At 42.2% G+C, this 72,089-nt stretch overlaps 1 pseudogene; it reads right to left on the reverse strand.

The window, feature by feature from the left end:
• Positions 1-204: 204 nt before the first annotated feature.
• On the reverse strand, positions 205-40,564 carry Uba52-ps25 (ubiquitin A-52 residue ribosomal protein fusion product 1, pseudogene 25; annotated as a pseudogene).
• Between the last annotated feature and the right edge of the window lie 31,525 nt (positions 40,565-72,089).

A 72,089-nucleotide genomic window follows, 5' to 3' on the forward strand; every position in this document is an offset into this window, starting at 1 on the left:
TATCCAATTTCCACAGATGCCTGGTACCTTCAGTACATGGCCCAAACTGCAGCTTAACCTTAGCTGCTTCTGGGATACCAAACACAGAAACAGAATACAGACAACAGACACTAACACATCTAAGCACACTAGTCCGTGCCTATACTCAAATAGGCAGCAGAACGCGACCTCCGAAGTCAAGTCACAGTCAGATCTTTTTGCCTGTCAGTTGCCGGGTCCTCCCGACAAAGGCTGGCTCTCGGAACATCTCTCACGTGTCCCAGAGCCTGCGCGATTGAGGCGTCCCCCGGTGTGCTTTCTAAAAAGGAAAAAAGAAAGAAAAAGACTATTCGGAGTAGGAATCCTTCATCTACTCACAGGTGCCATTTCGGGGTGGGGAACCCTCTTCCACCCGTGCACAGGGCAGGAATCCTCCTTCTGCCCAGACAGTGCACTCTCAACCTAGCTTTCTACGGGGTGGGGAACCTTCTTCCACCCGTGCACAGGGCAGGAAACCTTCTTCTGCCCAGACAGTGCACTAAGACTCTCGTGCACAGGGCAGGAATCCTTCATCTACCCAGACAGTGCACTAAGACACTAAACCGGTACCGAAAAACACAGACTATAGGACTTTATTCACACACACACACACACACACACACACACACACACACACACACACGCACACATTCAGCGGCTGCTTTCCAGCACTCACACTTACGTACCTCCAAGTGGCATTCGGGGTTCCGGGGGGGTCACGCTCCGATCCCGGACGAGCCCCCAAATGAAAGAGCATACCCCAAAACGGGGAGCCGCGTCTCTCACTCCGATCGCGGGGTGGGGTGCCCCCAGGAATCACGAGTAGCCATTCTTGATGTAACAGCAAGAGGTAGCTTTTATTAACGAGATCCCGGGACTTAGCGGGATCCCGGGTCGACACGAATCTCACACAGGAGACAGAGGAATCAACCCCAAGCTTCCAAACTTGGGGGTTTATATAGGGGAGGTAAGGGGCATTCGCGCCGTTACACATGGTTGGTCAATTCAAAAGGTGCACGGTTACTTTCGGCGCGAAATGACATCAGCAAGTAGTATGTGTTATCTAGCAGTTCAGCAGGCAGGTAGGGTGGCTCATCTCACTCAGGGGGGTGAAGGAAGGGGAGGGGGTGGCTACGGATGGTCAGTGTCCTTGAGGCTGATAGCTGGTTTGGCAAGTCCTATCTCTGGCTCTCCCTCAGGCACATCCCGCCCTGCACATCCGGACTCTGACAATGAGCAACCTTTATGAAACTCTAGTTCTGCACATTCGGGCTCTAACAATGAATAACCTTTATGAAACTCTAGTTCTACACTGTCTTGCCAGTCAACACCATATCTCCACTGGATCTGAGGAAGCTATATACTGCCTTAGGAGGGCAAAACATAGTAAAGAACTCCGGAGAGACTCTGGTCACCAGCCAGCAAGAACCAAACTGCCAAGAGACCTGTAAATGAGCTTCTGGAGTCTTGAGATGGCACCACAACCATGGTTGACTTTGGTTGCAGCCATGTGATAGACCCTTGAAGCAAGGGCCTCATTTAAGCCATAACACATTCTTAATTCATAATGACCCTGAGAATTACTAAATATGTGTTGTCTTAAGGCATTTCATATGAGAGGAGTTGCTGGACATCAATAGATAACCAAATCAGGAGAACACTGTGCTAAGGAAACTAAACTTGAAGAGTGTTTGGTTTTTTTGTTTGCTTGTTTGTTTTGTTTTGTTTTTTAAAGTGATTACTGTCATGTGATTGGTGTATGTCAAAGCTTATCTTTAAACCCAGTTTTGTCTTGTCTCTGGACTTCTACTTTCAACTGCAAATTGTACTGACTCAATGGCATTTTTACTTTGCAATGTAACTTAGGTTAGATACACCTCTGGCTATGCTATCAGCTGTCAAATGCCACCTCCTACATTTCATGATGCAGAATAACTGAAACACTAGTCCCTTTCCCTGTGGTGGGTAAATTTTTCCACCAGTCTACAAATGACCCTTTGTATCCCTCAAGGTATGAAGCAAGAGTCTTCAGAATGCTTTCCTGGACAACAACTTGATTTAGAAGGCTCTTGCTCAGCACATACCCCACGTTTACTGACCAAGGTGCAATGTCTTCCCATATCTCTCTTGTGATCTACTTAGAAACCTTCAGTATGTTTTGGGAGAAGAAATGTTGTCTTATTCTGAGCCTGTCAAATGCCTAGAAATTCAAGGATTATTTGTTGAGTGAGTGAAGCCCAACAAGCCAGCCTGGGACTAGGACCCAGTTTTGCTGGCCCAGAAAAGCAGTCTTTCTCACTGTCCACCCCACCTTTTCTACTAATGGGACCTAATTTGCAATCCTCTTTACCAGGCTGCTTAGCAACCCACCCACTACTGTACTCCAGTTTTCATCAGTCTCCCATTCATTTGGCAATATTCCTACAAGCTTACCCAGGTGGGTAAGCTATGATGGCTTTCATGACCTGGTCCTCGACCTTACCGGCCCATGATCACAATTAGGTTTGGAAACTGAAGCATATGTACAAGGCTCTAACATACCATGTAGTCACCAGCAAAACAGGCAAACTGACTTTGAAAGTAAAGATAGTACTGGATTTGATTCTTACATAATCTGAGGATCAAGAAGTGAATCCGGCAGAGAGATGGCTGAAGTGAATGGTCTTGTGTCCCTGATTTACAGCTGTGCTTAAACAGACATTCTTTGGAGCATTTACATTTATTTTTAAATGACTCCATGGCATCAAAAGAGAGGCTTCTCCTTTAAAATGTCACTTTATGTCTTGGGGAAAAGACAATTTCTGTCATAGCTGTTCCACTAATCAGAGGGAAGAGCTGCTTCTCTGGTACCTATAGCTCCGTTTGCAAGGATAGAATTTCTGTGAGCTGCCCAGCTGGCTGAAGAGGCAGAGGCCCCTTTCAAGCTCAGATTATAAGGGACTACAGAAGTGCTTAGTCCTCTTGGGCTGGGTCCTTATGGTGACTGACACCATTTGAGAACTGAGATTATTTTATCCCCCTCAAGATAGGGACTGAACCAGACACCATGCTTCCAATTGATCTCACGTATGTGACTCTCCACACATTCCTGTTATGAATACTGTGACCTCAAGAATGATGATACTTCCTGTTATTTTGCTTAGGAAAATGAAAGCACATCTGTTCCTCTGAGTGCAGATAGATGCAAGTTCTCAAGAGCACGTTCCTTGTATGGGGAGGGGGGGGGAGCATGCTCAATGGTTAGTCAGATGAGCATGCTCAATGTTTAGTCAGATGAGCATGCTCAATGGTTAGTCAGAGGAGCATGCTCCATGGTCAGTCAGACGAGCATGCTCAATGGTTAGTGAGATGAGCATGCTCAATGTTTAGTCAGATGAGCATGCTCCAAGGATAGGCCAGAAGTATATGCTCCATGGACTGTCAGACAAGCATGTGCCATGCAAAGTCAGGGGAGCACACTCTCTGTGTAGCCCAGCTCTTGTAGTACTCAGGGACTCTTCGCATAACTTTGCTATCCAACTGTATTCCAAGGTTGGTGTGATGGCCTGTGAAAAAATAGAATAGGGCAAATTAGCACGTCTTCTCAGACTGAGGCTCACATGGAATTATGTTGGGCCTAAGAAATACCACGCGCAAGATAGTATTTGATGTAAGATGTACTGTGTATAATGACTGTGAGTCTTGCAGTCTTGTCATCTGTGTTACTGACCATGTAGGTTTCCTATAATTTTAAATACAGAGATGGTATGGGGGGGGGGCAATTCAGATTCTTTCCCAACAGCATTCCTCTTCTTTTCTTTGGACTCAAAAGCTTCATACTGTTCAGATTCTAAGTGCAGCAAAGCTAGGAATGGTGGCCCCCATTTTTACAGACAACTAAAATTGGTCCAGCAGTCATGATTACAGTTGCTACCTCTTCCATTGCAGAACACATCCCTTGGATGTCTGAAATGTGTGTTAGGGCTTTTCCTATGCACCCCTAGGACAGCATTGAGTTGTTAATTAGGTGCAGCTGAAGGGGCTGGAGACAGCTCAGCAGTTAAAAGAATTTGCTGCTCTCAGAGAGCCCCTGAGTTTGGTACTGGGCACCCACTTCATGCAACTCAGGACTGTCTCATACTCTAGAGAATGTGGAAACCAGAGACATGCAGACACACATACCTACACGTAGTTAAAAATCATAATAAAAGTAATCCCTAAAGGCATTAACAAAACAGAATGGAACAAGATGCTTTAATAAGACTTACTGAAAAAAACTTATGCATTATTTATTTCTGGAAGTTTGGGGGCTGCAGGGAGTTGGCCATAAATAACTAAGGCAATAAAATACAAAGCCATGGATAAAGGGCGATGCCTGAATGCCTTTTCTCATTCCTACAAGTGTCTTCTGTGTCTTCAACCATTCCCTTCCCATTGGCCTTTCTCCTAATCCCTAACTATACCCCTGTCAAGCCATTAATGTTTTTCTCTACTTCCTACTGCATTGATTTTCTTCCTCTGCATTTTTAGAGCCTCTGCTAAGAAGGAATTTAAACTAGCCATGTGCCTTCCTTTACAATACAGGGAAATGGACTGTTCCATTTCCACCAATAGATGGCTCAGATCGAGACCAGCTATGAAATCATATGACAAAATTCTCTATCCAATTTCCAGCCTTTTACCTTTAGACATCTTTGGTATTTCTCGCCCTTCTGGAGTCTCTTTCTAGAAATTCTCTGCCCGGCTCTCCTCTCTGGTCATCTCCTTATATTCTTCCTTAAGGTCTTTGTTTTATGCCTCTGCTCTAAAAGCATGTCATTACTGAGGCCTGATTCTCTTTCTGCTCCATGCCATCCTGGAGTGTCCAGACTCTTCTAATGGCCCCTGCTCACAGCTAGAGTCTCAGACCCAGCCCTGAGCCTTTGGCTTTTGAACTTACATCCAGCCTTTTGCTGAGTTTCCTATGAGACTCCACATCAAGAACTAGAAGAATTTCTACATTCCACATTTCTTCTAAAGGCATGTATTGTTACCATTAGCCTCCTGCAGGTCCTCATTGTATCTCACCTGCTCCCTGTGGTAGAAGAAATGGTAGCTTAACTTATTCGTTGTTTATTCCCAGTTTCCCATGCCCAGACCTTTTATACAAGGAGAATTACTGCTTGCTTAGCTTTTCTTACAGCCAAAGGTGGCCATTGGAGGTGGTATGTACCTGACTTGCAGAAATCTACTGAGGCTGTTGGTCTCTGGAAGGGACTTTATGATGGATGATAAAGGAACTGTTGGCTTATATCCCATTCTTGTATCATTAAACACAATTGCAAGGTCTTGTGCTCAACCAACCATCTTCTTATGGCAGAATGGCCTCTATGAGAGCAAAGCATGACAAAGCCAAACTGCAGAGAGCCCTGCCCTCCTGTCACCACCCCTTCACTGTGAGAGAAAACACACTGCTGCTGGCGTAAACTTTTCTTACATGTAGGAATTCCTATGCCTTATTAATACACTCTACACTTAACCCTGCACTGTCCATAAAATTTAAACAAATCTATGGTATATCTCTGTCTGACATGCTTGGGTGGAGCTTCCCCACCTTCCTGGAAAGCTAATGCTGTTCTGTATCTCCTCTGATATATACTGTTCTTTCCAGCCTTACATCCTCAGAATACTGAACTGTTTCTCTCCAGTACACCATCTGCAATAACAGCTGAATTCAGGTATATCTCAGCAGATGCTGCTCCTTGCCATTCCCACCTGCAGATGTTCCAAAGAACATGCTCTTTCTGCATGCCTAATACTTGGGCATGTGTTTCTCAGCCTTTCCTCTAAACTCTCCAGTACTCTAGTTAGGTCTGTCATTTCCAAAGGCTCCTGGGTTTGAACTGTAGTTTCATGTCATGGTACATCTTTGACCCACTCTGTCTGTCTCTGTCTCTCTGCTCTCTTATCTACCTTATGTAGTCACTTAAGAATGCTTGTTTCTCTGATCATAGGACAAGAGAAAGCTTTAAAAATGTATTCCTGGCTGGATTTGCATAGTCATTGGAATGTGGTCAGCGATGCATAGTATCTCTTTATCTTATTTTTCACAGCACAGACCTGCTACACAGGGATGTTCAGTAAACCCTTGCTGACATGAATAGGAAAAAATACTACTAGAATGGCTTTCCTAACTCCCACACTTTCTCCTGTATAATCCACTCCCTGATTCTTTGCATTCTTGCTACATTCTTGATTGTTACTAGGAATACATGAGAGTTGAGTTAAAAAACAAAGAAAAACAAGAAGCAAACCCACACACAAATTATACTTAAGTATATTCTATCAGTCTCTATGTCCTCCACACAGAAGTCTTCCCCTCCCCAGACTCTGTTTCTCTTAGGTTCTACTTTTCATTTCCTTTAAGACTTTCCCAGCTGCCCTAACACAGTGTTCTGTAAATAAATGCTGGTGTACTTGTGATGATGCAGAAAGAGCTCATGGCTGCCCAAATATAACATCAGTGTGAGCTGTCTCCACTGGGTAGTGAAAGCAGCCATGTTTCCAGTTGTCTTTGGCTTTCTTTGTGCTGTTTGCCTAGATATGCTCTGCTTTTCCCCAAATCAAATCACCTGTTATTGTTACATGTGATCTGCTGGCCGTCAGCATTTCCTTTAGAACTTGGTACTTGAGCCAGAATGATGTTCCTGAAGTCAATGATAGCAATAGCAAGCTTTAACTGAGCCATCTATAACGTACAGAGCTCGGTCTGGGCACTCTTTCCACTGTTTTGTTTATCCAGTAATCGTGCCTCATTTTCAGATACTGAAATGGAGTGTAGAGGGATTACCTGCCTTAACCAAGAACCCATTCAGCAAGAGTGAAAACCAAACTTCAAGCCCACGCTATCTGACCTCTGACCTCCCTCAAAACATGGGCAACAGCTGAACCCCTAATTCTGCCAGCCAGTTCTTGTGTTCCCAATTTTCATGAAGGTAGAATTATGTGTGCTCAAATGGACATACCTCATAAAATTAGAGGACTTTAAATATCTGAATTCTTTAGTCTGAAAAAATATGACACCATACCCTTTAAAAGCTTGTAGTCTAGATTTGTTGATGATGTTCTCATAATTTATTAAAAATTTATTACACAATAGACATTGCAATGGATTCACAATCTTCATCACATCGTATGAGATAAGAAAATTGAGATTTTGAAATTTTAAGTGGCTTGCTCGTGTTCCAACAGCTAACAGTGTAAGAGCCGTCCCCGAGTTGGGGAGCCTCTTGCTCTAGTCATGGATGGGGTGCCCCAGGAAGCATGAATAGCCAGTCGTGATGTAACAACAAGAGGCAATAATTTTTGTTATTATTAACGAGATCTCGGGCCAACACGTGTCTCACACACAGGAGACAGGGGAATCGACCATGAGCCTCTAAAGGTGGGGGTTTATATAGGGAAAGCCAGGGGAATTCGCGTGGTTACACATGATTGGCTGGTTCGAATGGTGCACAGTTACTTTTGGCTCAGAATTACATCAGCAAAGGGTACGTGCAATCTAGCATCTCAGCAATGCAGGGGGGTGACTCATCTTTAGGGAGTGAGGGAAGGGGAGGGGGCAGCTCCAGATGACCAGGAGGGGGCGGCTCCAGATGACCAGTGGCATGTCCGAACTTTGTAAAATTTAACTCTTCAACAGTAGCTAAATGAGAATCTGAATGGCCCGAAAAGCAACCTTGTCGGCACCAGCACCGACAAGGTACTGAGAATCGGGTGAAAGCCTGCAGGATGAAAGAAGCACACACACACAGGTTATTCGGTTCAAGCCAGAAGAGGAAGAGCTTCTGGTTTCTCTATTGACCAAACTATATTTCCAAAGAACACCACTTAGCAGGAATCTGCCAAGCACAGTGGGGAACCCTGGCTGAGACTTCGGTAACAAAGGACCGACTATGTGACCTGAATAAATTAGGAAAATAACCAGGAAGGCCAACCTAATTCTTTGACTCAGGTGAGAAGTACCTGGCCAGACTGTTCCCAGTAGGGGACAAAAAGCTTCCACGTGCAAAGGCAGAGCTCAGTAGGGGTCAAACCTTGCTGGAGATCCAAAGAGTCTTGTTCTGGCTGAAACATTCCGTGAATGCAAACTTCTTGTGCTGTAAATTACAGGGAGAGGCTTTTGATCCTACAATCTAAGACTAAGGCCAGACAGTGACAAAGCAACCAGGCCCAAATCCAATATGGCTCCCACACAACCTCACCCATAAATATAGCTATGCTTCATTAATCCAGCAGCAGGAACAGGGGTTGTAAGCCATCCAGAATTACTGCAAAGTTCTCACAATTCTTCTGAGAATGAGCATCACACATTATACCACAACATAAAATACTAAATGAAGAGTGGTTTCCACTGAGATGGTATCGTTTACTGGTAATAGAATGTCTTGTTACACACTACATGTCTCTTCCTACTGAAATGCTATTGTCATGATTATCCTGGGCAGTAGTGAGTTCTCACTTTCTCAGTGATGGAAAAGGGGGCTATATTCTAAGGCTGCTTTTCTTCTTTGTTTTGGTCATTGTGTTGGCTACTTTTAACTGTCATTTTTACACAATCTAGAATCACCTGGGAAGAGAGTCTTACTTAGGAATTGTTTCGATCATGTTGGACTATAGGCACGTTTTGGTGGTTGTGGTGGTGGTGGTGGTAGATATCTTGAATTTTTTTTTTAATCTCAGCACCCAACGACTATCTTACTCTTGGTACCAATTTTTGTTCTAGTCTTATTTGCCTTACTGTCATTACATATCCTGGCCAGAATCAATTTAGGGAACAAGGGATTATGGTGGCTAGAATGAGAATGGCTGCCAAAGGTTCATAAGTTTGAATACTTAGTAAGAAGTCCTAGCCCACTATGGGCAACACCATTCCCTAGGTTGGGCCCTGAACTATATATAGAAGTGAAAAAAGCTTCTAAGTAACTATCCGTGCAAATATGCTCTCTTTACTCTTGACTGTGAATATTCTTCAGCCATCTGCCTCAAATTCCTGCAATTCCTATGATTTTCCTGAAATAATGGACTGTTACCTGAAATTGTAAGTCAAATAAACTCTGTTTGTCACTATTCTATTGCTATGAGGAGATACCATGACTAAAGCAACTCTTGTAAAAGAAAACATTTAATTGGGGGCTTGCTTACAGTTTTAGAAAATCAGTACACGTTATCATGGCCCGAGGCAAATAAGAAAGTGCTGGGGCAGTAACTGAGAGCTATACATCCTAATATATCCCAGAATGATACACTGGACTTTGAAACCTCTAAACCCACTCCTCCAATAACATGCCTCCTCCAATAAGGCCATACCTCTTCCCAAAGGCCAGTTGAAATAATTCAACTCCCTGATGACTGAGTATTCAAACATATAAGCCTATTGGGGTTCATATACAAAAGAATGTAAATGACTAAACTAAGTACTACACCAAGGACTGTGGAGAACCAACTCACTCATTGGACATTCTGTGCATGTGATGGCTTGTACTGGGTAGGGTTTCTCCTAAAAGGAAGAAACACACAATGTAAAGCTATAAAACGATAGGATACAACAAACTGTGGCTTTCTTCTTTGTGAAACATTAACAGACTTTAAAAATTCAGTTTTTACAAAAATCACGAGCAACAGAATACTGAGGCAGCCACATGCCCCTCCCTCTATAAGAGGTCTGAAATGGCACTGTTGTTTTTTCCTGATCTTTGAGAAGAGACAATCAGACAATTTCAGTTGGGTTCTATTGAAAAGCCCTCATTGGGATCTAGAGGTGAGGTGGTCCATTCAGATATTTTGATGTTCAGAAGCCTACCTCCAAGAAGAAAACCGGACCAACCAACTTAGCCTCAACACAACCCTTTTCTTCTGGTCAACTTTAAATAGTGGGAGGGAAAAATAAAATAATAAAAGCCTAAAGCATAATAAGGTTATGAGGAGGTAAAGAGCTACTCTATCGATAAAAAACTCCACAAAGGTCCGCTGAGGTAATCCAAAGCTAGAAATGAAGCATATAGATTCACTGAATCCCAGACAGTTATATAACACAAGTGTCATGTATTTTACACACTGCAGGGCCCCTAAGAATTGCACCCCAAGCACCATCAACTGTGTCCTATGTATTGAGGACTTACACATTCTGTTTAAGTAGTTTCTGACTACATGTGTTCTCTACTGTGTGGTGATATTTTGGTACAATCCCTCTAGGACCTTGCCCATCCTCCAGGCTTGCCTTCTCTTGGGCATGCTTGAGGTTTAGGCACAGTCAAAACAATAGGTCATTTCTTTCCATTCCCCCTCTGTATTGTTAAGTCAGCAGAAGATAAAGCAACTCGAATTGCACTAAAGGTACCTTGGCTGAATTATACTCAATTTTGTTAGGCTTTCCATTTTAAATTTTCATCGCATTTTTATGTGTATGTATGTATATACATGTATGGTGCAGAGGTCAGAGGCCAACTTGTGGGTGGTAGCTCCTTCTACCATATATGATCCAGGTATTGAATTCAAGTCATCAAGCTTTGTGGCAAAAGCCTTTTGCTGAGCCTTCATGCTGGTCTTAATTTTTATAATAGTTGTTCATGAGGAAAATGGACTTGACAAACAGATCTTATATTCAAGACTATTATTACTGTTGGTGAACTTTCCCATATTGATGTAAAAGGGTAAAGAAACCCTCCTAAACATTAATGATTGAATGAAGTGAGCATTCAACTAAATGGGTGGTTCCTCAGCTAGGCTTTGAGAAATTAGAAATCTACAGAAATAGCAAAGCCCAGGAGTTTAATGTAGGCCTTGTTCTGTCTGAGAACAGAACTTCGACTAGAAGTTGACCCTTCACATCACTGTGCTGAACATTGAGCATCCTATTTCCCCAGTCCATCCCTCTACTGTATTCTGCTGAAATCTGTGACACTGCTCTGTGTAAGGTGATGCCATTATGGTGCAAGGCGAGTCCAGGATAAGGCATACCCTATCATTGGATGAGAAGGAAGGGTAGTTGGGGAAAAGACTAGGAAGGAGGGAGGAGAAAGAGAGGTGAGGAAAATCAAGATGGGGACAACAGAGCAGAATGATCCAGGTCCAGGTGGATAGTTTTCCAAAGCATTATTTAAAATTGGCTCATGAGAAAGGAACAGATTTGAAGAGATAACAGTACTTGTTTGGTTCACATGGTATAAAAGAAACCAGTATGTTTACTTCCCTTTGACTCATGACCCCAGTCCTCACTCTTTTTGTGAGCTACATCTTAAAAGGACAAAGTTTTGCATTTTGCCTTATATTCATAAGTGTATGTTCATCCAAATTACTGGCAGTATTTCATTATTTTTGCCTAAGAAAATGTTGTTTGATTCCTGGCAGCTGTAGTGACTGGTGTTTGCAGGATGCTGGGATTCGGACTGCAGGCCTCATGATCGCACAGCAAGTTCTTTCAACCTGGGAAGTATCTGTCTAATCACCAGACTATAGTTTATAAGGAGGCGAATATAGATTTAAACATGGACACTAAAGGAGGAGTAACACACATGAAAGCATGACAGGCATGAGAGAAGGGGAGGCAGATGTGGGGAGTTGAGCTGTGTAAAGCAAAGACAGAGTGAGCTGGGGCTAAGAACAGATAATTAGAAAAGCTTTTAAGTAATTAATTAATTAACTCATGAATGTATTCTGTGTCCTTATGTCTATATATGTTAGTGTGTGTATATGGAGACCAGAGGACAAATGAGTTGGGAGGTCGTCCTCCTACCCCATGGGGATCCTCATGGGTGATGACAAGTTCCTTTACCCCATTTTAAAAGTGACAATTTTTATTTGTGTGTGTGTATGTTTGTGTGTTTGTGTGTGTGTGTGTGTGTGTGTGTGTGTGTGTGTGTGTGTGTATGGCAGGATTTGTATGTGTGAATGTTGTAGAAATTGTTTAATCCTGACACAGGGTTTCTCCCCTGCCTCTGTCCACTTAGTTCCCAGATAAAAGACACCCACAAGGTTTATATTTACATTAATCAGCAAAGGAGCTGGGCAGATATGGATCCTTTTGCTGTTATGTCTGTTTCACAGCCAATAATCCCACTATAAAGTTAAATTTCCTATGTCTGGGCTTCTCTTAACTCCAATTAGCCAACCTACCTGACCCATGGAGGCTTCCTCCTCCCTTCACATTCTTTTCCCCTCATGGTTCTTCTCTGATGCCAGATGTCCTGGAATGCTAAACCCTGTCTTTGTGTCTTCTGCCCAACTGTTGACTTTTGGCATCTTTATTCACTTATCAGAAATAATTTGGGGAAAAGATCACATCTCATCACTTGGGTCTACTTATGGACTCTTGTCTCTGGGAGAATCAGGCCTTGGGGGTCTGCAGTTAGCATTACAATGCAGAGCAACAGACCAAACCTCAAAACAAGGAGGTCAGGGGCATCTGGTAAGAGTCAGGTTTCAGTGTATGTCCCAGGTAGTGAACTGATTACATCAGGCTTGGCCACACAAGAACCATTACCCACTGAGCTTTCTTATTGGCTCATGAAAAACCTTTTACAGGCTGGTTTGGCCTGGTGGCTCTGCATATGTGAGCTTGCATGTGTGGAGGCCAGAGGACAACCATGGGGTTTACTCTTCAGGTGCCATCAATAGGACAGGTCGACTTGGCCATCTGGCTAGGGAGGATATGGAGTCTCTGTCTCTCCAGCATAAGTGTGTGCCAGCAAACCAGGTTTATTTATTGTTGTTGTTATTTTAATTTGCTTCTTGTGTTTGGACTGAAGTTTATTATCTGAGTTTCTGGCCCCATGGCTTTCTATGTGTGCCGGAGAGGACAAAAAATGTCTGTGATCAATGCGTGTATTGTATATGATTGTTCTAGAGTCTAGCAGAAAAGTGAACAGAATGTTCCTTTCTGGCTTAGTCTTGTTTGATCACACTCAAGGTTTAAGAGGAACTTCTTTGTTTTTTTTTAATGTTTTATTAGGTATATTTTTTTATTTACATTTCCATGTTATTCCCCTTCCCGGTTTCCTGTTCATAAGCCCCCATTCCCTCCCCCACCCTTCCAAGAGGGTCTTCTTGAAGGTTTAGTTATAGGACAAGGGTTGTATAATTCTCAAAACTCCATGATTCTTACATCTAAGATTAATAAGAATGTACTTTGTTTCATTTTTTTCCCTTTTGGCACAATCTCAATTATGTAGTTGAAATGTGGAATAAATTACTAATACTAAAATTATTAAGTGTTCTTAAGTTCACTAGGGCACAGGGCAAGCGATTGGAAAAGACTGGATCTGATGCAAATACTGAGACTTTTCTCTTGCCTGTGCTGGCCCAAAGATAGGCAGCTAATCTGCAGAGGGCAGCATTTCTCTGGCTATTCAGGACCATGGGTCACTCTGTCTGCTTAGCCATTCTCTACGGATTTCATCTGACACTATTTTAGTCTGCTGTAGAGAAATGACAGGAAGCGACTGCTCCTAGCTTGTCAGTTGTAGGGCACGATAGGATGGTTTGGTCACTCCCAGCATACTGAGATACCGGGGAGGCACACTTCCTTAAGCAGAGGATTCTGGTGACTCTTACTGACAAGTAAGCTGCAAACCTGAGGACGTGGCCTTCATGATCATTCTCTCGTGAGAAAGTAACTTTGTTTATAGGTTAATTAGACAACAGCACATCTAACAGATCGAAGAGTTGGACTGCTGACAAGTTTCTCAGTTGGCAAAGAGGTTTGCATCACTTCAATCCAAGATATGCTATTGGTAGGGAAGCAGCAGCTGGTGAGAACTATAAATTGTGGGAAACTTTTATCCTGCTTTGCTTTTAAAAGAAGTTGAAACTGAATAAACTGTGCATTGGCTGACTGGGCTGTGAACCCCCCATATCCAGGTTAATGCAAACCTCACTTGAGACCTCAATGTACTAGACTGTAGCATTGAATTCATTTTTCTGCTTTGGCTCCATAGTTAGGCATGGCACTGTTCAAGAGTTCTCCAAATGAAACACACATGTGCCCAGATGTGCGCATGCACATGCACATGCACATGCACATGCGCACACACACACACACACACACACACACACACACACACCAGTTAATTTTGATACACCTCGAGTATGCCCAATGGCTGGACATTTCTAATCCTCCTGATATCTAGCATACATTTCCCTCTGGTATCCCAGAAGGGATCTATGTTTAAATCTGTGTTTTATCTTTGTTGCTCTGTTACCTTCTGGGAAAGCCTCTACTTTCCCTATAGGGTCCTATTCCCTTCCACCTATATTGTAGGCTGCTTTCTCTCTTGCAGCTCTTAAATCTGATCCTTCTAAATATGGATCATGGTGATTCTCTTCATTCTCCCCTCTCTCAATCCCTTGCCCTTTCTTTCTGTCTTTCTACCCAGCCATTGCTTATATGGCAACACTTTATTTGCAATTAAAGGACTCCAGGAGCCTCAGACCTGGTTTTTTGGGGAGCCAAAATAAGACAATGCTCAACACCAGATGTTGACCCTTTACACATCCATTCTTGATATTAAATCAAGCAAATTTCTTTAAGAATATAGGAATTTGATCCTCAGTACTAGGGAGGGTAAACATAAAGAAGGAAATGGCAGACATTTTGACTGTGGCCTCGGTTCATATGTTGCTGGCTAGAACTTAGTCAACATGCATACTCTTGATTTGATAGTCACTAGGAAATATAATTCATAGTTCCCAACTCTGTACCCTATTAAAGATATAGGTAATGTGAAAGGAAGATAGAACATAACAGTACAGACTCTCTCAAAATTCTCTTAGTCCTCTGGGTTTGTATTCCATTTATTTAAGCATTCCTGAGTGCTCTGTATTCTCTTAGTGGCCATTCTCTGATCCACATTTTTATCTTTAAGCCATTAAATACACCATTTAAAACTGTGGTGAGGGGTTGGGGATTTAGCTCAGCGGTAGAGCGCTTGCCTAGCAAGCACAAGGCCCTGGGTTCGGTCCCCAGCTCCGAAAAAAAGAAAAAAAAAAAACTGTGGTGAAGTGCTAAAATGCTTAAAACGTAAAAATGTAACATTTTGATGATCCTTTTTTAGTTATCATTTTATGTATAAAGGTATTTTTGCTTGCTTGCACGTCTCTACACCACATTCTTGCCTGGTAACCACAGAGGCTAGAAGACAGCATTGGGTACTCCCGGTACTAGAGTTAAAGACAGCTGTGAATCACCATGTGGGTGCTGGCAGTGGAGCCCACCATAGTCCTCTGAGAGAGAAGCCAGTGCCCTTGGCTGCTCAGCCATCTCTTTGGTCCCAACCATTTTTACATGGGTTGTTCAGTAACATTAATACAGTGTGCAACAGACATTACTACCATTCGTCAATAAATCTCTTTCATCTTGGCCTAAGATTCTCCTGTTATTACCCCAGTCCCAAAACACACTCTCCTATTTTCAGTATCTCCTAAATACTTGAAGTATCTGGTCTGAGTGGGATGGGAGAGCAGTTTACCTTTACAACTCACTGCTTTTCTTAGCATCTTGATTTCATGACTATGCTGTTGCACATCCTAAATTTCCTAAGTCTAAATAATATTTCATGTGTGTATGTGGCATGTTTTGTTATTTGATCATATATCAATGTATATTTGGGATTGCTTTCACCTTTTAGCTACTATGAATGCTGCGGTTGGGAATACAGGTGTACAGATAAATGTTTCATTGTGAGCAAGTGGACCATGACATCAGACAGAAGAGCTCAGAAGGTTTAGTGATCTCAAACACCGTGAATCTCAGAATTGATAATGGTAGGAATGAGGCCATTGCCTGCTCTAGAACATGTAACCAGGACACCACACTGAGAAGACCAGGACTATTAGTCACGTAGGAAAAACACCTGGAATCCTTCCCCATGCAAATAGAGCATCACTAGCTTCTCAAACTGATCCAGTGGATCCAAGCATCTTCCCTTGGAACCCACTCTACTCCTCCAAAAGTATAATTCCTATTCACATTTAGTAAAGTACAGAAGCTATGTTACCTAGAGTAATCTGAGACTGTCTGATTTACTGAGCTGTAACTCTTGGGAAAGAGCTTTCTCTCCAGAAGCTGTCATCAGAAGCTTTCATCTGGACCTTGGCGCAGCCTCCTGCCATCAGCAAAGCCTACTGCTGCTAATGCCACCCTGGCACTGGCACTGGCACTGGCACTGCCACAGTAGCAGAGGAGACCCAGGACCCTGGATAGCATTCCTGTATTGTCCTCCTAAACCTCCCTGCTTTCCTTGTAAGAGCTATTAACACTCTGCCCATTTCCTGCCAGACCAGAGACCCTGGGAAGCAACTCAACCCATTTTCACCAAGGGCCACATCTACTTTGAGTTTGAGTCTATACTCAGAAGTGTACATAGATAATGTAGTGCTGTAGTAATGATTTCGATTTCTGCCATGCTTTTTCCCACAGTAAGAGCATCATTATATCCTCTCACCTAGTTCCTCTCTTGGGCGATAAAATAAGAGGATCAGGAATTCTGGCTATTTGGGTTACATAGAGTCTGACTCAAGGGAAAAAAGGGCTGAGGATAGAGTTAAGTGGTAGAGCACTTGCTTAGGGCACACATGACACTGGATTCAATACTTAGATTATGCCCAACACCCTGAACCCCAGTACCCATCCATTTGGGTGTGAGGAGGCCTCTCCTAGTGTTTTTGTATGATTGGTGACTGGGAGCATATTTTCCTGTGCTTATTGGCCATCCATACATCAAACCTGTCAGATTACTTTTTCAGTGATGATAAAATTAGTTTTAAGTAGCCTATATCTTTATCTCTTATTGAATATAATTTCACTTACTTTCTTCCGTTTTGTAAGTTGCCTTTTCAATGCTGTGTGATTTGATGCAGTTTTAACTTAAATATTTAATTTCTTAATGTCTATGACTGTTGTGGATTGGTTGTAATGCTATTTGTGTTCATTTGGCTCCCAAAAGCACATGGGAACCACATGTCTGCCTGTAAGACTCTGAGGGTCCTCACTCCCAGTTGGCTCTGATTGGTAATAAAGTTGCTGGTGGCCAATGGCTAGGCCAGGAGACAGAGGCGGGCCTTGGGGATCACCATTGCCTGGGAAAGAGAAGGTCCTAGCCTGAGAAATGTAGGACAGGAAGACAAAGACACAGAGACACTGACAACATGTAAGAGTTGGAGATCATGGTGCATGAGGGCTGCAGGCTTGGGTCTGTGGCTGCCAGTATTGAATATAGGCTTTAGTAAGAAATAATTAAAGCATATGGGAGGGAAGACTGTTTTAGTTGCGGGGATATTTGGATGAGTCCAGACATTTCGATGTTTAAAATATATTGAATAGAAGGCTCTGAGTGTGTGTGTGTGTGAGTCTGTGTGTATGTGTGTGTCTGTGTGTATGTGTGTTTCATTCACGAATCCAGAGCATTTTGGCGGGCGGTGAGGATTGTGATTGTGTGCTGCTTCCACCGTGGCAGCATTTGAGTGCTGATAGTTATTAATTCAACATATGAATACTTGACTACGTTTGTATGTTTACAGCATGCATGTAGAGGCCAGAAATTGTTGCATATCCTGAAACTGGAGTTACAGATGGTTCCAAGTTGCCTTGTGTGCGCTGGATACTAAACCTTAGTCCTGTGCAAGAGAAGCAAGTGTTCTCAAGTGCTGAACCATCTCTTCAGCTCCAGTTTTTACTTTTTCTCCCCAAAAGTTTAATTAAGAGTTTTAGTTGGCACACAAAATCATGGGATTTATTCTTCTCATGGACCCCCTTCTGCTTTCACAGTACTACGTCTGAGTATTTTCTAGTTTATCTACTTTGTTGTGAGAATATGTTCATATCATATCCAAGAAATCATTAGCAAATCCACTGTCAAAATATTTACCTATTTTCTTTTTCTTGAGTTCAGTAGTTTTGGTCTTATGTTTAAGTCCATTTTAAAATCTATTATGAATTAATATTTATATATAGTGTAAGCTAATGGTCCATCTTCTTTTGCATGTGATATCCCAGTTTCACTAACTCTCTTCATTTAAAAGACTGTCCCATTGATTTCTTACGGAGAAACCCCTTTAAATACAAATGTCCCTGGATTGCACTATACCTTAAGGTCCTCAGTTGTAAGTAACTGCCTAAGTAGGAAACTGATGGCTAAGGTAAGGGGGAAAGCTACTGAGAAGAGAGATATGTGTGGGCCCAAACCCAGCTTATCTTGCCTTGTCTAAGAGTGACCCCAGGTTGCTTTCTCTACATTTGTGGCACATTATGTGTTATGTCATACAACTAAAATGGGCACAATAGTGAACTCAATGTACATTTGTTTTAGTTAACAAATATTTCTTGTAACTATTAAGTGAGGGTAAGGTAGCACTTTGTATCTGTATATGACCACAGCAATGAGACTAAATAAGGTCACTCAAAGGCAGTTGCACTTAATTGTTTGGGTTATTGGTTTGTTTGAGATAGGACCTAACTACATAGCTATCTAGCCTCTGTTGGCTTGGACTCAGAATCCTCTTGCCTTAGCTTCTTCCTGTGTCCTGGGATTACAGGTGTGACTTACTGTACCTGGCTTGTTCTTCCTATGTCTCCTCCCCACCACACTGCCATTACCACTCCTAGGTAGCCCAAACCAGCCATAACTGTTCAGCCTCAGTCTTCTGAGTGTTGAAATTACAGGGGTATGGGGGGCAAGCAAGCTTCAGTTTCTTTCATTAATACTTCATATCTTTAGGAGTTACAAATGCCATTAGCTGTATTTGGGAGAATTTTGTCAGGGTGTGATAAATGAGCTCTTTATTATATATTGTATAAGTAATTTTCTTAGTAAATATGTGAAATGCCACTTTTGCAAAACCTGATTGTTTCTAATGATGATAGTTCCTTTGACAAATATTAAAATTAAGAATCAAATGTGGTAGTGTATGCCAAGACCCAGTATGAGTCAGTAGGATAACTTTGAGTTCTAGGCCATCCTTGGCTATAGAGACCCTATGTCAGAAAAACCAAAAAATAAGCAAAATTAAGTAAAGCTTACCAATGCCCACATAAGCAGATAAAAGGAAGTTTTTTGATGGGGTGTGAGAGGCCTCTTAACATGTACATTGAGGTCCAGAATGAGCTGCTACTGCTGTGCCCATCGAGAATGACACATGTAGATGGCCGCAATAACATTCGCCACTACTAGATGGTGCCACTGCGTCCCACGTGGAAGACCGAGATAGTTTCGCTATTATAAGATGGCGCTGGCCTCCGCCGCATCAGCAGACTTCCTTTCAGGAAGTTAACTGTGTGCGCATGTGCAAGAGTGCCTTTGTGCCAGGTCTTTGCCCACTCCGGGGCGTGCCTAATGAGATCATGGGTAAGCAACCAATCCGGTGTGGATGCGCCATGCTAGGGTGTATATAAGCCGCACCATGGTGGCGCCCCGCCGCCCTCTATTATTAATAAATAATAAGCATTTTGGCTACAGAAGGATTCGTGTGTTCCCACGTATTCTTGCTGGTGAGAGGTCGCGAGGGACATTTGGTGCTGAAACCCGGGACGCCACGCCATCGCCAGGAGACAAGAGGGGGTCTTCCATCTGCGGAAGAAATCCAGAACTGTAGTGTTTAAAAGGTAGGCCCTGAGAGACATGCGTCTTGATTTGTTCCACTTCACTCCCCTGCTAGATGCGGCGGAAGTTTTTATTATCGTTTTGGCAGCCCTCGTGCTTTCTCTATTGGCTTTTGAATTTCTAGCTACTGCCAGACAGCGTCAGAGGTCGAATGGGAGCCGCCCAGCTGTAATAGCAAATCAGAGAGCACTGGGGGAGGTGCAAGGCGGCATGTCAGAAACAGGGTGGGGTAAAAAATTAAAGAGCTCAAGGAAAAAAGATAATAAGCAGACAGTCCCCTCTAAAGACTTCAAATCTGCGAGGCGAGAGATTGGGGAAAAAACGCCCTGGAAAAAAAAAGGTAGGAGATAAAAGGAACACAGTATTTTGGGAGAAAAATTTTGTCTTTGTGCTTGTAAAAGGTGTGATTAGGCTCTGGAAGCTTCACAGAGTCATACTGATCAGACTTGATAGAGGTAGACCGCCTGAAAATTTATTCAGGAGAATCAAACAAAAGGACATCTCAATGCCCATGCACAGCCTGATGGAGTTAATGTAATTGGGATGTGAGTAAAAATATTCAGGACTGTGTTTCACTTCCATACCATTTGTGAATGTCAGCCGTGCTGCTCAGATATCCCGTAATATATCTCAGTATCTTACAGGAATTTGGTTTCAACACGTTGATGGACTAGTCCAGGAATTGAGACAATCCATCGTCCATATCAACTCCACTCGAGTGGATAGTCACTGTGGAAGTGGTGGGAAAGGGACAATCCTACCTCTCTGCTGACACCATCTGGTTTTTTCCCTCTTTGTCTATTGTCTGTCCTTGGTGCACCAAGCTATCCCTGTATGTCAGTTTATGTCTGTGGTTTTTGTTTCTTGTTGCTTAAATGTTTTATATTTCATGTTCAAAAGAAAAAATGGTAAAAACTTTATCTGCCGGTCGTTCACATCTTGATTTGGTTTTAACTCGTTTCAAAAAGGAACAAATGAATAAAAAGCAGTTTCAATCAGGCCTTTAGAGCCCTGTACCTGTAGCCAGGAGTCTAGGTCAGCTGGAGAAGCTGCCCAGGGGCTAAGCGTCTGCACGAGCTGATCTTATAGGCACCAGCAGCTCCTCAGCTTCTTTGGTACAAGAGCTGATAGCTGTTTCTCTTAGAAAAATCCCTGACTTATTATTTGACTCAACAGGTGACAAGGTGCTTCTCTTAAAATCATAGCTAAAAAGGTAAAAATGGTGCTTGGTCTAAATATTAAAGATATGCATAGCCACTTCAATTTTGTTTCTGATTGGTTTTAAATGTATAAATATGCTCTACATGCCTTGGTCATGGATTGTTGGTTTTCAAGTTATTGGATATGGTGAAAAAGGTATAATATTGGTAACAGAAAGTTGACATAAAGCTGGTAATTTGGATGGAGTCATTCTAGACAACATGTGGCATGAGCCAACCTAGGGAAACAGGTCTAAGTTGAGATAATAATTTTATGGAACTCTTATTCTAGAAACCAGGCTTCTAAAAGAATTTAGGACAGTGTCTCTTTGTTGAGGTACTGGAGACTACACCATCGTGCGTTCATATGTAGGAATTGGCAGTCAAACTTTGTAGCATGAAGGATAGACTGGAGACTGGATTTTGGAGACTAGATCGTTTGTTGGAGGTTGAGTTTTGCTTTCCAAAGTTGTGGTTTGTCCTGAAGCTATCTGTATTTTGGTGCTAATTCCACTGACCCAAGAACAGCTGCCTAGTCAGTACTCAGAACTCAGGTGACTTTCCAAAATTGTGGCTGTGCTCTGGTGTTACAAGGAGAGCTGAAAGATTGTGAATAAGGATTGCCAGTGTTACACTGACTAACTCAAACTTATTTGTAATTAAGAAAAATCAAACAGGTAGAGATTGTTACAGGATTTACAAAGGATTGATGAGGTTTTGAAACTTGTGAGAGCTCTACAGCCAGTTTGTTTACTCCAACTGACATTTCAAGATAGATTTAGAGGATTGATTTTGAGTTTTCATTTCGTGAGCTTGCTTATAATTTTAGAGAGCCCATAAAGTGATATTATTAGGAATGGCTAACATCCTTATATTATGTAATTTTGTTGCTTCTTCAATGTAAAAAGTTAGAACTTTAAATCTTTCACTGTATATGGAAATTTTTACTACAAACTTCTGCTCTCAAAATGAGCTGTAATATTTGGGGAGTAGCTGTTGCACTACTCCAGAAAAGAATATTTGAAACTAATTCAAAACTTCTAAGGATATGTTGATTGCCAAAGTACTTCACCTTACCAGAGGACTTAAGCCTTTGTTATCCTCATTGGAGATAAAGCTTCAGTTGTGTTAATACAGAATTATAGGCTAGAGTCATGGAAGTATTTTAAAAAGAAACCTGGTGAAACATACCTTATTCCAAACAGCAATCAAATTGGTTATTACAAAATACTGATATTTGGCCTATTACATATACAAATTTTTCAGGCAAAATTGATAATTTTACTCTTTACATGCTTTTGTACTTCCTGTATATGTGTGCATACACCCCATAGGAAATGTGCTTAGTGTATTTATAGGTGGTTCATCTAATGAAAAGGCTACATATATGATTGGATCACTTGTTTATTCTCTTGAGTTTCTGTTGCTTCAACACAGATTATTAAAATCCGTGGTTTAGCCACCGTTTTTAAATCAAGCTTTCAATTCACATACTGATAGCCAATGTGTGGCTTGTGGTTTACAATTGATTTCAATTACTTAATGCTTTATTAGAGACAGGTTTTCTACTTAAAACCAATGAGTGATTTCAGTGTGAATTGTCTGACAACTCACTGTCCTTTCAGTGCTCTGGCTCAGACAACTAAACAAAACCATAGACCCAGCTCTTTGAAAATGGTAATGGAGTTAATATGAAAAGAGGAAGACTCCATCTGCTTACTTTCAATTCCCAGCCTCACCCTGCCAGCTCAGGGATTTCTAGTAAGACTGAAATTGGACAATATTTACAGAATTTGGCATTTCTAATTAATGCTTATGTTTAGGTAAATAAAGCTGGTGAGGGGCTGGAGAGATGGCTTAGTGGTTAAGAACACTAAGTACTGTTCCTTTATAGGACATTTAAGAACTCAAACCGGATTGCCTGGACCATTTAGCAAGGGAGGACAATGATACCAGGCAGATTATAGGCCTTACATAGGAACAATTAGTCAAAAAAATCTCATTCTTTATATATCCAAAACAATAATGCTAGAGACAATAATTTGGTATACAAGTCAATTTATAAATACAAGTGCTCAGTGTCCTCAATTTAATCCTCGAGGACTTACCTTAATAAATAATACCTTTACTATATCTTAATAAATAAAAAGGGGGAGTTATCCCTGTATGCTAAATAATGCTCCTTTTATTTCAATTTTAAAATTTGGATGCCAAAGTTTATGGCACCCTACAACTAGGCATACTTCTGCCTAGGTGAAATAGAGAGATCCACATATTGACATGATCCTGTCCAGATATTTTATCTGGGGAAGAGGGAATGTTTTTGTTTTTTCTACAGGATGCTACAAGAGTGTGCCAGCTGCCTGAGTGGCTGGTGAGACTTGCTGATCCTGGTTGCATAAAGATTCAGCTCTCCTGGTTCGGGTCCCTGGAGTCATTATTCTGCCCTGAGAGGAAGATGGAAGATTCCCCCTCATCTTTTGTCATCACAGAGATTTTGGCATTGCTGCAGTCAGTGTTACCGCTGCGTGTGTCCAGTCCCATTGTGGCCTGCTCTCTGACCCTCTGTGCACTGCTGCTTGCTGGAGAAGACTGGACTCCAGCTGTTGCTGCCCCCCTCATTCCCCTGGTGACTCTTGCTGCCTTAACTGGTGTTGTCATCTTGCAGTCTGTAGCTTCACTGGAATGCCACCTGCGTAAAGCTGCTGTGGACTGGGGAACTCTGTCCTGGTTATACAGATCTCAGACATGGTTCCATTGCCTGCTGGTTGTTCCAGAAAAGAATGGCTGATCCTGAACTGTCCTGGGAAAGACCTTGTTACTTTCGCTGCTATTGTAGCAGCCATTTACTGCTATAGCCATTGTGTCTACAGTGTCTGGAGTTACCCTCCCCCATTCTATTGTTAGACAAGCACAGTGGGTGAACTTTCTGGAGTAGTTGCTAACAATTGGGAATTCTGAATTTTATTATAGGAGTGGCTTGACTACGGCCCTTGGTGGTAACAGCTGAAGAGAACCAAATGAGGTGCCCACTACTTATCGGGAGTGGCTCTGTTTGGTGCAGCCCTATGCTGTGGATTAGTGTTCATGCTATGGTTGTTTTGCAAACTCAGATCTCAACAGAAACGTGACAAGGTCGCTTTCACTCAAGCACTTGTGGCCATTGAACAAGGGGCCTCCCCTAAAATTTGGTTATCTATCTTCAAAAATTAGTCGGTATCTGAGTTCTCTGCTCTTGCACCCCCTGGATCTGTGGATCCATTGCACTGGGATGAGAGAGACTCAATGATTCTTTGATCAGCCCTTCCACATCGCTGAGGTTTCCTCAGTGCACGCAATAGGGCGATCATGATTTCCCCACTAACTCATTTTCTGGCTGGCCTCCTTTTAGAGTTCGCCCTAGGTCATTTAACAGTTACTGTCACACAGCACTGTGGTATCCAGAGACGGACAACTTTCCTCATGCACAGTACACGGGACCCGGTGGCGAAAGGGTTACCCTTCGATAAGGCTGTGACATAGACAAACGACCTAAGACAGGAGCCACAGCAGATGGACGTAATTGCAGGGACCTAGACCAGCCTAGACAATAATTTATTGATTATTAATAAAATAATATGGGGGGGATGTAGAGGGCCGCAATAACATTCGCCACCACTACATGGCACTGGCTTCCACTGCGCCCCACATAGAAGGCCAAGATAGTTTCGCCATTACAAGATGGCGATGGCCTCTGCCGCGCCAGCCGACTTCCTTTCAGGAAGTTAACTGTGTGCACATGTGCAAGAGTGCCTTCGTGCCAGGTCTTTGCCCACTCTGAGGCGTGCCTAATGAGATCATGGGTAAGCGACCAATCAGGTGTGGATGCGCTGCGCTAGGGTGTATATAAGCCGCGCCATGCTGGTGCCCCGCCGCCCTCTATTATTAATAAATAATAAGCATTTTGGCTACAGAAGGATTCGTGTGTTCCCGCGTATTCTTGCTGGTGAGAGGTCGTGCGGGACAGACACATGCTTTAGTAATCCTGTAAGGCAAGAAGCCTATTGTAAACATTCTAAATCCATGCTGCTCTATCATTCCCCTTCCATTGAAGGGAAGCCAGCTGGCTGACTGTTCTGGTATGTTGAATGGAACAGGGAATAGTTATACTTTATAGTCACTGATTGGCTGACATTTAATATTTTTGCCTTAATATTTCTTTACAGTTTTAGCCTACAGAACCTTTCAGTGGTTGAGGCACTTTGGGCAACTTTCATAGAGTCATATGAAAACAAGAAGTAAGAACTGTGTGGTAGATGAAAGATAGCCTGGTTCCTGGTTGAACTAAGGCTAGAAATCCCGGTGACACTGAAGAGACAGTAGGCATTTCGCCTGATTCCTGGGAAACTAGGCAGATCACAAGCCCACAGCCCTCCATAGATTCATGGCCATCAGTCACAGAAGGGTAATGCTTCAAGTCCCTCCACAGGTAGAGGACATGGCCTGTGGTCTCATAGACTCAAGACAGATCTCCATTTTAATGAGGTCCCAAAGGCCTGGAGGCTTAGCCAATAACCTTTTCTTCCTAGATATTTCACTCTTCAAAAGGTACTTAATCGCAAGTCCACCCTAAGAAGTGGGGTACTGTTTTAATCATTCACTTTTCACCATGTCGATAAATATCGTAAAACCATGGACTGCCTCATTTTATTGGGATGCGCCATGGTAAGCCACAGAGAAGGCCTTAGACTACAGAGCCAGCATCTAATCTCCTGCAGAAGGACTCCCTGCTCTCCCAGCCACAGAAACCACTACAACCAAGCCAAACCAAGCCCCCCCTCACCAAGCCAAAGCCTCTCCTCAAAGGACCAGCTAGAGGCCCCCTTCTTTCCCCTTCAGCCCAGGACTAGATCCAGTTCCATAGGCCCCAACTCCATTCTCAACTCTTCTGTGGCATTCACGGGCACCTGGATGCCTAAGAGCATAAGAACCAGACAGCCCCTGCCTTGTTGCAGGCCCAAGGAACCTCCCCAATCCCTCAGGCAGCTCCAGTGGTCCTGTGCCTCAGACTACATTTCATCCCCCCAGAGCAGTGTCCCTTGACTTCCCATATAACCACTGCTCGATGGGATAAGTGCAGTCATCTCCCGCATCCCGCCTATTGCAGCCTTGCCCTGTGGCAGAGTGGACATGGGACTCACGCAACCCTACACTGAGGAATTTTACACTATTTTTAGCTGACTAGTTTAAATCAGTCTCATCTGTTCAAAACTCTTTTACTTTTAAACCTTGAGGAGACTCTATTCAGAACTTAAATCTAAAACTTAAATAAGAAAAAGACTGCTAAAGACAGGATTAAACAATGGAACCCTCCTTGCTTGACATGTTTACATTCAGTTCTCTTTACTCTGGTCACATCACTACCTAATATCCACATATGGCCCCACATGCGGATTTTCTGATCACTAGTCAGTCACATTTCTTGTTAAAAGGTGAAGAGATCTGAGGCTCACTGCTCTTGAATATACCCTGTATAATAGCTAAGGTGGCAGTCCTTTGACTAAGATCTGAGCTGAGGTCTTTCATTAGTAAATCCTTTCCATTGTGTCTCTCTGTAGCGGTTGGATGGTGCCTTTAAGTAACTTTATGTTTTGTATCGTTTTCAAAGGGATTCTAAGTCTGTTCCAATATGATTTTTGCTCTGCACTGACAGGATAGAATCCTGTGATAAAATCACTAAAGTGTTTTGAGGACATTCCCCAAATGATGGGCATAATGTGTTGTAGATTTATGAGTTCATGTCTAATTTACTTTTAAGCTTAAGTATTTGACATCATCATTGATAGTTTCTCTGTTAATGCTGCAGAATACAGAGAAGTTGTGCGCTGAATAATTTTGTACATTGTATTTTAGACACTGTTTCTCACTGATGCTCACCTGAGATGAGCAAACACCATACAATTAGCTTTGGAAACCCAATCACCTCAAACAAGGTGGTTTTTGCCTACAAGTCTAGCTTTATAATTGATGACTTGTCAATACAGAACCATTGCTTCCTAATGAGTCAGCATAGTAAAGAGGACACATTGTAATTGCAAAAGTTGCTTGGAACAGGAAGAAAAACCTCATTTTTTGAACATCATGTTTTGCCTCATCATGTTATTTGTATCCTAATCCATTGCCCTCTTCCCTTTAGACAAAGATTATTTAAATAAACAGACAAGTCTTGTGGAGTGAGGAACCTCTCTATAGATAAGACCACAGAGACATCGATAAACTATTTCTTTTCTGGTGATCGTTATGGATTAGCAGAAATTTATGCTTTTATACCATGACACCTCATACAGTATAATCCTATGAATGATTTGTAGTAATTTTCCACATACTACATGGTTCTTGTTGCTATCAATGAGGTCCAAATGCTGTTGTTTTTTCCTATACTACTTTTAGGAGAGAATTTGTGATATATGTGTTCAGAGTTTGAGACTGAATTTTCAGAATTTTTTCTATTAAAAACGTTTTATTTTATTTTAATAATATGCATGTGTATGTAGTAGCAGCTTGGTAGTGATGGTGGGTATGCACACATGGGAATGAAGGTGCTGGCATCCAGAGAGTGTGTCTGAGCTCTTGGAGCTGAGTCAGGTGGATGTGAGCTGCTAGATGTGTTTGCTTTGGCCAAACTCTGATCCTCTGAAAGAGTATTATATTCTCTTCTCTACTGAAGCATCTCCTCAGTCCTGGAAAAAACTTTTTCGTTCATTTTCCTTGTTTGTTTTTTGTTTTTGTTTTTTTTTCTTGGAAACAGGTTCTCACTATGTGTTAGTTTTCTGTCTAAGCTCCACTCCCACAGTTACTTGGTAACAGCCAGGTATGCCTGGCACTATAAAAGGGGATTCTTGTCCCCTCCTCATTCTCTTACTCTCTTCCTTTCTTGCTTCTTGTTCTTGCCCTGCCTCCCCTCTTCCCCTTTGTCCCTTCTCTCCCCATTCTCCTTCCCCTTTCCCTCCACATGCTCATGGCCGGTCTTTACTCCTCTCCTCTTCTACTCTTCTCTCATTAAACATTTCCACATGGAACATTGTTGTCCCATTGTGGTTTGTCTGGATGCGAAATGAGATTTCTACCCCAACATTCTGTAGTCCTGGCTGGACTGAAACACTCTTTGCTACCCAAACACATGTACAGTTAATGGCAATTTAATATATTTTCATGATAATATTTGAGTATGTGAAACAAGATTCTTGTTGGTTTCAGTGAAATATGAACGTGTACATATGAATATGCTCTCCATGTTTATGTCACCTCAATCTAGGCTATAGTCATCATAAAGGAGGGAACCTCGATTAAGAAAATGCTTCCCCATAAGATCCGGTTTTATTTTTATTTATCAAGCTTATAGGGTGTTATTTCAGTGATTTATACAGGAGGGCCCAGGCTGTTGTGGGTGTGGCCACCCCTGGCCTGGTGGTCCTGGGCTGTATAACAAAGCAAGCTGAGGAAGCCAGTAAGCAGCACCACTGTTTGACCACTGTACCAGTTCCTGCTTCTAGGTTGCTACCATGTTGGGGTTCCTGTCCCAAGTTCCTTCAGTGATGGATTACCAAGTGGAAGTGTAAGGCAAATACACTCTTTCCTCTGCAACTTGCTTCAGTGTTTCAGCACAGTGATAATAACCCTAACTAGGGCAATGAGTATCAATGCAAGTGTGGAGAAATGTATCACTTGCCTTGTATTTGGCCTTTTAGTAGAAGTTGTCAGGGGTTTAATTTCTGGAAAACTTGGTTTGTTTACTTCTAGTTTGTTCTTATTTCTTTTTTTTAAATTAATTTATTTATCTTATGTATGTAAGTACACTGTCACTCTCTTCAGACACACCAGAAGAGGGCATCAGATCTCATTACAGGGCTGATCTGAGCTACCATGAGGTTGCTGGGAATTGAACTCAGGACCTCTGGAAGAGCAGTCAGGGCTCTTACCCACTGAGACATCTCTCAAGCCTCGGTTCTTTTTGGTAATATACAGATCAGTATTTTTGGAAGATTCTTCAACTCCAGTTCTCATTCCTTTCGTGTGGTGTTTGTCAAAATTATGGCTGTTCTTCAGCCACTCCTCTGGAGTTGACAGATTATTCTCAGAGAGGAAAGAATCCCATTGGGGGAAGTAGCAGGTATTTGTAAATTTTGTTCTCTTCAGATATTTATTTCATTAATTTCCACTACTTAGGAAGTGACATTGCCTTGGGACAACTTTTTATAGAAAACATAGTTTTAGTTTCTTGTGGGGCTTGCTTGGTTTTGCATTTTTCCTTAATTATTGACACCAAACCCACAGCCTCCTCAATGACAGGCAAGTGCTGCACCCCTGATGCATATCCACAGCCTTAGCATCTTTCTCAGTGTCAGAGTTGATACCCTCCTTATTACACCATCTATAAGGATTTTCTCACTGGCTTTTCACAGCAGAAACTTTGGTGGGCATACTGTGCTCTTAAATGAATAATCAAATGAATTGTTATTATTTTTTATTTCTCACTTATTTTTCCTTTATTTATTCATTTTTTAAGAACTGAGACTAGGGTTCTGAAGTTGAGGCTGGTCCTGAGCTCATTATATACATGGGGCTAGCCTTGAACTTCTGATTCTCCTCATTTTACCTCCCAGACACTGAAATTAAAGGTGTAATACACCATACATGGCTTTAAGTTTGAAGATATATTTTATTATTTGTAGAGAAATGGCATGAGGACACTGTTCCCAGCTTGCCAGCTTGCAGGCAACCTAGGGTGTTTGTCATTCTAAGCAAACTGAGACCAAGGAAGCAGACTTTCTCAAGCAGAGAATCCTGGTGCTCTGCCAAGTAAGCTGCAAACCTGAGAAAGAGACCTTCCTGTTGCTTTTCCCATGAGAAAGTAACTTTGTTTATAGTTTAATAGACATCTTGATGGGAAGCATGGTGGTGAGCAGAAGCAGAGAGAGCAGACTGGATATACAACAATCTTTACCTCTCAAAGCTTCCCTCCTGGGACATGCTTCTTCCAGCAAGGCCATACCTCTTAATCCCTTCCAAACAGCACCACCAGCTAGGTGTCTAAATATCAGAGTCTGTGAGGACATTCTCATGCATATGACTACATGTTGTTACATTTAATGACTGCCACATACACATTAGCAGAATGTTCAAGTCTGTTAAAAGTATGTGTATAGATTCAGAGTTTCTTTGAACCAGTCATTATGCAATAGGAATTTCTTTGGCTCTTAAGGGATGAAGACTAACGAATAATCCTCTTAAGGAGAATTTATGACATACATCTGGCAATTCTGGGCTTGATAAGGAACACACCATGGAATACCCTGGTACCCGCCTAGAGCAAATTTAAGAGCAAAGTCCACAGAAATAGTAATTTATTCTCAGGGCCTTTTACATATGCCCCTAAAACTTTTAATTGTCTTTCTCACTTCTAGGACTTAGCTGACAACGTCCGTGTGTCTTTAGCCATTTTTCACGTATATAATATGTCGTTAATACAAATGTCAGAAAGAGAAACCAAATCAAAAGGCATTTCAAAAAGTAGGAGTCATGTGTGTGGATAAAATATGTTTTAAGTGTTAAAGATTCTTATAAATCTTACCAAAGCTAGTTTGACTTTGATAGTGAAGGCTTCATATAATAGTCTTTGATATAATCTTAGAGAATTACAGAAAGAATGTAAATGTTGCATTAATTTGTGAAAGTTAATGCAGTGGTGGCCTAACTTGTACCTAGAAAAATTTAACTTTGTGCCTCTTTTGATCCAACAATGACTTAACTAGCTGACTAGTTAGTCCCTAAGCTGGGAGCTTGAGACATGCCAGGATCTGGTAACCTTGGTGTTGTATAGTACGGTTAAGTGTTGCATTAAGAATGCCAATGTTGGGGCTGGGGATTTAGCTCAGTGATAGAGTGCTTACCTAGGAAGCGCAAGGCCCTGGGTTCGGTCCCCAGCTCCGAAAGAAAGAACCAAAAAAAAAAAAAAAGAATGCCAGTGTTTTCTGTCCTCTGACCTTGTCTTCCCTTCTCTGCCCTCATGGCTCTGCTCTTGCCCGCCTGCTTCTACACAGTCTCCAGGCCCTCACCGCCTCCACACCTTCTTACCCCTGATTTCTTGCATGTAATCATTTCTCAAGAGCACATCTTGGCATGGGTCTGCACCAAGTAATACTCCTTTATGTATTTTGTATCAACCTCATGTATTAAATTTGTTATCACACTAAGAAGTCCCTTATGTAGATCTTTTAATGAATTTCTTGGGGGTGAATTTTGTTTAGCAGATGTGTTATACTATGTGTGTTTTCTTGAGTGGCTTCTATGATACAGTTTAAGAGTCATTTTAGGTCAGATGACAAAGGGAATATTTTAGTAGACTGTTTAACTAATTAATGGTAACAAGTAAGTGACAGTTTGATTTATTGTTGTTTGATGCAAAGTGGATGTTAAGTGTTATTCAGGAGGGCATAGATTCCCCATTGACCCGGATTACAAGTAGAAAGTTGGAAAGTGTTTAAATATGAGACTAAAAGTGTAGGGAGGATGTTCTCTGGACAGACTGCAATGATAAAGCAACCTGAAAAGAACACATTTTGATAAGGCTTACTTGGGATTATACTTTTGTCTTTCGTTAATTGGACATTTGAGTTTTCAAATTTCCCATTTCCCTTGATAAAATATCAATGAAGAGTACGTTATGGTATAAAACTGACTTTTTTTTTTCTCTCCGTACAGAATCTCCGCCTACCATGAGGCGGTGTTGTTGGAGGATGAAATCTGAAAATCATGGCTGGGAAAAAGGCTGTGTTTTAATGAATAAAGATATTTACATATCTAGATAATTTTTGTTAATTTTAGTTCATAATATGGCTTCAGGTAGAATATATTTTCACTGCTCAAAAATTCTAACCTTTAAAGTTAATTTTACTCTCAAAAATTTTGTTCTGAGGAAGTAGATATTCTTGCACAGAACAATTCAATATATTTTTGTTTAGCTCAGCATTGCTAGTAATACTGCGAATTAGGAAAAACATATAAGTATCTAGTACATAGTGTTATTAGTTAATCATCTGTATATAGCAAAACATTTTCTCTTCATGTTTCTAATTTTTGAAAAATACAAAGAACATATAAAATTTACTAATCAGTAAAAGTAAGTTGTTTGCAGTTTGGACAAAGTATACCACTTGTTGTCACCTATAGCTTGGTTGTCGCCTATAGCTTGACTTTAAAGGCAAACTAATCTTTACTATATTAATCCTGCCAATCCATGAGTTTGGGAGATCTTTCCATCTTCTTAGATCTTCTTCAATTTCTTTCTTCAGAGGCTTGAAGTTCTTATCATACAGGTCTTTCTCTTGCTTGGTTAAAGTCACACCGAGGTATTTTATATTATTTGGGACTACTATGAAGGGTGTTATTTCCCTAATTTCTATCTCTGCTTCTTTCTCTTTTGTGTAGAGGAAGGCTACTGATTTGTTTGAGTTAATTTTATACCCAGCCACTTTGCTGAAGGTGTTTATCAGGTTTAGTAGTTCTCTGGTGAACTTTTGGGATCACTGAAGTATTCAATCATATTGTCTGCAAATCATGATATTTTGAATTCTTCCTTTCCAATCTGTATCCCTTTGATCTCCTTTTGTTGTCCGATTGCTCTGGCTAGAACTTCAAGAACTATATTGAATGAGTAGGGAGAGAGTGGGCAGCCTTGTCTAGTCCCCGATTTTAGTGGGATTGCTTCAGGTTTCTCTCCATTTAGTTTAATACTAGCTACGGGTTTGCTGTATATGGTTTTTACTATCTTTAGGTATGGGCCTTGAATTCCTGTTCTTTCCAAGAACTTTATCACGAAGGGGTGTTGTATTTTGTCAAATGCTTTCTCAGCCTCTAATGAAATGATCATGTGGTTTTTATCTTTCAGTTTGTTTATATAGTGGATGATGTTGATGGTTTTCAGTGTGTTAAACCATCCCTGGAATGAAGCCTACTTGATCATGATGGGTGATTGTTTTGATATGCTCCTGGTTTCGATTTGCAAGAATTTTATTGAGTATTTTGTGTTGATATTCATAAGGGAAATTGGGCTGAAGTTCTCTTTCTTTGTTGGGTCTTTGTATGGTTTACGAATAAGAGTAATTGTGGCTTCATAGAAGGAATTCGGTAGTGCTCCACCTGTTTCAATTTCATTGAATAGTTTGGATAGTATTGGTATGAGGTCTTCTATGAAGGTCTGATAGAATTCTGCACTGAACCAAACTGGACCTGGGCTCTTTTTGGTTGGAAGACTTTTAATGACTGCTTCAGTTTCAATGCAATCCCCATCAAAATTCCAAGCCAATTCTTCATAGAGTTAGACAGAACAACTTGAAAATTCATCCGGAATAGCAAAAAAGCCCAGGGTAGCTAAAACTATACTCAACAATAAAAAGATTTGTGGGAAAATCACTATCCCTGAACTCAAGCAGTATTACAGAGCAATACTGATAAAAAACTGTATGGTATTGGTATAGAGACAGACAGATAGACCAGTGGAATAGAATTGAAGACCCAGAAATGAACCCACACACCTATGGTCGCTTAATTTTTGACAAAGGAGCCAAGGAAAAAAGATAGCATTTTCAGAAAATGGTGCTGGTTCAAATGGAGGTAAGCATGTAGAAGAATGCACATCTATCCATTCTTATCACCCTGTACAAAGCTTAAGTCCAAGTGGATCAAGGACCTCCACATCAAACCAGATACCCTCAAACTTATAGAAGAATAAGTGGGGGAAAACCTCGAACACATGGGCACTGGAGAAAATTTCCTGAACAAAACACCAATAGCTTATGCTCTAAGATCAAGAATCGACAAATGGGATCTCATAAATCTGCAAAGCTTATATAAGGCAAAGGACACAGTTGTAAGGACAAAATGGCAACCAACAGATTGGGAAAAGATCTTTATTAATCCTACAACCAATAGAGGGCTCATATCCAAAATATACAAAGAACTCATGAAATTAGACGACAGGGAGACAAATAACCATATTAAAAAATAGGGCTCAGAGCCAAACAAAGAATTCACAACTGAGGAATGCCGAATGACTGAGAAACACCTAAAGAAATGTTCAACATCTTTAGTCACAAGCGAAATGCAAATCAAAACAACCCTGAGATTCTACCTCACACCAGTGACTGCCTAAGATCAAAAACTCAGGTGACAGCAGATGCTGGCGAGAATGTGGAGAAAGAGAAACACTCCTCCTTTGTCGGTGGGATTGCAGACTGGTACAACCATTCTGGAAATCAGTCTGGAGGTTCCTCAGAAAATTAGACTTGAACTACCTCTGGACCCAGCTATACCTCTTTCGGGCCGATACCCAAAACATACCCTAACATATAACAAAGACACATGCTCCACTCTGTTTCAAGCAGCCTTATTTATAATAGCCAGAAGCTGGAAAGAACCCAGATGCCCTTCAACAGAGGAATGGATACAAAAAAAGTGGTACATCTACACAATGGAATACTACTCAGCTATCAAAAACAATGACTTTATGAAATTCATAGGCAAATGGATGGAACTGGAAACTACCATCCTGAGTGAGGTAACCCAATCACAGAAAAACACACATGGTATGCACTCATTGATAAGTGGATATTAACCCAAATGTTCGAATTACCCTAGATGCACAGAACACATGAAACCCAAGGAGGATGACCAAAATACGAATGCATCACTCCTTCTTAAAAGGGGAATAAGAATACCCTTGGGAGGGGATAGGGAGGCAAAGTTTAGAACAGAGGCAGAAGGAACACCCATTCAGAGCCTGCCCCACATAAATGAAGCAAAGAAGTGCAGGCCGCCAGGAACCGGATGTAGATCTCTGCTGAGAGACACACCCAGAATACAGCAAATAGGTGAATGCCAGCGGCAAACCACTGAACTGAGAATGGATCCCCATTGAAGGAATCTTAGAAAAGACTTAATAAGCTTGAAGGGGACTGAAGTCATGAGCCACGTAGTCACGAGCCAGGGTTTCCCACTGTGCTTCCCAGATATTTTCTACCTGGAGAACTTGGGTATATAAGAGGTGAATAAAGCTACAGGAGACTCTCACTCTTCTTTCTCTCTCTCTCTCTCTCTCTCTCTCTCTCTCTCTCTCTCTCTCTCTCTCCTTTCTTCTCTTCCTCTCCTGACTTGACACGATAGATACAAAAAAAAAAAAAAGCTTGAAGGGGGTTGAGATCCCATATGAACAACAATGCCAACCAACCAGAGCTTCCAGGGACTAAGCCAGTACCCAAAGAGTGTACATGGACTGACCCTGTGCTCCAACTGCATAGGTAGCAATGAATAATGTAGTAAGAGCACCAGTGGAAGGGGAAGCCCTTGGTCCTGCCAAGGCTGAATCCCCATTGAATGTGATAGTTGGGGGGAGGGTTGTAATGGGGGGGAGGATGGGGAGGGGAACACCCATATAGAAGGTGAGGGGGAGGGTTTAGGTGGATTTTGTCCTGGAAACCAGGAAAGGGAATAACAATTGAAATGTAAATAAGAAATACCCAAATTAATAAAGATGGAGAAAAAAGCAAACTAATCAAAACAGTGTGAAAAACATGAAATTGTATTTGTAAGTGTGTTGGGATTTTAAAGTTATTTTTGTGGCAGGGAGCTGTACCTGCTGTTTATTGGAATGTCTTTACTTGGTTGTAGGATGAGCACCTGGCTGCCTTGTTCAAGAAGCTGGAGGAACCGTTTGTTCTGTTAAGCAGGAGAATGGGACACTGCAATATTTAGAGGAATTGATATCTATATTAATGGTTAGAGATGTTGAGTGCTTTTTACTGGTTTTGTGCCCAATTTTATCATGAACTTTTTAAGATTAAGAAAAAATTGTTTTAATCTTCAGTTACTTATAGCCTGACTTATTTACTTTTCTGTTGCTATAATGAAATACCATGACCATGTCAGTTTATGGAAGAGTTTATTTTGGTTGGGCTTCCATGAGACCATCATGGCAGGGCGCTGAGAGATCACATGTTAAACCCCAAATATGAAGCAGAGAGAGTGAACAGGAATTGGGGCTAGTCAATATATACTAGCCTCAGAGCTAGCCCCTAGCAAGGTATAGCCTGTAAAGTCACCACCAGGGTTCAGACATTTGAGCCTATGGGAGATATTCTCATTCAAACCACCACATTTCCCTCCCAGGCTCCAAAGGCCATTGTTATAATACGAAGTATATTTAATCCTACTTCAGAAGTCCCTATGGTCTCCCACAGTCTCGATAAAACCCTGTGAATTCAAAAAGTGAATTAATTTCAACATACAATGGAAAAGATATATATTACTATTTCCTAAAAGGGGGAATGGGGGCATAGTCAGAAAACGCTGGACCAAGCAAGACTGATAATACAGCACGTAAACATAAAGTCCCCTAGGTCAGACTTCCCACCTGTGGGTCATGACATATTTACAGGGGCTCCCTATGACCATCTGTAAACATATATTTACATTATGATTCATGACAGTAGCAAAATTACAGTTATGAAGTAGCAACAAAGATAATTTTATGGTTGGGTTCACCACAACACAAGGAATTGTATTGAAGGGTCGCAGCATTAGGAAGGTTGAGAACCAGGTCTCTAGCTTAATATCTGATATCGGAGGCTTAGATGGCACCATCCCTCCATCTTTCTGCCTGTAAAATATATCTCTTCCAGGCTGGTTCTATCCCATGTAAGCAACTCTCCCTGGCAGAAATCACAGCTTTGGCGCTTCCAACACCTTGGACTCTGTACAAGTATCCCAGGCTTCACTTCATCTCTCAGGGTCTTCATGCAGGAACTCAGGATTAGGGTTGGCCCTGAGGTCCTTTGCGGTGCATGCTTGTGATTTCCTAGAGAAAGATCTGTTTTTTCTTGCTTGAGAAAGGGTACATACATAGCAGAGGACATTTTTGGATTTGTCAAAGAAGGTCAGGAAAGGGCCATAATTGTCAGCCTAGAAAGGGTATCACCAAGTTACCCCTTTGTGTTGGTTGCCTCTTCTACCAGCTCTATCTACTCTTCCTGGGTCTAGTCTCTGGAATGAATGAGTAATTTGTCTTGTGGGTTGGAAATTTTAATTTTTATATAGTTTTAGCTATGAACTCCCTGTCTGTGAAGATTTGAATAGGAATGACCACCATAGGCTCATATGCTTGAATGCTTGTAGTATAAGGAGTGGCACTATTAGGAGGTGGGGCCTTGTTGGAGTATGTGTGGCCATGTTGGAGGAAGTGGGTCACTGGGAAAGTGGGCTGTGAGGCCTTTATATCCAAGCTATGACCAGTGTCGACACAGTCTCCTGCTCCTGCCTTCAGGTGAAGATGTAGAACTCTCTGCTCCTTCTCCAGCACGATGCCTCCCTGAATGCTGCCATGCTTCCCACCATGGCAATAATGGACTAAACTTCTGAGAGTGTAAGCCAGCCCAATGTCAGTTTTCCTTATCAAAGTTGACTCAGTAATGGTGTCTCTTCACAGCAATAAAAGTGTAAGACACCTATTCACCTACTTTTTTTGCCCAGTGAGATTGTTCCATCTGTTTCTGGCCCCCAATTATTTATTTATTTATTTAATTTTATTTTCTTTTTTTTTATACCAAATAATTTCTTTCTGACTTTTCTTTTACCCAATCTAGACTTATTCCTTTCTGATCATTTTAGCACTTGTCTTTCTTTATTGAGTATTACTACCCAAATTTTTCTTAATTTTGAGTCTTCTTGATGGTCATAGTTGTGTATGTTTGCCCCCAATTGACAGCAAGTTGCTGTCAATATGTATGTCAGTGTCATTTTTTTTTAACCTGTGCAGTTGACTGATACATATTTCTCATTTAAGATCTCTTCATATATCACTGTGCTTGATTGCCTGGTTGTCTTCATACTGGTTTAGATGATTTCACCTTGTTTCTCTGGGTCCATGGCTAATTAATTAATTAATTAATTAACATGAGTACACTGTAGCTGTCTTCAGACACATCAGGATAGGGCATCAGATCCCATTACAGATGGTTGTGAGCCACCATGTGGTTGTTGGGAATTGAACTCAGGCCCTCTTATCCACTGAGCTATCACTCCAGCCCAGGTCCATGCCTCTTAAGGTATGTGCAATATTAGCCCTCTTTAGTCCTTACTATAGTTACTTGTTATATAGACATAAGGTAGAGCTCCATTTTCATTACTGTATTAATTGTACTGTTGTGGTCTCTGTGATGACTGAATCTAACTATTTTATTTATTCGTTGAGTTAAAGTTAAGTATTAATCAATCAAAATATTTGCTTAACGAGAGCAGATCATACTGTTTATAATTACAAGTTTTGCTGGTAAAGTGTTACGTCAGAGTGGATCCTGGTACAGCTTTTAGAGTTAGCCTGTAGAAAATGCAAAAATTTTCTTCAACTTACCTTGGCAAATTTAATTTCTTAGACTTTGGTCATATATACTCTGAGAAGCTAAGAATGTTAAAAACAAAATCACTGCTTTTTATATTCACTACTTAAGAAACTCCTCAATTCTCTATGGCACCTTATGTGGCAAAAAGCAAAGGAGGAAAAGAGTGCAGTGGTACAATTTTAATTCTTATATTTGGTCTGAAGTTTCTTTTATCTTTGTTTCCTTCTGGTGTTTGATTTAGGACATTAAGGTCCTTTCAGATTCTTTCACTAGTAGGGAGGGGCTGACTGTACAAAGAACCTTGGCTTTTGTGTTTTGAGCCCTTTAGGTCTTTTACTGTCCTGTATAGCCTTCAGCCTGTGTATTGATCTTACACAGCCTGCAGTGTAAGCAGTTGAGAGAGCTGGTCTTGCTACCTGTGTCCTGTGCCCTGTTTAGAAGTGGAGGGATGTTGGAAATCAAAGTGTGCATGGGAAGGTTGACTTGGGAGAGAGATGCCTAGATCAGCCCATTGTTATCTGTGAGAAAGCTTTGGAAAGATACCTGCTGTGTTTTCAGTTGCTAATTTTCAGTTGTGAAGGCCTCATCTCAGGCAACCTTGACTTCCTGTCCTTTTTTTTCTCTCAGACTCAGGGAACCCCAACTATGTTGTTGCATTGGCGCCACATTGTGTCCCAGCTCAGGGCTGGTGTGCTACCTCTGGTTGCCTAGGTTTGCTTGGGGCTTGGGCAGGGAGCCTCTCAGTTAGCTCTCTGTACACCCTTTAGACTCATGCTTAATGTCCACCCTGAAGCAGCTTTAGAGTGAAGCTCTAGTTGTTAATATTGAGTGGGTTGGGGGTGGATTTCTGTATTGGGTTACTTCAGTTCTAAGCCAGACATGGGTTTGTCAATTTGTTACTAAAATTTCCAACCCTAACAACCCATGTAAAAGACACACAATCCAAATATTTTAATTATAAATTATATGCCTAGATTGGGCATATCTAATACAATACTAACTTATTTCCCAATTCTAAGACTCCTTATTACTTCTGGTTTCTCCCAGCCACATGATTCTGCTGCATAGTGGCTTCCTTCTCTCCTCTTCCTTCTCTCTTTTTCTCCTTCTACCTGCCACCCACTCCTGAGCCTCCAGTCGCACCTTTCCTATCCACTACGCAATCATAGGCTCTAAACTTTTATTGACCTATTAAAGTGGAGAGAAGGTTCACATAGCATCACCTAAGTACATGATGCTCTGCTTGTGGGGGTGGGGTCAACTCTTCTTGAGGAACCAATATGAACAATAATATACAAGCAGCATCAAGCCAAACCACTACAGTTTACTCGTAAGATCTCAGTTTTTAGTACAAAATCCAATAATGTTAGTTGTTTAAATGTGTGTCTTACTATATTTCTTACACAGCTGTTTTCCAAATGTGGGTTGGTCTGGTGAGCTGTACCAGCATAGAGTATTCATAGTTAACAGTGTATTTTCTTGCCACCAATACATGAATTTTTGTTGGATATTCTAAAGAGTCATAATGGTTTTACACAGGAAAGCTAATTGTCAGAGTTTTGTTTTGTTTTAGAGTCAGGGTTTTCTGTATAGCCCTGGCTGTCCTGGAACTCACTTTGTAGACCAGGCTGCCTTCAGACTTACAGAGATGTGCCTGCCCTCTGTCTCTGAATGCTAGGTTTAAGTCCTGTGCCCAGCTTGATATTTTTCTTTGTCATTCTCTCTCTCTCTCTCTCTCTCTCTCTCTCTCTCTCTCTCTCTCTCTCTCTCTCTCTCTCTTTTGCCCCAGTCAATGGATTTTATTTGGTCACAGGGTCACAGGCCAGGTATGGCCCCAGCTTTATTTGAGCTTCTTTGGGGCTCAGGTTGTTGGAGTGGCCGAACTTCTTGTAACAGTTGACTACACTGTGTGCAGGCATGAGTAGCACTTGTGGCAGATCATCTTGTCACAATTGTAATTCTGGACAAGGTGACAAAGAGATGACTCGATGATGCCACTGTGTAGATGCAGCACCAGGTACAAGGTGGACTCTTTCTGGATGTTGTAGTTGGACAGGGTGTGGCCATCCTCCAACTGTTTGCCAGCGAATATCAGCTCTGCTGGTCAGTGGGATGCCTTCCTTGTCTTGGATCATTATTGATAGTGTCACTGGGCTCGATCTCAAGAGTAATGGCCTTGCCCATTAGGGTCTTCATGAAGATCTGCATGTTGGCATCTGCTACTTGGCCACCTTGTTGAAGAGAAAGAGTGGTTTGGGGTTTTTGGGATTTTTTGTTTGTTTGTTTTGTTTTTTCTTTTTAATACTTAGATCATTTTGTTGACTTCTTGGTGTTTGTTGAGGGCTGGTATAATTTGCATTTTAAATATATTTACCTGGATCTTCAGTGCTTGCTCTGTCCTTTATCTTAACAGGCAGGTGTCCTTTGATTTGGGACTGAATAGACTTTTTTAAAACTGTTTCCAGTCTGTGTTCTTCTTTCACTGGCCTTTTATGAGTCAGTTGTTCACAGAATTGGCTGTCACAGTGCACGAGAGATTTGGCCACAGCTTGAGACAAGTAGAAATGGGTGGCAGTTTTAGGACCTGTACTATCATATTTTGGAACACCAGGGGGATTATTAGAAGTAATATTATTATAAAGTAGTGTTATCCTAATAGTTGGGTTACAATAATCCTTATTAACAATCTCTGGTTATTCTAAGTCAGTAATTTTCCTTATGAGATAATATTTACTTTCATCTCCATAAATATAATCGTCATGCGGCAGAACGAGTAACAGCTAATGATGAAATAAAAATTCCCTGTGTATAGAGACTTTGTTTATTTTGTGAACTACTTTTTGAAATATGTCGAATTATAACAGCAGTATTGTTGGTATCAGGAATTGCCTTGAGCAGCGACACCATTTGGTAACTGTTGACCTGGCAACAGCCCTACATTCCCAGTATTCCTTTGGTCCAAATCCCAACTCCACGTGGGAGTAGTTATGTCATATTCCAAATGAAAGGCAGACTTCTTCTGCCCTCATGCTCTCTCTTCTCTTCATTCTTTTCTCTTCTTTCTCTCACCCCTCTCCCTTGTCTTGTTCTCCCATTAAATCTCATCAAGTGGAACTGTGTTAGTTTTGTGTGCTCTATTTGGATGGGTGTGGTGGGTATTTTATTACAACTAGATTTTAATAGCAACACATATAATAATTTAAGAGCTTGGAAATCAGACTGACTGGAAATAAATTCCAATTTGGGCACTCACCAGCTGTTGAACTTATATTACTAATATAAAAGTTGTGGGTGATAGTAATTTTTCCCTATAGTGTTGTGAGAATTAATCTAACTCCTTGTAAACCTCTTGCGTTTTATTACTTATCAACAACATTGGGTATTAGTAGCCATTGTAATTGTTTCATTAAATAAAATTTGTAGAGTTGTGCAGAATGGAGTTTATCAAAGCTAAATAGGTGAAACTACACATAACTAAATTGTATAATCAGATTTATCTTATAAAATTATAATCTTAAAGGAAGAAGGTTAGAATGTAGAATAGGAAATAATGCTGTGCTATTGTTAGAAGTGATTTAACATTCTATCAGAAAACTGAAGAAATGGAAATTCATCTATTAAGGTGGTGTACAGTCCATAATATATTCTATATTATGTTAACATTATTCTTAAATGTGATTTTTTAAAATTGACTAAATATGTTTTTAATGAGAAGAATTAGTTTGGGTTTGAATGCTCTTTTTTCCGTTTAGGGAATATGTCAGTACTGAGGGCACCCAGACATCAGAGCTCTGGAAGGCATGTTGATACTGTTTTCTTCTTTGTCTCCTGGGTGTAAGAAGTATAACAGATCTTAAAGATCTGTATTCTTGTTTGTTTAAAAAAATTGATACGTGAGAGAGAGAGAGAGAGAGAGAGAGAGAGAGAGAGAGAGAGAGAATGTGTGTGTGTCTGTAGGTCTGTGTGTCCGTGTGTGTGTGTGTCTAAAATGATAACAATATATTCTTTGGAAAGTATTTTGTTTTTTCTCAATTAAATTTATTCATTTGTTCAAATTGGCTACCCTTTATTATCACAGGTATAGGGAAATTAGAATACTACTGCTTTAGTGTACGTTGAAATATACAGTATACAGAGAAGAGTATCTTAAATTGAGGATTCTGTTATCTCACATAGATGAGAGTTTCTGGATATTTTCTACATCTTTTTATTGCTCATTAAGGGGAATTTACTGCTATACTGTGTCTTCAGACTTTCTCTTCTGTTCAAATGACTCCTCCCTTAATGTAGGTAAACATACTAACTTCTGGGTTTTGAATAATTCTGTATCATTGAGTTGAGTCAACTGGGCAGTCTGTTTTGCAAATGAAATTTCAGGTTTATGTGTACACTACTTACTAGTATTTGAAGCATTTATTTAGCATTTTTCTTTAGTTCTTTCTGGACAAGATAGTTACATTTGCAGTTTCGTTTGAAAGTCAGTTTTTCTCTTGTGTGAAAATACTAGAAAATTCTAGATTCCCAACAAGGTTTTATTTTTGTTCTAGGTAGTTTTGACTCAGCTCTGAAAGGGATTTTTTTTTAATGTAAAGGAATTGATTTTAGGCTAGGGACACTTACTTTCTGGTCTATTGTTCTTTTGTCTGGCTTATGTAGTGAGGCAGGAGAGCTTTGTGTGTTATATGTTTCTTTGTTCTGAGCCCCCTGCTCTCTAAACCTATTTATACCTACTTATACCAGAATTCCAAAAGTCTGATTGTAGTTTTTTGTCTCATTTTCTTCTCCTACAATCTGAACCTGGTATCTGAGTTGCCTGTTTTTCACTGTAAGAAATCAAAGTCCACAGAAAACTTACTCTGCTGCGGTTAGATTGAGTCAGTTCATCAGAGCCATGTTTGCTGGAGAAAGCTTTTAATCCTAGCAAGTGAACCTCTATGATTTCCCGGACAGCCTGGTCTACATAGAACACCTTTTCATCCTGATGCTAACACCCAGCTGGAGTGGCATTATTACCAAAGTAAACTGAAAGGAAAAGCAGGTGCATATAAGTTCTTTAAAGCAATAGTCCTCCATGGATGGTGTCTGAATGTTGGTGTTGGTGTTGGTGCATTAGAAGTAAAAGTAGAATTGGAATAATTAGCTCTTTGAAGGCTTTAAGAATGCTAGTGACTGTAGAGAGAGTATCTTGTGTATTTGTATGGATATATCACCTTTCAGTTAAAAAAAATTATTGTCTATAAGAAAGGGTAGAATAGAAGGTGGGACATCCAGGAGGCAGAAAGAATTCTGGGACAGAGCCAGGTCGGAGAGATTTGCCCTGGAAAATGTGACCAGACAGACTCGTGGTTCCTGAGCACAGGTAATGAGCCACATGGCAGAATGTAGATTTGAGTAAGTGGGTTAGAATTTGTCAGAGAAGAGTCTAGCTCTATGGCCAAGGTATTTGTTAATGTATTTTGAGTCTCCGTCTTATTTCTGAGAACATGGGGCTGGGAAGAAGAACCGGGTCCAAACTTCTACAAGTGACAACATGAATCCAAACAAAATCTAAATCTGAGCAATGACCAGTGTATAGTTTTGATTTCTGGAACTGGAGGATGATGTTCACCTGGAACTCAATCCCAACTTAGGTTGGGAGTGAAAGCATGATTTTTTTCATATTAACTAGATGAGCTATTAGCGATGTGGCTTATGTCACCGTGCAGACACTGAAGTTTATGTTCTTCACTATTTTTTAGAATTTAAAAGCAGACACCATGGTACCTAATCTCGGCTTTCAGGAGATGATACCAAGAGAACAGAACTTTCAAGGGAAGGCTACAGAGCAGGGAACCCCGACTCAAGGAAGGACACAACCACTATTGTAACCAGAGTCTAAATGCCTCATTTGAGAGAGCTGGTTTCTTAGAAAAAATATTTCCATAACTGTGTTGGAAAATTAGTCTCTTTACAATCACAAGATCTTCATTTGTTTTACTACCCTGCATTACAGTTCCAAAGAAATTGGCAAGTCTTTCCCATTGGTTTCTTTGTAGAATAAATTGTAAAACCACAAATATTAAAAAAAAAATCATTGTTTTAGGAACACATTAACGAGAAGAAAGACATATAGCACAGTAGAAAGGATCTAGATTTTGGTTCTATCACAGTTACGTCTGTTTCCTGTTTTGTCAGATTTAAAAAAAAACAGTGGTTATTTTAGAAACGACCCTGTTGAGGCAAAACAGAATCTGGCCATCTGGATTTCTTTTCTGGAATTAGTCTTTCTTGGTTGCCATCATCTGCTTACACGGTGCACCGGGAAGGGTGATTGTAGACACACATTTATATTTTATATGTGTATCAGTTTTTCAAGTTTTCTAGGGCTCTTATTAGCTGTTAAATGTTTTCAGAAAATTTTGAGATTAGTGATTTTTGTCAGTAGTTCTTGGGATAACTTCCTGAGCTTGTTGAGTCTTTGTTTCATTGCTTGTGGTCAGTTTCTTCAGCATACTTGTATACCATGTTGCTTTTTCTTTCTGAATTTCCTACTTCGTTTTATTAAACAGATAAAAATTTAAGTTCTAGAAAGCAAGGGATGTGTAACTAAAGGAAGTACACAGTACGTGTCCCATGCTGAACACTAAGAAAATACTTAGTGAACATCTGTCAAAATTAGGGGGAAAAAACTGTTGTGCATGTTTGGTGGTGTTTCTAAGTTCCATTGTTGCTTAGTTTGGTAGGTAGACTCCAAGTCAGTTGCTTGTTTTAGTAGTCTGCATCTAGATTTTGACCTGGGTAGGTGCTTGTTCTTTGAAAGTAGCAGGAAACTAATGTTCTTTTCTCTTGCTTTCCATCACTGGCTGGCCAAGCATGGTTTTACAGCAGAATATTTTCTTTGCTTACTTAATTAGCTGCATCTTAGTAGCCACTGGATTTTTACAATATTTAACATCCTTTTATAATTCATATCTTCTTCATTTCTTTTGGATGGGCCACCAGAAGTCAAATATTAGAGGAAATGTTTAACTTCCACTTGCTATTGAAAAGTGACAAAGTGAAATATTCCTTTCCTTTAAAAAAGTGGTCATAATACCTTGATATTATATTCTTGTTTTAACTTTATGACATTCATTTTTGTATCTTATGGTCTTTGACCCATTTGGAGCCTGTCAAAGTATTTGCTAGATATAAAATGACTAGATTGTCTTTTATTAAATTTAAAGCCAAACCTGTGCCTAAAACTCCTTTTCCAATGCCTTTCTTCTACTTTTTTCCAATATCACATTCTCTGAGTCATTATTAGTCATCGCACAAAAATTAAATGTACTAAGAGTCATTTTAGAAGTTAGTATCTTTGACTTCTACACATTAGCTCTATAAAAATTAGGTCTAATATTGACTTGTATTGTTAGACGAAGCATCTTTCGTGTTTTTTGGAAACTGATTTCTTGTTGCTTATATTAAGAAATTAGGTCAATGTAACCAGAGCATTTGATCCATCTGTGACTTCCTTTGTGTGCTGTTTCCTGAATCATCTCTTTGATGATTCCCGTTTAGAGCTATTTAATCTCTGCACATGTTTGGGGCCTTTTACAAACCCTTCTTGGATTCCCAGGATGCAGATGTTTTCTACCCTGTTAGCAACTTTACTTTTCATTCTACAAGAGGAACAATTTAAATTCTATTAGTCACTGACTGACTCTCAGTGATTACTCTTTCACAATTTTGTGTCCTGGTCTCTGATTTCTCCAACTATTCCTCCACATCCTTTCTCCATGTGCTTGTCTAGTTTGCCCTCCAGTGAGGACCGTGTATCCTTGCATTTCCATGAATCTCACATAGAGTAGCTCACTCTGCTTGTGGAGAGACACATGCACTCTGCTGCACTGTGGAACAGGTCAGCTAGCCCTGTGAAGAGGAACACTATGGTGTTGCCTCTCAGGCCAGGGCAGGGGAGTGCATGTCCCACACTCAGTAGTCAAAGATGAAGTTTGCATAATTTCCAAGTGAGACTCTTATTTTAAAAGTCCTTAAAATATAAAGGTTATGTAACTTCCTTTTAAAGCTTAATTCATGGTTGTAACTTTGGAATATAATATATCATGGCTATTGTCATTGTTAAGTGGCATTTTCTGTTGGTTTGTTATTGATGACCCTTAAATTCTTGCAGATTAAATAGTGGACTGTTGTGGAAACACTGCATCATCTGCTCACTTTGTCTTGAGTTTGTAAGAATGTGACATGTACTTACATTTTACCAGAAGCCATAGCTATGGGTGCTAGGATCTGAAAATATCTGTATGGGCTGTGTATTAGGTAAAGATGTTGATGGTTATTGGTCAGATAAGGAAAAGTTATTGGTGGGGTTGGCCTGGTGGTGCCTGTCTTTAAATGCTCCCTACATAGTGGCTCCCAAGATCTGGAAGCCTTGAGGAACAGATCCTCAAGTACCCCAAGTGATGCTTTATAAACTTTGCTTCTTAGTTTAACTCATCAGAAATGAATAGAGTCTGTGATTAGGCAATAGAAGAAGAAAGGTGGGACTTGGGGATGGAGTAGAGGGTCTCAAGAAAAAGGAGAAGGGGGAACAAGAGAGGAGACCAAGGGAGGAGGAAGCCACCATGTGAGGAGATGGAGCCTGAGCATGGGGCCTGGAAAAACAGCGAGTAACAAGGGACATTATGGCATGGAAATAGGTTAGTATAGCTGTAAACCTGCCCAATTAGGCTTATGACTTGTAAATAAAGAACCTGGATAGTGTGTCTTTTATTTGGACTAGTTAGAGTGTTTAATTCCTTTTATAATTGGTGCCCTTGACCCTGAGATTAGGTCTCATGCTCTACTGAAATGAAGTTAGATATTGTACTGTGTATTTCTGGTGGTGCAATAACTTTGCTGTTTTTCATAGAGCATTGAGGTGTTTCAATATGTGTGAAAAAGAGGCAGTGAGTAGTTTTTTAAACTATGTGCTACTGCAGTGTACACAGAATAGCTTTGTTTGGAATTAGCTAAAGTGATAGGTTTGGGTCTTGCTTTACTAACAGTGTTGTTTGTAGCAGAAAAAGTTCTATAAAAGCACACATCATGCTTAACCTAAAGTATTATCCAGAGCAGTGACCAATTTCTTTAATATACTCATCCATAATTAATGGACTTCTTTATGGTTCAGGTGCTGAGCACATTTATACATCTGGGTGAGATTGCAAATTTGGTTTGGATATTACAAATGTTGGTAAGCAGTTTCTCTATCGAAACTGGAATTATGTTCTGTAAAGAAGTTACTACTGACAAAAATTGAGCTCAGGTTTTTTAGTTGAAGGTGCACTTGTTTCATGACAAGTAGAAAATAATGCTGTTAGACTGTTTTTACCTGTGCATAAAAGAAAAACTTTAATGTTTAAGATAAAGTGCCATTACAGTACATAAAAATGTTTATATAGGCTTGGGGATTTAGCTCAGTGGTAGAGCGCTTGCCTATCAAGCGCAAGGCCCTGGGTTCAGTTCCCAGCTCCGAAAAAAAATGTTTATATAATGTGCATATATTTGTGTGTGTGTGTGTGTGTGTGTGTGTGTGTGTGCGTGCGCGCGTGCACGCATGTATGTATGTATGTAGTGTATAGATGAGATCATCTAGCTACACTGACTTAGTTTCTGGATATGGGAAACAGAAAACCAAACTTTCTAAAAATAATTAGGAAGTTTTTGTTTAATCAAATGACTGGCAGAAACTTGAAATTTCTTTAACATATTAGTTTTAAGTTCTATAGAAAGTTCTTTTAGGAAAGAAAAAATAACCATTCCAAGAAACTTCTTTTCTGTTTCTCCTGTTATAGTGAGCTGCATAGTTCTCCTAAGCAAGGAGGTGGACTTCATCCTCCTTACCACTTTCATCCTTGCCTACCGCAGGGACTGTGTGACAAGGTAACAGAATGGTTTACATTTATTAAAACATGATACCGTGAGTTTATTGTGATGCATTTTTGTCTGAACACTGCTGAAGAATAAAAAAACAATTTTACTAGTTTTTGTACTAAGTATAGAAATATTGGCCATTCATGCAGGTGTTTGGAACCTAAATATTTGCACATGAAAATAATAAAAACCATATTTCCTTAATAAAATTTAAGGAAAATGTATTTTAACATAATGATTAAATCTTATTTTAATGCAGACCTAATATCAGATTCATCAGTGAGTAAGAATCCCGATTCTACGCAAAGAAATTGAATTGATTCTGTTATTTTCAAAAGCTGAAATTGCTTCTTGTGGCTATGGAGGCAGGTATGGAGAAGCTAAGTGAGTTCTATTTCATAATGGATAGTTGATTTTTTTTATATTTTTAGAAAGATTAAGCCTCGCAATTCAGTTCTACAATTTCCACATATGAAATATACATTACAAAGGAAATATTTTAGTCTGAGTCCTTCATCTATACTACCATGTAAAGAATTTTAAATAACATAATAGTCCCTAGTGATCCTCCAGTGAAAACCAGAATAATAATAATAATAATAATAATAATAATAATAATAATAGTAATAGTAATAGGCATTGTCATGTTTAGCTTCCTTCAGGTATAAATTGATAAGAAATTGAAAGCTACATTTTTCTTTTTCTTTTTCTTTTTTTATTTGAATGGCATTGGCGGGTCTTATTTTTCAATCTTTACAAATAAGAAAAACTCGCCTCACAACTGCTCATAACTGCCCTTCTGGGCAGTCCGTCTCTTCATGGACACAGTCACATACATTCAAGAAAACACACAGAAAATTAAGCTGAAACTCGATTTCCTTCTAAATTATAAGTAAACGATTTTCTACCATTGCTGATGACCAATGTTGGCATCTGTGTGGTGGGTAAAATGAAGCAGGCAGTCGATGGGGGTCAGTGCTTAAATCTATTGATGGGGGTGGATCCAGACACCTAAGGGGATGCTGCCACAGGCAGCCAGCGACTAGAGATGTTACTCAACAGACAGTTTTCTGAGGAGCAAAGCTTAAGTTACTGGGGGGTTGGCACACTCTATGATCAGCGAAAAACCTATGAACTCTTAACTCCTTGGGGTCAGTGAGAAAGACCAGGGAAGAGAGAAAATTCACACACACACACACACACACACACACACACACACACAGAGTTGGTGGTAGAAGGAATAGTGTTCCAGCCCATCATACACAAGCCTTAACAGATACAGATATAGTTGATGGATGCCCTAACCCTTGTGCTTTATTCTTTGTTCCATCAATTATACATCCCAGCAAAATCTTTCAAGCAGCATTAAATTGCAATGTAATTGTTTTAGTTTTCTTCTAGACAAAGACAGGAGTAATTATTTCATTATTTATCCTTAAAAAGTATTCTTAAAAGACTCACAGATCTAACCACTTATATAAAAATCAGTTATATCTACTTTAAATCCTCAGAATGAGTATCTACTCAAGAGCAAGTCTTAATAAATCTCATCAGGAAGCTGAGGGCAAAAATGTGTATAATAAATCAATTGTTAGTGCCAGATATGTTGGCCAGTGCGTGATTTGAGGCACCTTAGAATTTTCCATAATTCTTAGATTATGAGGAACATGCTGGCAGTGAACAGAGTAGAACTCCATAACAGCATAACAGCATCAAGTCCTCAGGACACATAGCTCTCAGGACACATAGTCCTTGGAGCTGTCACACTGAGTCACACCCACACGACTGTGGTAATGGGGAGGGGGGAGGGGGGACGGTGCCTACTAGATCCTATCTCCATTTTAAACTTGATATTTAAATAGTTTATTTTATTTACATGAAAAATGCATGAAGCTTGGGATTTGCTTCTCAATAACTTAAGAGGTTTCTTATTTGTTTGTAGTTCTCTGTGGTGATGTGAATGTTAAGGAAATCCCAGAAGCCACTGAGTACTAACAGAGTATTATTTATTCTTCTGCTCTTAGCAAGAGGGCAAGAAACACCTGCAGCTGTTTCTTAAGCAGGAATATGTTCAGTGAATTTCTTTAGTGTTTTACAGTTTTCATGGCACATATTCCTTTGTCATATTTATTTCAAGTATTTTGTTGTTGTTTTGTTTTGTTTTAGTTTATTGAGAATAGTATTGTCCCCTGGCTTTCTGTGTTTGTCTTTTGTATATTAAAAAGGATACTGATTCCTGTGCTTTAAATTTGTGTTTTTCAACTTTTATCAATATTTACCAGCTCTAGGAGTTTTTTTTTATGATTTAGTTCTTATGTATAGAATCTTAAAACCTGAAAATAAACATATATTAATTTCTTCCCTTCTCATTTGTATTTGCTTCATTACCTTGACTTGTTTAATTGCTTGACCTAACACTGTAAGAAGTATGTTGAGAAGTGAGAAGAGTGAACATCCTTGTCTTGGTCCTGATTCCAACACAAGTACTTTGAATTATTCTCTCTTTTGGATGACTTTTGCTGTATATTGCCTTTATCAAGTTGAGATGAATCCCTTGTATCCCTATTCTCTGCAAGACTTTCCTCACAAATGGAGGCTGAATTTTATCAAAGGACTTTTATGTATGCAATAGGGTGGTACTTGTACTTATGTGGTAGATTATGTTAATTCTCATGTATTGACGCTTTCCTCCATCTCTGGGATGAAGATGCCTTAAGCCTAATGGGAAATCTGTTTGTGTTACTGCATTTGGTTTACACGTATTTTATTAATGCCTTGTGCACCTATGGTCATCAGAGATGTTGGTGTATGACTTTCTTTTCTGGTTGTTTGGTTTCAGCATCAGGATCAGACTCCCAGTAAATGTTTTCTAACTGTTTTTGGAATATCTTACCTTTTCAACTTTGAGAATGTGGTGGCCGCCCTTTTCATACTTTTCTTCCCCTACCTTTATATTGGCTCAAATAGGATGCAGGAAGTAATATCGACTTATTGTCAATACAGATTACAGTACAGTGTACACCCAAAAGGTATACTTCTTGGTTCTGAACCATGTATGATCTTGGTTCCATTACTATAGGCGGAAATATTTTCAGAATGAAATCTGCTTCCTAAATGTCATAGTTTAGGGCTCACCTGCTTTGTTTTGCAACATACCCTGTTTTTGCTTTTTGTTTGTTTTGTTTTGTTTTTTGAAAAACTGCTTTTATTTGTTGTAGCACAAAACTGTTATTTAGCCTATTAATTTAAAATTAATATTTTGTAATTACATCCTTGATTTATATGAAAACAAGTCACTAGACCATTTATTTCACTTCTTAGTGTGTTTTTATTGAATTTCACCAGGTCCATTAATGAACATAAGAGGAAGGACCATGGAAAGGAGTATATCTCTTACATATTCACAGAAGGTTATGCCAAGCAGGAATACTGCATATAAGACCTAAATTTCATTAGAAGAACCTGACTGAGGAAGTGAAAAGTAAAGGATGGGAAATAGGAAAACATTTGAAAATAAGGCTGTTGACAGACTGGAAGGAAGGAGGAGATTGAAAATTTAAATTGTGCCACCTGAAACAATGTATTTTCATGGATACAAATATGTCTTTGCCTATTTAAAAAAGTACTAGTTACTATGAGGTAGGATTTATCCATGTCAGTTATGGTACAATATGCTTTAGGAATTTAATTCCTGGGGACTTAAATTGAAAGTTAGTGGTATGGTTATTTAAAAATTCATTAAAAACAATTTAAAAAGAGTTAATTTCTCACTGTAATTGTGTACTTTTCTCCATTTCCATTCCTTATATAGATACGCATTACTTCTTCTTACCATCTTTTAAATGATGTTTAGTTAATATAATAGTTTTTCTTTATGTGAGCATAGTTATAAATACACATGATAGTATAAAATAATACAAAGAATAGTGTACTCTATCTTACTTATCTGTTTGTAAATACTCATGTGTGTGTGTGTAAATGTGTGTGTGTGTGTGTGTGTGTGTACTTTTAATGTGAGTGAGGCATGTGCTTTGAGAGTTTAGCAGTTGCCGTGGCAACAGAAGCAAGCAGGTCTTTGTTACCTAAGGATGATGTCATTGCTGGATTCAGAGGCTAGCTGTAAACCACTTCTGATGATAACATACTTCCCCTTTTCTTATCGTAGAGAGAAGAAAGAAGGGAAACAGGAGAAGCCAATGCTAAAAGGGAAATAGGGGCTTTAGACCTCTTAAATTGATCCCTGCTGTCTAGGAGCATTATCAGTTTTGGGGTGTAGCTGACTTTCACCATCCGGGCCCACTTGACAGTTGTGTAAAAGGAACTGTTTGACTTTTTGGTTAGAAAATTTTGAATTTGTCTTTGAAGGAATGTGGAAACAAGATTAATGAGGCAGGAAGGAAATAGTAGCTCCAGGAAAATGGGGAGAAGAGGCATTAAGAAGGGTAGTATCCTATTTCTATGTAGGGTTTTGAAAAACCCAGGAATTGGAGGCCTCATGCTGTTCCCTGCATTTCTGGATGTCTGATTGCAGCTGATGGAATTTATTTCTTACTGACCCAGATTCGTTGACATAGAAACAGCATTCTTCCTGGTGAAACAGACAAAGACCACCTTCTTTAGCTGTCAGGACATCTAGTCCCTGTCAGTTCTGAAGCACAACTGCTGCCAAAGAATCAATCTTTTTCTGGATGATGAGCATGGTTTCATACAGTCCTTGGAATCGGTTGCAAGTTGGGTAAGAACTTCTGGTATAGGGTTAGGGAAGTCTTCGGCCCTGCTCTTCCACTGCCAGCACCTGTAGCTACTCCGGCAGCAACCAGGAATGGCACAACCTGCAGTGCCCTCTTATTCTGGACAAAAACTGGAATTGGTAGAGATTCTTTGCCATGTATTACTCCTAGTTCAGGGAAGGAACACCAGTGTGCAAACTCTTCCTGACCAGCTGGCAGGTGTGTGATGATATATACCAGTGCCACAGAGAATTGACGTGTTTTGGATTGCAGGACACTGCGGCAGAGATGGGGTATCAAGGATGGTGGTTCTATTGCAGTCTAGGGAACTGAGTTTTCCTTCAGAACATGTCCTGGATGTCATAAAACTGTCAAACCAATAAGAGGGATATAAAAAAGTATGGGGCGATTGCAACATCGGAGTCAGGGCAGCTGATAAAAGCTGAGGTAAGGTTATTGGGCAGTATCACCAGAGAGGCTGTAATTGGCAATTGTGAATTAGTTTCAGAGGGGTACTGCGTAGCTAGCAGTCTTTAAAGTGACCAGGTTGGGTGCCATAAGGAGTTGGTACACCAAGGTCAGTGTCTGAATCAAAGGCTAAATGACAAGCTAGTACCATTTGTGAGGGGGGATGTCAAGGACGTAAGGACCCTGGAGGAGTTTTTGATTATTTCTCCTATTTTTCCGATATCTAGAGTTTGGGAAATTGGATAAAATTTCTCTGGATGTGGATAGTACTCACTGGAGACCCTGCTTGGTTTTTACATTAGAGCTTACCAACAACTCCTGTTTTCTACCTGAGATTCCATGGGTCTGGTATATAGAAGAACAGGGTCTTGCATTGCTGATAGAAGTGATTGGTCCTTGATCCTAACATATGTATCTGGAACGACCAATATGGGCAGCCCCCATATTTGTCTGGCCATTTTTTTGCAATCATCTTTCGTCTGGTCAAAGAGGAAGCAGACAAAGAGAACATAATATGTAGAAGGAATGACAGATATAGGGATGACAGGAATTTGGATTGGCTCTCAGCATGGAGCGGTTTCCTGATCCTATTGGGAAAGTCTGTTTGTTATCAGTGGGGATTCCTTGAACCTCGAATCTCTAGATGTAAGTGATACCATGGATGGAAACGATCAGATGAGAAGCCCAGGTCTAATCCAGTGGAGTGGAGCGCAGATGCTAGAGTGGAGTCTCATTCTTCTGGGATTGGGCACAAGGTGGGTGGTCTCAACATCTTGTGGAGCTTAAGAGAGCAGGGTCCATGAAGGGGCCTACCATTTAGGAGAGACAGCTAAGAACACCTGATCTGGAGGGGACAGAAGAACTTGGTCTCAAATGTTGATAGGTAGTGGACAGGAGACAGCGTGTGGCCTTAGTCAGTGGTGGTCAGTAAAGTTCCATAGGAGAGAAAGGGGGTGACAAAGTAATGGGGTAAGTCAATGGTCTAGGATGGGAGCACATTTACTTGAAAGACCAGGAGTTAGTACTGACATCTGTACACGAGTTTGAAAGGTGAGACAAAGAGAGGTGACTTGGGGAGAGCTTGTAGCCTAAAATGAGCCAGAGGTAGGAGTTTTGCCCAATCGAAGTTCCTGTGACAGTTTGACAAGAGTGGTTTTTAGGGAGCAGTTAGTTCTTTCTACCTTACCTGAAGATTGAGGGTGGTATGGAATATGAAAATGACAGGTCATGTCTAGGGCCTCAGACAGAATTTGAGAAATTTGGGAAGTAAATTTGGGACCATTGTCTCACTGAAGGGAGGCTGAGACACCAAATTGGGGATGATCTCTTGGAAGAGGAGCTCAGAAACTGTCTGAACCCTTTTGTTAATTGTGGGATATGCCTCCACCCACACCGAGATTGTGTCAATCAAAACTAGGAGGTACTTGGCACATTTGGCATGTGGGTAAAGACAAGTTGCCATTCAGTTCCAGGAAGGGAACCTCTGGCCTGATGGGTAGAAAAAGGGGTGCTACAATACCAGAGGTTGAAGTCTGATATTTGACAGACTTTGGAAGAGGCAGTGATGGATTTTAAGAAACTTAAGTCCTTAGGAGTAGGCTTCAGGTGGGTTTTAACAAAATAAGACAATGCCTTGCTGTTAGGATGAAAGATGTGGCGAAGACAGGACAGAGTTTGATGAGTGTTAGGGAGTGAGAGTGTGGATGTGGGTTGCAGTGTAAGAATGTCCTGGGGAGGGTGAGACATGTGTAGGCCCCTAAGGGCCGCAGCTCTGGCTGCCTCTTCAGCTCCATTGTTTCCATTGGAGACAATAGAGTCATTCGTCAGGTGGGATCTGCAGTGGACAAACCCAATAGCTGTGTGGAGATGGGAGGCCTTTAGCATGGCCATGATTTGGTTTGCATTAGTTACTGATCCTCCTTTAGTCATAAGTACCCCATGCTCCTTCCAGTTAGTGGCATGGGTCAGGATGATATGGAAAGCATGTTTAGAATCTGTGTAGATGTTGAAGGATTGTCCCTGTGCCATTTGGAAGGCATGGGTAAGGACTACTACTTCAGCCTGTTGAGTGGTGGTATGAGCAGGAAGGGCCTGTGCCTCAGTGTCTGACACTAGGGGGTAGCTGGCTCTTATGGCTCCTTCACGTAGAAAGGAGCTTCCATCTGTATACCAGGTGTAGACGGTCTGAGGCAAATTGCCCTCCTGTATGTGTGAAGGGTGAGGTAATGATTCCTCTAAGGTTTTAGTGCAGGGGTGAGATAAGGAGTGGTTAGTATTTGGTGCAGAAAGAAGATTGGAAAGGCAGGTGTGATTGAAAGGTTAGTGTGGAGTCTTCTATTAGTGCTATGTGAAGAGAAAGAACCTTGGAGGGAGGTAGATTCTGTAAACCTTTGAAAGGTAGGAGCTGTGACATGTTATAAGAGGAGAAGACCATTATAGGCAACCCAAATGTTAGGTTTTCTTATTCTTGAATAAGGAGTTCAGCAGCTGCTAATGTACAAACACAAGGTGCCATCCCTGCATGGTTTGATCTAGTTTTTTTGACAGGTATGCTACAGGTACAAAGGAGGTCCCAGTTGGTGACCTAAATTTCCAAATGTTGGTATCAGGAACTGCTTTTGCCTCCTGCAATGATGTCATCTGGTTCCTGAGCATCTGTTGTCAAGGCAACGGTCATCCATTTCCAGCGTACATTTCATGTTACAGTTACACCACATTTCACATAAAAGGCAGATCCTTTCTGCGCTCTTCCACTTGTCTCTCCTCTCTTCCCTTTTTCTCCTCTCTTTCTCTCCTACCTCTCTTCACCCCTTGGCCTTTGTCTCTACCATTCCAATAAACCTCTCTACGTGGAGCCCTGTTGGCCTGGTGTGGTTTGTCCAGACGTGAGCCATAGAGCCTCTCTGTAAAAGACAGTGTAAAAGGTGGTATGTGTATGGCTACTTTAAAAGACAACCAAAAGCCATCAGTGGCTTAACAAAGAGGAAAGTGAAAGGAAATGGATTCATGGGAGTTCAATCAACCTGATAACATTTTACATTTTATGCCCAGGTTGGGTGCCATAGGAGAACAGCCTATAGTATAGTTGGTGACCTCCAAAGGAGCTGGGAGTTGGGTTGAATCTTGTGAAAAGATCAAATACAGAGAACTCATTCTGAACCGTACAGATCCCATAGGATGCTTTATGCTAAGAAATATAATGTCAGTGCTGCAATATTGTTACTGGTTAAAATATAGGCTTTAATACCAACGTGCTCACTTTGGTTCAAACTGAATTTGAACACCTGCAGCATGAAATACCGAAGAGGGCACCATCCCATATTACCCCATGTACCAGCAGGTCACATGGCACCAATGGGTCATTTGGCACTGGTGGGCTGTTCTCATCTTGACAGACTTTCTGGCCTGTAGCTCCAGAAATCTCTTCACCCAATTAGCTAACTCACCTTAGAAAGTCACTACCATGACAAACGTCAGACTCGAACATCCAAATTTATCATCTGGCTGGGGGTGGGGGTGGGGGAGTGGGGCTTTACCTATCTCTGGAAAACAGGTGAGAAGCTGTGTGAAGGCAAACACCACGCAAACTTAGTTTAGAATCAACAGGTAATTCAATCACTAGGTACAACTACTAACATTCCTTTTTAGTAAGCCATAGTAAATGAAATCCTTCAGTGGCTGATCCTGACTGATTTGAAATCTAAGTGGGAAGCTCTAGTTCATAATATCACCTACCCCAAGTTCTCCCACAATCCAACAATCCACAGGTCCCTTTTCTCATCTTCTCTTTCTCCCTCCAAACTGGAAGTCTAACCTGGAAGTATATGTCCAGTGACTGGTGCCCTGAAATCTTTATTTATTAAGGAAAAGACCTTGCCGCAAACACCCACCATATCCAAAACTAATCCATATGAAATAAGCATGGGCATGGTTGATGTGGATACCACAGGTCATATGGTAAGGTGGAAAGAGAAAAGAATGGATGCTTCTGATCAAGGTAGCCTTGACTCCTCAGTGGTAGTAGCAATAGAGGCTACCCAGGACAAGGTAAGGGGTAAGAACCTACACATGATCTTTTCCTCTGACTTTCACATGTGTTTCCATACAAAAGGGTGTGCATTCACACATAAATATATACACATCACATACATGCCACGCACACACACACACACACACACACACACACACACACACACACACACAGACCACACACATTTATAAAGACAGATGTGCAAAAAAAGACACCTAACCCATGGGTATATACCAGCCACACTTGTATATGTTTATATATGTAGGCATGTGTGTACATATGTCTACTTGAATATTGTAAAATGTTTTTGAGTAATTTAGTAAATATGTAACTTATTTACATGTGTATATAGATGTCTGTCTGACACATAGTTAGATACACATAATAAATGCATACGTTCTTTGTATATTTGGTTTTGTCATGGAGTATATTGGTTTCTCCATCTTTGTTAATTGACAGTTTTGCTGAATAGAGTAGCCTGGATTTGTGTTCTCTTAGTGTCTGTATGACATCTGCCAAGGATCTTCTGGCTGAATAGAGTAGCCTGGATTTGTGTTCTCTTAGTGTCTGTATGACATCTGCCAAGGATCTTCTGGCTGAATAGAGTAGCCTGGATTTGTGTTCTCTTAGTGTCTGTATGACATCTGCCAAGGATCTGGATCATCAATAGTCTCTGGTGAGAAGTCTGGTGTAATTCTGATAGGTCTGCCCTTATATGTTACTTGATATTTTCCCTTACTGCTTTTAATATTCTTTCTTTGTTTTGTGCATTTGGTGTTTTGACTATTATGTGATGGGACAGATTTCCTTTCTGGTCAATCTCTTTGGAGTTCTGTAAACTTCTTGTATGTTTATGGGCATGTCTTTCTTTTCTTTAGGGAAGTTTCCTTCTATAATTTTGTTGAAGATATTTACTGGATATGTATTTTGGAAATCTTAGCTCTCTTCTATACCTACTATCCTTAGGGTTGATCTTTTCATTGTGTCTTGGATTTCCTCAATGTTTTGGGTTAGGAGCTTTTTGCGTTTTACGTTATCTTTGATGGTTGTGTCAGTGTTTTCTGTTATCTTCTGCCGATGAGATTCTCTCCTCTATCTCTTGATTTCTGACTGAAAATACTTGTGTTTCTGACTCCTGATCTCCTTCCTTCTTTTCCCATCTCCGGGGTTGTCACCCTTTGTGCTTTCTTTATTGTCTCTATTTCCATTTTTAATTCCTGGATGACTTTGTTCAATTCCTTTACCTGTTAGTTTGTGCTTTCCTGTAGTTCTTCAGGAGATTTCTCTGTTTCCTTCTTAAGGGCTTCTATTCCTTACCTGTGTTGTGCTGTACTTCTTTAAGATAGGTATTTATTCCTACAAAGAATAATAGATCGAAAACTCAAACACAAGGAGGAAAACAAACCCTAGAAAAAGCACAAAAGTAATCCTCTTGCAACAAAACCAAAGGAAGAGAAATACACAAATATAATTCCATCTCTAACAACAAAAAGTAACAGGAAACAACAATCCTATTCTTTAATATCTCTTAATTTCAATGGACTCACTTCTCTAATAAAAAGACATGGACAGGGGTTGGGGATTTAGCTCAGTGGTAGAGCGCTTGCCTAGGAAGTGCAAGGCCCTGGGTTCGGTCCCCAGCTCCGCAAAAAAAAAGAACCAAAAAAAAAAAAAGTCATGGACAAACAGAGTGGATACTTAAAGAGGACTCAGCATTTGCTGCAAACAGGAAACCCGCATAAGTGACAATGACAGACATTACCTCAGAGTAAATTGCTGGAAAATAATTTCCCAAGCAAATGGTCCAAAGAAAAAAGCTGGAGTAGCCATTCTCATATCGAATAAAATCAACTTTCAACTAAAAGTTTTCAGAAAAGATAAGGAAGGACACTTCATATTCATCGAAAGAAAAGTCCAACAAGATGAACTCTCAGTCCTGAATATCTATGCTCCAAATGCAAGGGCACTTTCATTCATAAAAGAAACCTTACTAAAGCTCAAAGCATATACTGCATGTCACACAATAACAGTGGGAGATTTCAACACCCCACTTTCATCAATGGACACAGCTCATAGGAACAGAAATTAAACAGAGACATAGAGAAACTAACCTAAGTTATGAACCAAATGGACTTAACAGATATTAATAGAACATTTCATCCTAAAACAAAAGAATATACCTTCTTCTTACAACCTCATGGTACCTTCTCTAGAATTGACCATATATTTGATCACAAAACAGACCTCAACAGATATAAGATTGAAATAATTGCATGCATCCTATCAGATTACCATGATTAAGGCTTGTTTTCAATGACAACAATAGGGACAGAAAGCTCACGTATACATGGAAGCTGAATAACACTCTACTCAATGATAACTTGGTCATGGAAGAAATAAAGAAATAAATTAAATACTTTTTTGGATTTAATGAAAATAAAGGTACAACGTACCCAAACTTATGGAACACAATGAAAGCAGTGCTAAGAGGAAAACTCACAGCTCAAAAAGAAATTGGAGAGAGAGCATACATTAGCACTTTGACAGAACACCTAAAACCTCTAGAACTAAAAGAAGCAAATGTACCCAAGAAGAGTAGAAGTCAGGAAATTGTATTAAACTCAGGGCTGAAATCAACCAAGTAGAAACAAAAAAGGAATATACAAAGAATCAACAAAAGTGGGAGCTGTTTTTTTGAGAAAATCAACAAGATAGATAATAAACCCTTAGCCTGGCTAACCAGAGGGCACAGGGTATCCAAATTAACAAATCAGAAATGAAAAGTAAGACATAACAAGAGAATCTGAGGAAATTCAGAAAATAATCAGATCCTACTACAAAAGCTTATATTCAACAATACTGGAAAGTCTGTATTGAATGGATAATTTTCTAGACAGATACCAGGTACCAAAGTTAAGTCAGGATCACACAAAGCATCTAAAGAGTCCCATAACTACTAAAGAAATAGAACCGGTTATTAAAAGTCTCCCAACCAAATAAAGCCCAGGACCAGATGTGTTTAGTGCAGAATTCTACGAGACCTTCAAAGAAGATGCCATACCAATATGGTGCAAACTATTCCACAAAATAGAAAAAGAAGGAACACTACCCAATTCCTTCTATGAAACCATAATTATGCTTGTTGCTACTAAATATTGGCTGCGCCCATCCAGAAAGAGCACACCAAACTAATACCAACACGGTTCTGAAAAACCCACCCCATGAGTCTTAACTCAGAGCTGCAACAGGCTTGAACAAGCCCAGGCACGCCCAGATACCTAGGGCCGAGTCACCGTTAAAACTAACAGACCATAAAAGGAAAGGAATACAGAACAGACTAGGAGTACCAGATCTGGCAGGAAGGGATAAGCCCCTAGCCCCCGACATTCAGGACGTCCCAGCCCGCACGTACTCTTTTATCATGTTACAACCTCATTCATATATGATGCAAACCTGCCAATGTGTGTAGCTATACCTTATTACCTCATCATGTGAAATAACCAACCATATGTGAACATGTCCATATGCCTCGTTTAAATCCACCAATCCCCGTAACTATGCATCTGCTTCTGTACGCCCGCTTCTGCTTCCCCAAACCCTATAAAAGCCCCATGCTGGAGCTGCCGGGCGCGCAAGTCCTCCGAAGAGACTGTGTGCCCGCAGGTACCTGTGTTTTCCAATAAACCCTCTTACTGATTGCATCCGAGTGGCCTCGGCTCGGTCATTGGGCGCTTGGGGTCTCCTCCTGAGGGAAAGGTCCTCTCCGGAGGTCTCTTCCATTTTCGGGGCTCGTCCGGGATCTGGAGATCCTCCGCCCAGAGATCACCGACCACCCACCGGGAGGTAAGCCGGCCGGCATCTATTGTTTCTTGCCCTGTCTTGTCTTGTCTTGTCCTGTGCGCGTGTTCAGTTTGTCTCAGTTTTGGACTCAGATCTGGGTTTTGGTCGGAGGAGAAGGCCCAGGGCCTTCGGTGTCTCAGGGTTCAGGACCCTCAGCGCCTCCGTTTGGGCGGGTCAGAGAAGGAGCTGACGAGCTCGGACTTCTCCCCCCCGCAGCCCTGGAAGACGTTCCAAGGGTGTCTGGAGCCCGGTTCTTTGGGGCTCAGCCCGTATCGGAGGGATACGGGGTTTTGGTTGGAGGAGAGGGTCCAGGACCCTCGGCACCTCCATCTGACTCTTTGTTTTGGGTTTTACGTCGAAGCCGCGTGGCGCGTCTGTCTGTTATTTGTCTGATCGTTGAATTTGTCTGTCTAATTTGTGCCCTAATTTTCTTTGAAGCTACCATGGGACAATTGCTAACAACCCCCTTGAGTCTCACTCTAGACCATTGGAAGGACGTCCGAGACCGAGCACGTGATCAGTCGGTCGAGATTAAGAAAGGAAAATGGCAGACCCTCTGCACGTCCGAGTGGCCCACTTACGACGTGGGATGTCCGGTGAACGTCACTTTTAACAAGACCACTATTTTGCAGGTTAAGGACCTGATTTTCCGCCAGAAGCCGTACAGACACCCTGACCAGGTGCCCTACATTGTCACCTGGGAGAGCTTGGCATTTAGCCCTCCTCCTTGGGCAGAACCCTTTGTGGACCCAAATTGGCTTCCTGTTTCCCCTAAACCTGTTTCCCCGAGCCCACCTGACCCTTTGGTTGCTTCTTCCTCTCTCTATCCTGCTCTAACTAAGGAAGAGTCTCCCAAAGTCCCTCCCCCGAAACCTGTCCTCCCAGAGGACCCAAATTCCCCCCTTATAGATCTCCTGTTGGAAGAATCTTTTCCGTACCCTGTACCTACAGCCCCACCCAGAGAAGAGGAAGTGGAGCCGCCTGCTAGACCGCGACACGAGGCAGCCCCTTCCCCTGTGGCTGGAAGACTGCGGGGACGACGCGAGGTGGCACCAGACTCCACCTCCCAGGCCTTTCTGCTTAGACAAGGGGCTGGCGGCCAGACGCAATACTGGCCGTTCTCAGCGGCCAACATATATAACTGGAAACAACACAACCCCCCATTTTCTAAGGATCTGGTGGCTCTCACCGACCTGATAGAATCTGTCTTGCTTACCCATCAGCCCACTTGGGATGATATACAGTAACTTTTACAGGCCCTCCTGACCTCTGAGGAGAAGCAGAGAGTGCTCTTAGAGGCCAGGAAACATGTTTTGGGGGACAATGGACGACCCACCTTGCTCCCGGAAGAGATCGATGACGCATTCCCACTTACGAGACCTGATTGGGATTTCACCACGGCTGAAGTTAGGAGACACCTACGCCTTTATCACCAGTTGCTCCTAGCGGGTCTCCGAGGGGCGGCACGACACCCCACCAATTTGGCTCAGGTGAAACAAGTGGTACAAGAGGCTGCGGAGACTCCCTCAGCCTTCCTAGAGAGACTTAAGGAAGCTTATCGCATGTATACCCCTTATGATCCAGATGATCCAGGACAAATGACAAATGTCTCCATGTCCTTCATCTGGCAGGCAGCACCAGATATCAGGGCCAAGCTACAGAGACTAGAAAATTTACAAGGGTATACATTGCAGGATTTACTTAAGGAGGCAGAAAGAATTTATAACAAGAGAGAGACACAAGAAGAAAAGGAAGATAGAGTACGTAGAGAAAAGGATGAGAGAGACCGAAAAAGAAGCAGAGAGTTGAGTCGAATCTTGGCCGCCGTAGTTCAGGGTCAAGAGAAAAGGGGAGAGAGGGTGGGAGTTCGAAAGGGGCCAAAGCTAGATAAGGATCAATGTGCTTATTGCAAAGAAAGAGGACACTGGGCCAGAGATTGCCCTAAGAAACCCAGCGGGCTCCGAAGACCCCGCCCACAGACCTCCCTCTTGGCCTTAGATGAAGATTAGGGAGGTCAGGGCCAGTCCCCCCCCCCCTGAGCCCAGGATAACTCTTGAAGTTGGGGGGGCAGCCAGTCACCTTTCTGGTGGACACAGGAGCCCAGCACTCAGTCCTCACCCAGGCCCCTGGACAACTCAGCGACCGGACGGCCTGGGTACAAGGAGCCACTGGCAGCAAGAGATATCGTTGGACTACAGATCGACGGGTTCAGCTGGCTACTGGTAAGGTGACCCATTCCTTCTTACATGTTCCGGACTGCCCATACCCTCTGCTGGGCCGTGACTTGCTTACCAAATTAAAAGCTTCAGATCCATTTTGAAGAAGGAGGGACCCGAGTAACCGGGCGCCGCGGTACTCCTCTTCAGATTTTAACCCTTCAGTTAGAAGATGAATATAGATTATATGAACCAGAAGAGGACAAGCCAAAAATCTCTAGAAATAGACTCTTGGGTCACGAAATTCCCACTGGCCTGGGCGGAGACTGGCGGGATGGGGTTGGCGCTCCAACAGCCTCCCCTAATTATCCAGTTAAAGGCCACCGCGACTCCTGTCTCCATTAAACAGTACCCCATGTCATGGGAAGCCTATCAGGGCATAAAGCCACATATCAGGAGGCTCTTAGACCAAGGTATCCTAGTCCCTTGCCGGTCACCCTGGAATACGCCTCTGCTACCTGTTAAGAAGCCCGGCACTGGAGACTATAGGCCGGTACAAGATTTGAGAGAGGTCAACAAAAGAGTAGAAGATATTCATCCAACTGTCCCAAACCCTTATAACCTACTCAGCACCCTGCCTCCCACCCATACTTGGTATACGGTCTTAGATCTGAAGAATGCTTTCTTCTGCCTCTGGCTGAGCCCAGAAAACCAGCCCTTATTTGCTTTTGAGTGGAAAGACTCTGAAATAGGGCTTTCGGGACAGTTGACTTGGACAAGGTTACCACAGGGTTTCAAAAACAGCCCAACGCTCTTTGATGAGGCCTTACACCAGGACTTGGGTGACTTTCGAGTCCAGCACCCGACTCTTATACTACTTCAGTTTGTTGATGACCTTCTTCTAGGGGCCACTTCTGAGACAGCATGCCACCAGGGAACAGAATCCCTCTTGCAGACTTTGGGGCGATTGGGCTATCGAGCTTCTGCCAGAAAGGCTCAAATTTGCCAGACCCAGGTTAATTATTTAGGCTATCAACTAAGGGACGGACAGCGATGGCTGACTCCGGCTAGGAAACTGACCGTGGCCAACATCCCAGCCCCAAGAAATGGCTGACAGCTACGGGAATTCCTAGGAACGGCGGGATTCTGCCACCTCTGGATTCCTGGGTTTGCCGAGATGGCAGCCCCCTTGTACCCTCTCACTAAACAGGGGGTGCTCTTCCAGTGGGGGGCAGAACAACAGGAGGCATTTGATAACATTAAACGGGCCTTGCTGTCCTCCCCTGCCTTGGGTCTCCCAGACATCAACAAGTCCTTTGAACTATTTGTGGATGAGAAGCAAGGGTATGCTAAGGGGGTCCTAACACAAAGACTGGGACCCTGGAAGCGCCCGGTAGCCTACCTGTCTAAGAAATTAGACCCTGTGGCCTCCGGTTGTCCACCATGCCTGAGAATGGTGGCAGCCATTGCTGTCCTAACTAAAGACGCTGGGAAGTTGACCTTGGATCAGCCACTCACCATCCTGGCACCCCATGCAGTGGAGGCTTTGATAAAACAGCCCCCTGACCGCTGGCTCTCTATTTCCCGCATGACCCACTACCAAGCCTTGCTACTGGATGCGGAACGGGTCCAGTTTGGGCCCGTGGTCGCTCTCAACCCAGCCACTCTGCTTCCTTTGCCAGAGGAGGCAGAACAGCACGACTGTCTGCAGATCCTTGCAGAAGTACATGGAACCCAACCAGACCTATCGGACCGACCTCTCCAGGATGCTGACCATACGTGGTACACCGACGGTAGCAGGTACTTGGTGAACGGGGAACGGAGAGCTGGAGCCGCGGTCACTACGGAGGACAAAGTGATCTGGGCAAGCACCTTGCCTGTTGGTACCTCCGCACAGCAGGCTGAACTCATTGCCTTAACCCAGGCGCTCAAAATGGCAGAAGGTAAGAGGCTGAATGTATATACAGACAGCCGCTACGCCTTTGCTACGGCACACATCCATGGAGAGATCTACCGGAGAAGAGGGCTGCTCACATCTGAGGGTAAGGACATTAAGAACAAGACTGAAATTCTGGCCCTCCTGGCAGCTCTGTTCCTACCAAAAAGACTGAGCATTATACATTGCCCAGGGCATCAGAAGGGACACAGCCCCGAGGCACGGGGAAATCGGCTAGCTGACGTCTCAGCGCGTGAGGCCGCCATGGGCACCCAAGTTCTGTCCTTAAAAGACCAAGATCAACCCACGTCTCCACAGCCGGAACAGACCCGTTGGCTCTACCCCACGGAGGACACAAAGCTCCTATAGAAAATGGGGGCCGTTTGGTACCCACAGCTAAAACGGTGGGTCTACACAGGGAAAACAGTTATGCCTACGAAGATGACCTTTGAATTAATCTCCTACCTACATAAATTTACACACCTGGGACTCAAGAAGATGAAGACCCTCTTAAGACGAGAAGAGATTGACACCTACCTCCTGGGACGAGATCAGGCCTTGCGGGAGGTGACTGAAAGCTGCAGGGCCTGTGCTCAGGTAAACCCAGGAAAAGCTAAAATTGGACAAGGAGTCCATCCCCGAGGACATCGGCCTGGTACCCACTGGGAAATTGACTTGACTAAAATCAAGCCTGGTATGTACGGACACAAATACCTCTTAGTGTTCATAGATACCTTCTCCGGATGGGTAGAGGCTTTCCCCACGAAACATGAAACGGCCAAGGTGGTGACCAAGAAGCTCCTCGAAGAAATCTTCCCCAGGTATGGAATGCCCCAAGTATTGGGGTCAGATAACGGGCCCGCTTTCGTCTCCCAGGTAAGTCAGTTGGTGGCCAAGTTATTGGGGATTGATTGAAAGTTACATTGTGCTTATAGACCCCAAAGTTCAGGACAGGTAGAGCGCATGAATAGAACAATTAAGGAGACTTTATCTAAATTAACGCTTGCAACTGGCTCAAAGGATTGGGTGTCCCTACTACCCCTAGTCCTATACCGGGCCCGGAATACACCGGGCTCCCATGGCCTGACTCCTTTTGAAATAGTATACGGGACCCCACCCCCATTTATCAATTTCTTTGATTCAAATATCGCTGAATTCGCTAATAGCCCTTCCATGGCAGCACATCTTCAGGCCCTACAAATCGTGCAGAGAGACATCTGGAAACCTCTAGCCGAGGCCTACCAAGACAGGCTTGAACAACCGATGGTGCCGCACCCGTTCCAGATCAGAGACACCGTGTGGGTGCGCAGACATCAGACCAAGAATCTCGAGCCTCAGTGGAAAAGACCCTATACAGTTCTCCTGACTACCCCGACAGCCTTGAAGGTAGACGGAATTGCAGCTTGGATCCACATGTCTCACGCCAAGGCAGCCCGACCTGAGGAAACGGCAGATCACAACATCGGGCCCCAGACCTGGAAGGCTCAACGCACTCAAAACCCCCTAAAGCTAAGATTTTCACGTTGTTGCTCTTAACTGTCTTATGGACTAGGAGTGGGGCGAGTCTGGGGGCTAGCCCCCACCAAGTATATAATATGTCCTGGATAATAACTAATTTAGAGACGGGGCTGGTCTCAAGTCCTAGCTAATGGTAAGCATGCTGAAGGAACCTGGTGGCCCCCTTTGACTTTCGACCTTTGTCAACTGGCTAAGGACTCCTGGGAGCATACTGAGCGGACTCCCCACAACTCATACCCACTCTGCAGACACTCTGATTGGTATACTTGTCCCGGAGGTAAGAGGACACGGGAGTGCGGAGGTCCTGAGACCTTCTACTGTGCTAAGTGGGGGTGTGAGACTTACACTTGAGGATGGTTGGGGACCAAGAAGGGGGACTTAGTGGCCTTCTCCCCTGAGACTCCAGGCGAATCTCGAATTACAATAGAATTCACGGATCAAGGTAAAAACACAGACTGGAAGGTGGGGCGTAGGTGGGGGATACGGTTGTATACCCCTGGCCAAACTAACCCAGGACTCCTGTTCTCCCTCCAACTGGTAAGAGAATGGGTCAGACAAGAGATTGGTCCAAACCCAGTCCTCATGGAACAAAAGCCCCCTTCCCTCCCAGCACTGGCACTGCCCCCGGTCGGACCCCCACTATGGCTAAACTCCACTCAGAACTCCGGGGATATCTTGACAACTCCCTCCCCGACTAGGGACCCTTCCACACCGGCCCCTCGGCTGCTAGGAACGGGAGACCAGCTAATCAACTTAGTGACCGGGGCATACTTGGCACTCAATTATTCAGAACCTGACAAGACCCAAGAATGCTGGCTGTGCCTGGTCTCTAGCCCGCCCTATTATGAGGGTGTGGCAGTCATGGGGAATTATACTAATCAGACCACGGCCCCGGCCAGCTGCACAACCCTCCCTAGCCATAGGCTGACGTTGCCGGAAGTCTCAGGACAGGGACTCTCTATAGGGACCATATCCCCCACGCACCAGGTCCTCTGCACTATCACCAAGAGGATCCCCACTGGAAGCTACTACTTAGCAGCCCCTATAGGCACCTATTGGGCCTGTAACACTGGATTGACACCTTGTATCTCCACCGCAATCCTCCGCAGATCCTCAGACTACTGTGTACTGGTAGAAATTTGGCCTAAGGTCACCTACCATGGGCCCGAGTACATATACTCACATTTTGAGGGGCTGACTCGATTCAGGCAAGAACCAATCACCATGACCCTGGCTCTACTCTTAGGAGGAATCACCTTAGGAGGAATGGCTGCAGCTATAGGGACGGGGACCACCGCCCTCATCGAGACGGGTCACTTTCGTCAGCTACAAGCGGCCATGAATGCAGATCTAAAAGCTATCGAGGAATCCGTGAGTGCATTAGAAAAGTCCTTAACATCTTTGTCTGAAGTAGTCTTACAAAATAGGAGAGGGCTAGACATGCTGTTCCTTCGCGAAGGAGGGGTATGTGCTGCTCTAAAAGAAGAATGTTGTTTCTATGCAGACCATACAGGATTAGTGAGAGATAACATGACTAAGCTCTGAGAACGCTTGGCCCAGAGACAGAAGCTGTTTGACTCCCAACAAGGCTGGTTCGAGGGGTGGTTTAACCGATCCCCTTGGTTTGCTACCCTGGTGTCCACCTTGATGGGACCTTTAATCATCCTCCTCCTAATCCTCCTCTTTGGCCCCTGCATTCTAAACAGATTGATGCAGTTCATAAAGAACAGACTCTCAGTCATTCAGACGCTTGTTCTCACCCAACAATACCAGAGGGTAAGACAACAGGAAGAGATTCCTTAGAATTCGATTTGAGTAAAGGATTTTACTCACGTCTAAAAGAAAATGGGGGAAAATGAAAGACCCACCCCATGGGTCTTAACTCAGAGCTGCAACAGGCTTGAACGAGCCCAGGCACGCCCAGATACCTAGGGCCAAGTCACCGTTAAAACTAACAGACCATAAAAGGAAAGGAATACAGAACAGACTAGGAGTACCGGATCGGGCAGGAAGGGATAAGCCCCTAGCCCCCGACATTCAGGACGTCCACCCGCATGTACTCTTTTACCATGTTACAACCTCATTCGAATATGATGCAAACCTGCCAATGTGTGTAGCTATACCTTATTACCTCATCATGTGAAATAACCAACCATATGTGAACATGTCTATATGCCTCGTTTAAATCCACCAATCCCCGTAACTATGCATCTGCTTCTGTACCCCCGCTTCTGCTTCCCCAAACCCTATAAAAGCCCCATGCTGGAGCTGCTGGGCTCGCATGTCCTCTGAAGAGACTGTGTGCCCGCAGGTACCTGTGTTTTCCAATAAACCCTCTTACTGATTTCATCCGAGTGGCCTCGGCTCGGTCATTGGGCGCTTGGGGTCTCCTCCTGAGAGAAAGGTCCTCTGCGGAGGTCTCCTTCAGTTCCATGTGGTGAGATTTAATAATTCCCTTATTAAATACAAGGGGAAGGGGCCAGAGAAAGAACAGGAAAGAGAGTGAGGGTGGAGGGAATCTGCTTTTATTTGTACTGCGAGGTAAAGATGCCCAGGTGGAGGTGAGACTTGAGCCAAAACATTTTCTGCTAAAGGCAACACTTGATACCAACAATGTTTATACCTAAACCACACACACAAAAAAAAAAAACAAGAAAGAAAGAGATCTTCTGTAGAACTAGAGTTTCATAAAGGTTACTCATTGTCAGAGCCCGAATGTGCAGAACTAGAGTTTCATAAAGGTTGCTTATTGTCAGAGTCCGGATGTGCAGGGCCGGACGTGCCTGAGGGAGAGCCAGAGACAGGACTTGCCAAACCAGCTATCAGCCACAAGGACACTGATCATCTGTAGCCACCCCGTCCCCTTCCTTCACCCCCCTGAGTGAGATGAGCCACCCTACCTGCCTGCCGAGCTACTGGAGAGCACGTACTCCTTGCTGATGTAATTTCGTGCCGAAAGTAACCGTGCACCATTTGAATCGACCAATCATGTGTAACCGCTCGAATGTCTCTAACCTCCCCTTTATAAACCCCCGAGTTTAGAAGCTCGGGGTCGATTCCTCTGTCTCCTGTATGAGATACGTGTCGACCCGGGATCCCGCTAAGACCCAGGATCTCGTTAATAAAAGCTACCTCTTGCTGTTACATCAAGAATGGCTACTCGTGACTCCTGGGGGCACCCCACCCCGAGATCGGAGCGAGAGACCCAGCTCCCCGTTTAGGGGTACGCTCTTTCATTTGGAGGCTCGTCTGGGATCGGAGCGTGATCCCCCGGAACCCCGAATGCCACTTGGAGGTACGTTAGTGTGAGTGCTGGAAAGCGGCCGCTGTGTGTGAGTGTGTGTGAATTAAGTCCTGTACTCTGTGTTTTTCGGTACCGGTTTAAGGTCTTAGTGCACTGTCTGGGCAGATGAAGGATTCCTGCCCTGTGCACGAGAGTCTTAGTGCACTGTCTGGGCAGAAGGAGGTTTCCTGCCCTGTGCACGGGTGGAAGAAGGTTCCCCACCCCGTAGAAAGCTAGCTTGAGAGTGCACTGTCTGGGTAGAAGGAGGATTCCTGCCCTGTGCACGGGTGGAAGAAGGTTCCCCACCCCGAAATGGCGCCTGTGAGTAGATGAAGGATTCCTACTCCGAATAGTCTTTTTCTTTCTTTTTTCCTTTTTAGAAAGCGCACCGGGGGACGCCCCAATCGTGCAGGCTCTGGGACACGTGAGAGACGTTCCTCGAGCCAGCCTTTGTCGGGTCCTGGCTCTGGGACACGTGAGAGACGTTCCACGAGCCGAATTTTGTCGGGAGGACCCGGCAACGGACAGTCAAAAAGATCTGACTGTGACTTGACTTCGGAGGTCGAGTTCGGCTGCCTATTTGAGTATAGGCACGGACAAGTGTGCTTAGACGTGTTAGTGTCTGTTGTCTGTATTCTGTTTCTGTGTTTGGTATCCCAGAAGCAGCTAAGGTTAAGCTGCAGTTTGGGCCAGGTACTGAAGGTACCAGGCATCTGTGGAAATTGGTTATAGGATGCTTTGTCTTGGTCTTGTTTGTCTGGATTGTTTTCTGTGGCATTGTAAAACAGTGTTTTATCTGTGCTTGTGCTTGCAGCCAGCGGTGATGAGTTGGGGAAGATTTAAATTTTGCTTGGGAAAAAGGAATCTTAAAGGCGGAGTTTCAGCCGGTATGGCACTTAGTGCACAGCTGCCTAAAAGATCAGAAATGCTGTCAACAGGGTATAAAAAAGAAAAAAAAAAAGGACAGGCTGTGTTACAAATGCTACAGGAAGAATGCCTGAAGGTAGGAGTGCCAGGTCTGCCGCCAGGCTCCAAGGGTTGGTCTCTGAGGGGCTGGAAAATGCCCCACCAATCTGGCTAAGATAAGGAAAAGATATGAAGAGAAAGTTACAAAATTAGAAGGGTTAAGCTAAGTCACTGGCAGAGTTATTGTAAGTTGCAGAGAAAATAAGTTGATGCGTGGTTCAGGGTCTGTGCAGAAAAGTGGACAGCACCTAATAGCTATAGAAGAAGATGCAGAGAGACTGAAAAAGAAAAGAGAGAAAGAAAGAAAGAGGTAAAAAGAGCAGGAAGTTAGGGAAGAAAAGAGACAAAAAGAAGAAGAAGGTAGAGAGCTAAAGAGAGATAAAAGTTGAGAGAGGAACACATATTGGCCACAGTAGTTAGGGAACCTAGGAAGATAGTACCTGGCAACAGAAGAGAATTCCTGGCTAAAGATCAGTGTGCCTAATGCAAAGAAAAAGGACACTGGGTCAGGGACTGCCCAAGAAAGAACAAGAGGGGCCACTGGAGAGCTTCTTGGTCCTAGAGTGCTGGCTAGGTACAGACATAGAAGGGAAGTATGTATACAGGGACCCAATGCTCTGTGCTCCTATGCCCCCCAGTGGGCCAATATCCAAAGACCTTGAGTGCAAGGAGCTACTGGCAACGAACAATACTTATGGACTGCCCGAAGAACAGTGGACCTTGGCGTGGGCCGGGAAACCCACCCACTAGTTCATGGTCATCCCTGACTGCCCCATCCCTTGCTCATGAGAAAATTGCTCTCCAAAATGGCTTGCGTGGGCTGAAATGGCTGGGTGAGGCCATGTGTATGCATATCTACAGACTGTGTATGTGGAGCTTAAGACCTGTCACAGTGCACCAGTACCTGATGCTGGGAGATGAATGGCTTAGTGCTTTTCTGCCTGGAACACATCACTCCTGCCAGCCGGGCACTAACAATTATCCCCCAATCCAGGACTTAAACTGTGATAGA

The sequence above is a fragment of the Rattus norvegicus genome, chromosome 3 (assembly GCF_036323735.1).
Source record: "Rattus norvegicus strain BN/NHsdMcwi chromosome 3, GRCr8, whole genome shotgun sequence".
Taxonomy (NCBI): Eukaryota; Metazoa; Chordata; class Mammalia; order Rodentia; family Muridae; genus Rattus; species Rattus norvegicus.